General features: G+C 41.7%; 3 protein-coding genes across 3 annotated transcripts in view; 2 read left to right on the top strand and 1 right to left on the bottom strand.

Annotated features, from left to right (window-relative positions):
* The first annotated feature begins 8,511 nt into the window (after positions 1–8,511).
* On the top strand, positions 8,512–17,750 carry rps6kb1a (ribosomal protein S6 kinase b, polypeptide 1a). The gene is made up of 15 exons (XM_084073240.1): positions 8,512–8,751; positions 9,611–9,654; positions 10,260–10,380; positions 11,262–11,330; positions 11,918–12,065; positions 12,430–12,487; positions 12,746–12,846; positions 13,058–13,148; positions 14,830–14,920; positions 15,040–15,147; positions 15,240–15,302; positions 15,820–15,897; positions 15,986–16,093; positions 16,878–16,990; positions 17,371–17,750. Exons 1-15 carry the CDS (start codon positions 8,674–8,676, stop codon positions 17,633–17,635), a joined length of 1,536 nt encoding a protein of 511 aa, XP_083929366.1. The 5' UTR covers positions 8,512–8,673; the 3' UTR covers positions 17,636–17,750.
* Positions 17,751–21,437: 3,687 nt separating this feature from the next.
* rnft1 (ring finger protein, transmembrane 1) lies at positions 21,438–26,250 on the bottom strand. Its single transcript, XM_084073913.1, has 9 exons — positions 26,075–26,250; positions 24,005–24,438; positions 23,846–23,922; positions 23,629–23,729; positions 23,351–23,504; positions 23,075–23,233; positions 22,918–22,983; positions 22,707–22,808; positions 21,438–22,566 (listed from the first exon to the last, which is right to left on the bottom strand). Exons 1-9 carry the CDS (start codon positions 26,098–26,100, stop codon positions 22,432–22,434), a joined length of 1,254 nt encoding a protein of 417 aa, XP_083930039.1. The 5' UTR covers positions 26,101–26,250; the 3' UTR covers positions 21,438–22,431.
* A 36,526-nt stretch (positions 26,251–62,776) lies between these two features.
* The window catches only part of med13a (mediator complex subunit 13a), an 84,004-nt gene continuing 77,813 nt past the window's right edge, over positions 62,777–68,967 (top strand). The window contains exon 1 of the mRNA XM_084074923.1: positions 62,777–63,386. Within this exon, the coding sequence (XP_083931049.1) occupies positions 63,321–63,386 (66 nt within the window). The 5' untranslated portion in view covers positions 62,777–63,320. The remainder of the gene's footprint in view (positions 63,387–68,967) is intronic.

Below are 68,967 nucleotides of genomic sequence, written 5' to 3'. Positions count from 1 at the left end.
CAACGGACGTGGCAACGTGAAAGGTGATTGGCTGGTGAAAAGAAACACCCGACGTTACACCGGAAATGGTGCCTGGAGAAAATGGTGACCAAAAAAAAAGTTTGGAAAAAAAGGAAAAAAAACCCGCAGCGGCTGCCTGCTGTTGTGGTGATGAGGTCGTGCGCACGGTAAACGGTACGAAGCTGGCTCCCCTTCCGTTTTGTCCGACATTTGGTGAGTAGAATTAATTATGTTGCGCGGTGGAAACGGTGTAGTGAGCAGTGAGATGTCCCCTACGCGAGGCGTAAATTCAGCGCGGCGGCCGTGGCGAGTCAGTAGGCGACATGTGGTCTGGCGGTGCGTTGTTTATTCGATAACAGAGCTGTGGGGTGTCACCACCGAGGGTGCGGAAGTTGCTCGCCATTTATATAGTTAGATATAATTATCTCCTTTATAAATATGTTAAGCTCCCGTTGCGCTGTGGTGTGTTTACAACAGTGGTGGACAGCATGTACAGTATATACTTGAGTACTGAACTTAAGTAATTTCTTTGAGTGTCTGTACTGACTCCACTTTCTGGGAAGGGAAAACGCACATTATGAATTAGCCACTTAAGCCCTATTTCAAATATTCTGAAAATAGCAAATCTACAAGCTCACGACACCTTGTGAGCTTGTAGATTTGCTTGTAGGTTGTCGTAGGAGCCTGTTGATCTTTTTCTATATTTAAACTTCTGGTAAATTTTACAATTTGAGGGGAAAATGTCTAAACTTAGTTTGACAGATTGACCTGACCTGACATTCCAATGTTACGGGATATCTATTCTGTAAGCACGCACATGTTCACGTTCACATTCACGCCCGCACCCACTCACACACACATCATTACCACTTCTGAAAGAACAAATCCATAGAGACGTCCCGGCTCAAAAAGAGTCATTTCCTTTATTGTGGCTTTAGCATACCAAGATCAAACTAGCTTATCAAACGCCTCAGATTTTAATACCCTCATAATTCAGTCCATCTGAGTTATTATGGGCCTCATTTACATGAGATCAATAGACAGATTCAGAATGATTGAGTGTCTTACCAAACGTATGGACAGGCCTTTGGCTGGATACTGTTGTGGTCCATTGTAATTATTTATGTAATGTTATTCGAAGCATTAAATACCGGCAATGTAATATTTCTCACATCGAAATTGATCCAGCCACACATTCTCCCTGTGCTGTCTTGATCTACATGTGCAGGATTTCTGCAGACCATAGTTAAGCAAGAGCATCTGGCCTCCCCTGCCCACACTGTGCCATCATGGCAGAATGCCCCATGGTCTGTACCAGATGGCAGTGCCATAGCACCATAATCAACAGACATATCCTGGTTTCTGTTCCGGTTGCCTATTCTGCTGTAGTATATATTACACTGTCTCATTTGAGTTCCATTTTACAGATTGTTCAGCTCAGGTTCAGTTTTCATTGGTTAAGAGATTTTAGAATAGTGCCTTGAATCAAATTGCAGTTATTAAACATTTATTGATCTCCATTTGGAGCAAGAAGCCTTAAGTAAAAGTTTTGAATTACTAACTTTTTCTACTATTGTCCTAAGTTAAAATTTGGATTTAAAGCTATTTATTTAAGTGCTAGATTGATTCAAAACAAATCACTTAGCGTCACATTGATGTCCTGGCTTGTCATATGCTTGCCTCTCCGTTTCTCTTCTTACCTTGGTCTTGGTTCCAAAAAGTTCCCACACCAACATCCTGTTAATTTAGTCACTTTCAACCTGGCATCCCTATTTCGAGCATATCATTATGGGCGAAAATGTTCAAAAATGTGACACAATGTACATTTGTAGATCGACTATTTTTGCTATTCGTTGGACCTATAAAGGTCCATTCTTACTATCTTGAATTAACACTCAGGAGATAGTTAATACAAGCAAGAAATACTGAAATGTCTCATATCACCGCATGTTAGTAATTCTGTAACCTTTGCATTGCCCTTTAAATGGAAATTCAATAATACAAGATTGGCCCAAATAATGGCAACGCATGCATCAAGGCATAGAGGCTATATGTTGTATAAATTATGGCTTAGATAATACAGTACAAACATTCCTGACAAGTGGGAGAAATGTTAACAGTAAATCATAATGAATAGACTTTATATGCAACAAACTGTCAACCCTGCATGTCAATGACTTATTATGAACATGTAAGCTAAAGAAAGCTCATGGTCAGGCTAAGCATATATATTCCAGTTCTGGACTTGTACGATGAGGTCTGGTCCTTCCACAAGTTTATTATTGCAGATAAGTAGCTATAAAATGCTTCACTGTTTGTGGCATTTCCAAATAAATTCATTTTATTAGCAACTGCTTTTTTTTGTAGTACAACATAAATGAATGCTTCGTCTGCAGTACATCAACATCAGAAATGATTTCAGCTAGGTATGTAACATCCACATCCACTGTGTGGGGTCTGTTTATTGAATTGGCCAATAGCACTCTGCACACAACCGCAAAAGTGCAAACAAAGTTAAACACTGCACTAGGCTACAAAACAAACAAACTGCATCCCCAGCTCGTATGAGCTTGCTTACTGGCAGTAACTTCTCCACCAAAGAGTTTCCTCCTGCCTTTACTATCTTATCTATCCTGAGCCCTGACCCCTTTAACCCTTTCCTGTCATTACTATCTAAATGCCCTTGGAGCAGCATCAATACGCATGGGGGGTAGAGGGGGGGACAAATCATTTTCCTTCTTTTCTAGACCAATGGTCCGAAACATTTTAAAGTCTAGGACCTTTTTGTGCCAGGGACCCCCTTAAGAGAGGATTTTTGTTGGATTTTTTACAGAATTCTACAACTGTCTATACAGTATAGGTGGAGAGATAACAGTGGAGAGCTAAATAAGGATTCTTATGCATTCTCTCATTGGACTGTGAAAATTAAACTGAAATCAACAAACGTTATATTCTTAATTATGCGTATTTGTTTCTCTTTGTCAATGTTCGCCTAACCTTATGATTCCCTACACGATGAGGATTCACTTTCTCTTCCTCCACGTTATAATCTGCCAGAGAAAAACAGACTATTCCACCTGTTAATCACCATCCATGTTTGGTATGTTAAGTACAGTAGAAAATTGCAGAAAATTGAGAGTCCATCAAATCCCTGCTAGTTGTCATTTCCTTTGTTTTACCAAACCACATCATTGGAATTGTTTCATTGAAAATGTACTGACATTTTAGCCATTCTACATTGTGATCGTGAACGGACTGGTGGGGCATGGAGGATAAGCAACTTCTCCTTTTCAATACAGAGCTCTGAGGCTCTGAAAGCAGTTCCACTGAATGTTGTTGATGCATAGATTTAAAAAGAGCATGATGAAAATCTGTGCACTTTTCCATTAGCAGGATAAGTAATCATCAAAATGCTGTTCTTTGTGCACAATCACCCTGATTAGTTACAGTCAGTACCTACAAACAATATCAAACGATGGGAACTTCATGATACACTACAGTTCATATCCTACTTTTGAACAGACATTACCAACATCAACTTCTCACAGTGGCCCACAACATAGATTTGTTGCTTTCTATGAATGTCTTGTCAACTCTATTGTAAACCTAAACAAAGCAAAGCAAAGGAAAAAAATCCACAGAAAAAGCATTTGGTTACTAAATACAGCTGGGTTTGATTGCTGAGCAATTAAAATAAAACAAACAATTGGGCACGACTGAAACATAATTCAAAACAACAGTACCCTGCAGGTGGTCTTTTCTGGGTGTCCTGGGATACAGCTCAGGGGAGCCTGCAAACAACCTGTTAAAGAGCTAAACTTCTAACTACCAAGTAGGCTACATTCAAATCACCCCTTGGAAGACATCAGCTGTTCCCATTGCTTGCCCATGATCTAGTTCCAGCCAATACACAAGATCTCTCTGTAAATCATCTTGTGATAGGCTGCCAATTGTGATTTTGCAGGGTTGGTTGGTAGTATCTGACTACATGTAATTGGGATTATGTAATCAGATTACGAAGCATAAGTAACTATAATCAGCCCAGATTACATTGTGAAACTGTATAATTAGATTATTGTTACATTTGTCAAGGAAGCTTGATTACATTTTTAATTACCACTATAAGATATGGCAATTTTCATCCCCCAACCCTGACAACCCAGCAGGTAGTCTGGATTCCTTTTCTTTCAGAGCCCTCTCCTGTCCCAATCCTCATTTCTGTCATTACTTTGTCTTTAGTTTGGCGTTTTTCAGATTATACATCATTGTGTGTCTCTTGCAATCATTGAAACATATGGACGATAGATCGATAGATAGATAGATCGATAGATAGATAGATAGATAGATAGATAGATAGATAGATAGATAGATAGATAGATAGAATTGTTATTCAATAACTGCAACATTTTAAAGCAATCTCATCCATGCTGCCAAAAGAAAGCTGTCGGAAGTGTAGCTGAGCCCAACATATTATTAATATGCAATCAGATAGGTAATTACTTTGGCCATAAAGGACACCAGTCCCACCATGAGCAGAAAGTTGGATTTTGATGGTGTTTCCGCTTAATTTAGATTTAACAGCAAAAAGTGTCAGGATAACAGAGAAGAGCAGAAACATAAACATCCACATTATGACATCATGGGCTCAGAAAGTAGGCTTGTATAATTACACCAGAAATTCCTTAGGGAGGTTATTTAACCACGTAGTGCAATTATGAAGCTGTGATTTTATACCAAAACTCAAAAGTAGCCATTTATTTATATTTCTGTGAAGAATATATCCACAAAATGGTATAAATGGTAAGTGCATTTCTTTTCAAATGAAAAGTATTTTTTTTTCTTTTCTTTTTCTTTTACTATTCTTTGAACTCTAAAACCAGTCGCAAAGCGATTCCTTTGTTCTTACTGCCATCTACTGACAATGAAGGGCTGAGAGTCTCATTCCAGGTTTGACTTTTCCAAGAGTGACCTATATTGACCTGGCCAAGAGAGCATCATGAAACACACACACACACACACACACACACACACACACACACACACACACACACACACACACACACACACACACACACACACACACACACACACACACACACACACACACACACACACACACACACACACACACACACACTCTCTCTCGAAACAAATAACTGCTGAACTATAGCTTGCAGGTTGCATGCTAGACATCATTTCAGTCTCATTGGTTGAGGAACATTCAGCATTAAACAACAGTAGGCCTGTAGCCCTACTTTGATCTAATATGAACGAGACATAAAGCAATGAATCACATCACCTTATTAAGAGCACTTGTGAATGTATGTAGGCCTATTAGATTAGTTTAATTTTTAATACCCAGGGTGAGCTCTGACTAAGAATATAGCCCAGTTATAGCAGACACCTCTCTAAACCCCTTTCAATGGAATTCCATCTTAAACAAACAAAACCATTTGCCATAACCCCAGAGTTTAGGCTATTATACAGTAATGCTTGACAGCACACATTAAATGTGATGTTGTGATGATCTTGTTTATTGTCTATTGCCTATCTCGTTTTGTGAATACAGATATGTTAATCCTCACAGTTGACTTATGGATTGCCTTTTTTTCCATAGTTATTTATGTGTAAGGACTCACTTATTATTAGTTTGATCCTCCCACTGGTTCTCAACATGGGGTCCGGGGTGGTGACGGGCAGTGGTGTAAAGTACTTGTACTTAACTCAAGTCAATTTTGAATTCCCGGACTTTTACTTGTAACAGAGTATTTCTACATTGCAGTATTGATACTTTTACTTAACCCTCCTGCAGTGTTTGCTGCACCCCCCTTTACTTCAGTGTTCCCGGTCAAATTTGACCGGCCTGTTTTAACTGCTTTTAAAATAACATAAAACACATAAAATCATAATTTTCTTCAACCAGCGCTCAACAGGGGTCTCTCCCGTGATTTTATAAAGAACAGACACTGAAAATACAAATAAATTCAAAATGGGGACCATAATTTGTACATATACAGAACATCAACATGCACAGTCTTCTGTCTTTCTGTGTGTGTGTGTGTGTGTGTGTGTGTGTGTGTGTGTGTGTGTGTGTGTGTGTGTGTGTGTGTGTGTGTGTGTGTGTGTGTGTGTGTGTGTGTGTGTGTGTGTGTGTGTGTGTGTGTGTGTGTGTGTGTGTGTGTGTGCGCGTGCGTGCGTGCCGTGCGTGCGTGCGTGCGTGTTTTCCATCCCCTGGGTGAACATAATATAGTCTTTCCCATTAATTTCCTATGACGGTCAAAGGAACAATAAGGGTGTATTGACAAAGTTGAATAAACGCCTGAACATTCAGTGAAAATGGTCATCACTATGTACACATGTTCACATGCCTAGTGGGGAGGAGATCAAAGGTCAAGGGGGCACCCAGATGAAAAACACAAAAGTTATGAATCAGGAAAGTTGGAAATCGGACAGACTTTACCGGAACACTGCAGGAGGGTTAAGTCAAAAATGAGAGTAACCCACTTTTTCCACCACTGGTGACGGGGACCCCTAGTTCATTGGTTCTCAAAGTGGGGTCCGGGGACCCCCAGGAGTACTTGGGGGGGTTCCAGGGGGTCCCCAGCAAAATGTGTTAATATATCGTCACAATAATTTTTTTTTTTTTTTTAACAAATATTTTTATTATTTTCACAGGTTTTACATGAAAGCAGGTAGACAATTTGCATTTTTACATTTTCTCCCTTTTCCCATCCCTCCCCCCTTATTGTTATTGTTGTCACATTTTTCCTTATTTTAAAGAAATAAAGACAAAAATTCTGTATCAAAAGCATTGGAATCAATGAAAAGTACCGGACACAAAAAACAAAACATGATTTAGACTCGACACAGACAATGAAAATGTAACAGAAAATAGATAATAGACATCATTTAGAAAGAAATGTTCACATCAAAAGACAGACAGAAAGACAATAAAAAAAAAGAAAAAAAAGAAATACACACAAGATGGATTGCTCAGATGCCAACGTGCCACTCGCCCTTATTAGCAACTCAGAATGCTATCTATCAATCATATATCATATCACAGACATATAGAGGTCTTTTGGTTATATAATGAAGGTAAATAGAGAACAGAGAGGAAAAGAAGAATTTAGCCTGTTGGAAGCACTGTCAGACTCTCAAAATAGGTAATGAATGGTTGCCAGATTTTATAAAATTTGTCTGTAGACCCCCTGGTTGTGAACTTAATCTTTTCTAATTTCAGAAAGCTCATCACATCCTTAAGCCACATAGCCACGGGGGGGGGGTTTGGAGATTTCCAACTCAACAAAATCCTGCGCCTTGCTAACAGTGTGGTGAACGCCAGTACATTTGATTTCTTTGTGGTCAGAAGTCTAAAGTATTCGTCTGGTGGTACTCCAAAAATTGCTGCCAAGGGTGAAGGTTCTAGACGGATTGAGAGGACAGCTGACAAAATTTCAAAGACTTTGGTCCAGAAGTGTACCAGTTTGGGGCAAGACCAAAACATGTGAGTGTGGTTGGCCGGTGACAGGGCACAACGGTCACACTTATCATCAACTCCAGGGTATATCGTGGCAAGTTTGGATTTGCAGTAATGGAGTCTATGAAAAATTTTGAATTGAATAAGGCCTAGTCTAGCACAGGATGTTGATGAATTGATCCGATCAATAGCTCCATCCCACCACACATCAGAGAAGGTTTCACCCAGTTCGGTCTGTCACAATAATTTTAACCTTTTATACTTTGGCTATTTTGTGCAAACCTATATTTTTTTAAGACAACATTTTTAACTCAAATATTTGCCTCTGGGGGTCCCTGCAACAAAATATTTGAGATGGGGGTCCGCGTCCAAATTCATATCATTTTGGGGGTCCTTGACATGAAATAGTTTGAGAATCACTGCCCTAGTTGAGAATGTCCTATCATCCCACCATAAACAGAAGCTGACTGATTGAGAGATGATGAGTAGTGGTGCGCGTGCGTGGAAGGGGCACTAGGTGGTGCGCGTGAGCGTGCATTGTGCTGTTTTGTTTTGGTGGTGATCATATTGGCGCTCTGGAAGGAAGCGGCAGACAGTGTTGCCATGTCCGCTCATTACAAGCGGATTTGGGATCCTTTTTCTCAAAGGTTGCTTGTAAATATTGGTAGTTGCGGGTTACAGTTTTTTGGGCTTGTTTCTAAAGTGTAGTTGCTTATTTAGGCTTGCTTCCAATTTTGTTTTATTATTATTTAAACCGTGGTTCTCAAATATTGTCATAAATGTTTTGTTCCCAGGGGAGCATTTGTGTTGTTAGAATGCTAAAAAAAATAAGTATTGCAAGTTTTTAAATGTTATTGCAGGAGCAGCCATGGTTCACCTGAGTAAAAATTAGCATGGTGGTTTAAAGTGCTCTAGTTGCTTCTTTACGGCTTGTTTTCATATACCTAGTTGCTTATTTCTCGCAAGATCTGGCAACCCTGGCTCTGGAAGGAAGCGGCACACACACAGTACCGGACAGGCGCATGCATGTATGTATCCAGAGAGACCCGGCAGTAGCAGCAACAACCTAAGAGGACTGAGGACTCAGTACCCGGCGATGAGCGTTCTATGAAGCGGAGGAGAAGAACCTTGGCTCCGCTCTCTGATCAAAGAACCCAGGAGGAGGAGGAGGAGGAGGAGGAGAATAGGAGGACATGATGGCCGGAGTGTTCGACATAGACCTGGATCAGCCGGGGGACGACAATGTGTCTGACGATGAACTTGAAGACGGGGTGAGTTCAGTTTGTTGACTTAACCACACTGATGGCTCGTGTAGCTTAGTTTTGGGGCAGATCTACAAGCTCACAAGGCGTCGAGGATGCGGACGCGGCGTGAGCTTGTAGATCGGCTATTTTCGCGCGCGCCACACCGTCGTACGACCGGAGTCAGGCTAAAAGGGCTAGTTAGCATCATGCGATGCGTGGCAATAGGCAGCAGGCCTGTGATGCTGCTGCTGCTGCTACTGAATAAAGTCACACACATATGGATGTGAGTTGTAATGTGTAGCTTGAGTTGGACATCCTCTTCACATCATCATATCACACAGTTGTCATACCCCCCCCCCCATGTGGTCACATTACAGAGGACCTGCATGCATGGACCAGTGATGTCGTTAGCTTTCTAGTTAGCAACATTAGCTAATAAGTGTAGATCTTCCCATATTGTATATACAGGAACGACTTGCAATCACTTAAGCTGTCTGCCAGTGTTGCCAGGTTTTGTGAGGGGAAATAAGCAACCAGGTCTAGGAAAACAAGTCCAAAAGAAGCGAGTGTATATAGGCCACATGAGCACTACCTACTGTATTACATTGGCTATTTGAAAATAGCCGATCTACAAGCTCACAACGCGTTATAAATAAGCGGACATGGCAACACTGTCAGGGGGGACCTTCATTTCTGGCTACCCAGCCATTCAGCATACCCAGCAAGACAAAATTATGTATGTATGTATCATATGTATGTATGTATACTTGGCCAATTAACCTAACACAGTTAACTAATATATAAGTTAGGCCTTATCCTTAATACACATTCCTCATTCCTCACACATTCCTCTGTGATAAGAATGTCTGTCCTTGTTTGTTCTCAGGGTCAGTTCAGTGAATACATGGAGCAGAGCAGTGGCTTTGAATTGTGAGTACACATAACATGCTGCCATCATAATGCACTCAGCCCAGTCAGCTGTTTGCTCACTTGTTGTAATTCTTGTACCCTCACACAGTCGCACCATTGAACGTAATATCACCAAGTAGATGCCTGGCCGGAACAAATTAACAATAATATTAATGCTAAAATAGAAATCTGTGAAGACTAGCATTACGTTGTGTGTGTATATATATGTGTATGTGTATTTATGTATGTATGTATGTATATATATATATATATATATATATATATATATTATATTATATATATATATATATAATTATTATATATATTTTTAATACTGTTTTTTACCTCATTTTATTATGGTTGTCAACTTGTCACCCGCACTGTTTTAACCGTGTTAAAACCTTTCAAAAATAGCAGATTTCAAGCTTGCAGTGTGGCACGAAGTGACAAGCTGTGAGCTTGTATATCTGCAATTTTTGAATAGCCAAAGCTAAAATCTAAAATGACACAGATGCTTTCCTGGTTTGAATGGGTTAAGAACCATACAGTACTGGAATTTCACTACATGCAACATTGCTACCAGCTGTATTGTACGTGACAATGGTTTCCATGTGTATTTCTCCCAGTAACATGGATGACTGTGAGAAGTTTGAAATCTCAGAAAACAGTGTCAACAAGGGAACGGAGCAGATTAGACCAGAATGCTTTGAGCTGCTAAGAGTCTTGGGAAAAGGTGGCTATGGGAAGGTAAGGCATCTCATTCTAAGATCTAATATAGTTTCTAGTATTAAAGGGGAACATCACAAAAAATGTGGCAACACTTTTTGGTGAAGTTATCATATCCTAATATCGCGTCTGTCGGTTGGAAACCTCATATGTCCAAAACTGTTACTTTTCAGGATTCACATTCAAAAAAGTTGTAGATCTACTACTTGTGATACTTTTGTGTGTACGATCAAGCGGGGCGTTAATTTACGAAAAAACACAAAAAGTTAAAAATATGGAGATAAGAGGTTTCTGCCCGACAGCAACGATTGTAATAATATATTGACGGTCAAATCAAAGGTTACAGAGCTTTATTGACAGCGACCGCATGTTTCGATATTACAGTTGTTTTGTGAAGGAATTTTTATTACATCCCATTATCAACAGCTCATCCTCTGCCCCCCCAGCCACCCCCCTCAACCTGCCTACCATTGAGACAAATGGCAGGGCAGCAGTCTACTGTACGGCTATTTTCAAATAAAACCTTGCGGCAAAATTATAATCAGATCTGGCAACCCTGCCTGTCCTCCTCTTCATCACTTGGGTTCAAAGTACCAACTTTTTGCTGCTTGAAAGTACAGTAGCTCTGCCCTGGTGTTATTGTAGTCATTCTCATTCTCTTGCCTGAAAAATGCCTGTTTTGTTTTCACAGCTCAGGAGGCTGTTACTCATTCATAACTTAATTATTAGATATAAAAAGTATATAGTATAACTCATTCCCCAGTGACGGTATTAAGTAGGTCCTTGATGATGCATATGGAAGATAGATGGTTTAGAGAATCTCTTATTTATTCTGAGCAATAAGGTTAGCTGTAAAACTTAATATTAATTGAAAATAATTAATATAAATGAATTGTTTTCAGGTTTTCCAAGTTCGGAAGGTGTCTGGCTCCACTTCAGGGAAAATATTTGCCATGAAGGTCTTGAAGAAGGTGAGGTTTTAGTTGATGCTGTGAATGTGTGTGCATGAATATATATATATATCTCTCACTCGCTCGCTCGCACGCACACACGCACGCACGCACGCACGCACGCACGCACGCACACACACACACACACACACACACACACACACACACACACACACACACACACACACACACATCTCTCCCAAACACAAACTGTGGTTTAAAACTAACACATGCCCTAGTGACACACAGATGCATTCAGGCATATAGAATAGACCACCCAAAATAATGGGACAGAGCATGTTTTTCTCTCGGGGCTCTTTGTTCTCTCCATTTTTCCTTCAGCATGTTCTCTCGTTTGTAATTGACACAGCACTGGTTCTTGCCTTAACTCGAGAAGACCTAGCTTACATTTCCAGATGGTTGAGGGTTTCGTTAATGACTGTTTATTAGCTTTATGAGCTTTTACTGCAGCTACCCATGCAGGAGCTCTGATTCCTCTTCTACCTCTATTGCTGATGAATGCACGTTGCCCAGCCAGCAGCTTTACAAGTCATTGCCAGAATAGCTCTCACGGTCTGACACTTTGCGCCTTTTCTGTCTTTTGCCAGGCCATGATTGTGCGCAACGCGAAGGATACAGCCCACACCAAAGCTGAGCGGAACATTCTAGAGGAGGTGAAGCATCCTTTCATCGTGGACCTCATTTATGCCTTCCAGACCGGGGGAAAGTTGTACCTCATCCTGGAGTATCTCAGTGGTGAGGACACACACTTATAAAGTCATTCTAAAACCTGATTTGAACTTAGTTGCGTGCCGGTGTCACTTACCGGAAATAGCAGATCTATAAGCTCACACAACACACCGCATCACGGTTCGTTGTGAGCTGGTAGATTGGCTATTTTTGGGACATGGCGCTCAAGTTTTTCACAACCAAGTATAAGTCTGGCATAATTCTGCTGAAATTATTATTCTACTGTTAGATTTGCAGTTGCCATTGTTTGGTGAAAATGTATGTAGGCATATTCTGATTTTACTATCCAATAGGTGTGCAAGTTTCCATTCAACTGTACATACATTTCATTGAACTGATGGAGGTCTGATTTGTGTATTGTATGCTCCAGGCGGGGAGCTCTTTATGCAACTGGAGAGAGAGGGCATCTTCATGGAGGACACAGCATGGTAAGTTACTCACGTCGAACAATTAGATTTTATTTCAATTGCCTTTTAGTGACAAGCAGCCTTTGCCGTACTTCTTATGGAGTTTACTGGAACCTGCAGTTCATGTTCTCTTGTTGTGTAAACATATTCTAGAGATGGGGGGTGATTATATAAAGTAGTTGTCCAACAACATAAGGGCGTGTGGTCTTTCTACTTTTAGAATAATAGCAAGGATACCACATGACAGCACCAACCAACCTGACGTTTTTTTATAAACAGTTTCTATCTGGCTGAGATCTCTATGGCATTGGGTCACCTGCATCAGAAAGGCATCATCTACAGAGACTTGAAGCCTGAGAACATTATGCTCAACAACAACGGTACAGTAAATTGAGGGTCCTCAAGCAACACGATTATACAACAAATTGTGACACGTTGTAAGCTGTTATTTCTTGTTTTGTTTTGTTTTTTTATAATCGGGGGGGAAAAGTTTGATTTGAAGTCATAACGCCCAGCACTAAATGTTGCTATATTGATACTTTGTATGTGAGCTGTATTTGGTAAGTTTCTGTCTTTGGTTTCTCACACCAGGTCATGTGAAGCTGACAGACTTTGGCCTGTGTAAAGAGTCTATTCACGATGGCACAGTGACCCACACATTCTGTGGTACCATAGAATACATGTAAGTCACTCATCACAGTGGTCAAGGGATGTTGAAAATCTATTTGCAATCAACAGTGTCAGAAACTAAATTAACTTCAATTTAATTTACATTTATTTTATTTTTTATTAAGGGTCAGTTTAAACTCGATGGATTTCATTCTCGGGGGCACTTTTTGCCTTATACTCATGCAATAATAAGTAAGTCATGCAGTAATGACAAAAACGTTAATTGAAGCTAAACTATGTTTTTCACACTTCTAGACTCTAGAGCATATCAGTGGTCATAATGGGGACATATTTAACTAGAAAGGTGCGCTTCTCAGAGTGCAGGTCTCTGCCAGGTTACCTACCCAGAGCCAAATTTTGGAAGTTAGTCATAGCCAATTGGAATGAAAAATCTGACAGATACATCTGGAGTCATGTTATCAAGATGTATCAGTTAATGACTAATACATCTCATCATTTGTGTGTGTTTGGGACAACATTTGTAGGAGTAGTAGCAAAAATGTGTTTTGAAGAAAATGCAAAATGGAGGAAACTAGTCTGGCACAAATGGACACAAATGGAGTCATAGGCCAAAACTGAAGTGGGCTTTTATAGCACAAGCATGAGGCCGATCTGCTAAATTTGGGGTGGTGGTTCTTCCTTGGCCTACTCTGAATGTGCATGCAAAATTTCACTCTGATTAGGCCAGCGGTGCCGGAGATGAGCTGCTCACACTCACAGACACGGACAGGAACAAAAACATAGTCTCCGACTTTTGTATCAAAAGGACCTGAAAGTCCTATCATGATTACTTCCTGTCAAACAGAAACATAATGCATGATTATGGCAGATTCTAACTATTTCAACCAATATTAGTTGAAGCACCTGTCAAACACTGAGCTATGATTCAATATGTTGGACACTAGAGGGCGGCACTACTCTGTAGAGGTCTGCAAGCCCTGACTGTTCCCGACCAGGCCTGTTCATTAGGGCCAAGCTCAGGCCATTAAAAAAAAACAAGAAATAGGTCGGGCACGGGTCATGGGCCTATTGACCCAGAGTTACGTCCAACCATTGCGCAGTGTATTCACCACCAATGAATTTACCCTCTCTCTTTTCATTGACAGGATAGGTCTAAGTGTTACATTAGTTAGTTACGTTAGCCTCTGAACATCTCTTGAAGCCTGATAAGTAGAGAATGAGAATGTGTTTATTAAGTATCATATGCCTGCACTGTTATTTTTTGCAATTGAAAACATATTAGAAAATCCTTACAGAGGTAATACATCTAATGATAAGTAGGGTCATTTTCCCTGAGTGGGTAGGGAGGCCTTCTGGGGGTCGGGAGGTCACCGGTTCACCTCCCTGTCCGCTAAGTCTGTCTGAACAAGACAAAACTGCTCCCTGGGTGCTGTATTAATGGCTGCCACGGCCATAGTTAGGATGGGTGAAATGCAGTGGGAAAATTCAATGCATGAGCAACTATACTGTAGTAAATACCTCAACTACAACAACCATTGACTTCATGCAATCAAAATTCTTTATGCGACTAGTGGAGTTGTCCCATGCTGGCCATCAGATAGACACACACACTCTCATTTAAGCTTTGTTAAAGCTGTACTAGGAGAGAATGAGAGCGAACGTGCACATTATATAGTCCAATACCACCATACTATAATACTTGTCCTTGTCCTGACCTGCCTGCCTTACCTCAGGGCTCCAGAAATTCTAATGCGCAGTGGCCATAACCGGGCGGTGGACTGGTGGAGCTTGGGAGCACTCATGTATGACATGCTGACAGGAGCAGTAAGTTGACAACACCGTCTCTCCTATAGTGGTATTGGAAAGAACAAAAAAACAACAACTATTCCTCCAGTTTGTCTCTCCTCAATAGCTGTTTATTCATTATCCCTCTTTGTTCATAGCCACCCTTTACTGGTGAAAACCGGAAGAAGACCATTGACAAAATCTTAAAGTGCAAACTCAACCTTCCACCTTACCTCACACAAGAAGCTAGGGACCTTCTTAAAAAGGTAAACAATTAGGTACTGCAGTGTGCACAGCATCAGTTTCTGTTGTCTGCATGCCAGACCACCATTCTAACTTGTCCCAAAACCTCTCTCAGCTGCTGAAACGAAATTCTTCTCTACGGCTTGGGGCTGGGCCAGGGGATGCCTCGGAAGTAGAGGTATAGTCTGGTATCTGTTTATGCCCTGTGTTTGGACATGTCTTTCGTATATATCAAGGCAATTATGTTTCTGCACTGTCAAATTGGCCAACATCTAATCTATAGCATCAAAGCCATAGATTTTGTGGCTTATAGATATTTTGTTCAAGCTGTTGTTAATAACTAGGCTACACTTTGTTGGCAAAAGTCCAGATGACAAGAATATGACTATGATTTTAGTGGAATTTATATTTGCAGTATTCATATTACATTTGTTATTAGTGTCTATATGTCCTCCTTGAAACAAAGGGCGTTATTTCACTTGTTCCTTAAGCTTGTATAATTGTATTTATTTTTGTGTGTAAAACACTTTCTTATGTGTTTTTATAAATAAAGCACTTTTAAACTGAAGATGATGGCCAATGTTGACTATATATAGAAATATAGATATAGATATATAGATAGATATTGATAAAGTCCTGGGGAAATCTTCCTCAAAAACAAATGAGAACCCTGACTCTGACACTGTTTTCTCCAGGCGCACCCATTTTTCCGACATATGAACTGGGATGACCTCCTCGCCCGCAAAGTAGAGCCTCCATTCAAGCCTTTCCTTGTGAGTTTGCGTACCATGCTGAATGGCACTATATGCTACATTGACCTATTCCAGCCAGACTACTAACATATCTTCTTTCCTTTGGCAGCAATCAGCTGATGATGTCAGCCAATTTGACTCCAAGTTCACTAGCCAGACTCCAGTAGACAGTCCGGACGACTCAACGCTCAGCGAAAGTGCCAATCAAGTCTTCCTGGTTGGTAGTTCCTCTGCGTAAATGTTCCCGTTTATTGAACAGAAATACAGGATTGTTTCCTATGGCATTGGTAATACAAACATAAATGAACCGTACACCACTTTAGAACTATGTTAGATTCATGTGGCCAGGATTATATGTCTGTAGTTATGAAAAACCAAAAAAAACAAGTGGGGTTCATTAAATGGTGTTTCCAACACATTCTCATCCCAAGGCGTCACATTTGTAGCCATATTGGGAAGCCAGCTTCTGTCGATTCTAAACCGTTCAAGTTGCATATCGATACTGTGGGAATCAATTAGAATTTATCTTTGCATCAACGTGGTATGCAAAAGGGCTTCCTCAATGTCAGAATTGGATGCCAAAAACACCTGACGAAGTAGCAAAATATGAGGTCTTGGGGTGCGCATGCACTGGTGTTCATAGAGACTCTGCTTTATGCCTTTTATTAAAAGGAGGGGCAAGAGGTTATTCTTAAGTACTGCGTTGGTCTTCATTATACCCTGTTGTCTTTGTGTTGTCTGCACAGATGAGGCACAAACAACCAGGATTCATTTTAATGGTTTTCTTCCTTTTTTGAGGACTAGTTATTAACAACAACAAGTTAATGCATCACATCTGTTCTTTTCCTGGCAGCTCCATTGTGTGTTCCACCACATTGCATGATAAGTTTAGTCAGCATTTCATTGCTCATCGTCAGCTGTGGGTTGTTGTTTTTCTTCCTCTTTTGAAAGATGGCTTTTGAAGTGTCATTGGCCACTTTCCTTTGTGCCCCCATTTTCAGGGTTTTACGTATGTAGCCCCCTCGGTGCTCGAAAATGTTAAGGAAAGGTTTTCCTTTGAGCCAAAGGTTCGGTCGCCACGGAAGTTTCCAGGAAGCCCGAGAACGCCTGTGAGGTAACGTATGTTTGTTTTGTGTCTGATTTCATGGAATTCTACTGGTTACGTACATATTGTTTCCATCACAAACTCTACACACTTCGTAAAATGCTTTAACTCCCATGGTATAAACTTTATTTATAAAGCACTTTTCAAAAACAGGTTTACAAAGTGCTTCACATACAATACATAAACAGGAAATATAAAGCAATTCAATGATGGACAAAACAAAGGAACAATACAAAAATAATAAGACCAAAAATAAGCGTGAAAGCAGAAAACTAGCTGACCAATCCTTCTAGCTAAAAGCCAATCTGTAGTAATCAGTTGTTAAAAGACTTTTAAAAGTGGACTGTCTAATTGGTATGATCTGACCTTTCGTTCATGTCTCTACCCAGCCCGGTGAAGTTTGCTGGCGGGATGTGTTGGCCCCGAGGCCCTCCACTGTCTGGGGCTCCATCTTTGCTCTCCCCTGGAGTTTTGGGGGAGCAGTCCATGGAGGTGTCCACTGTGGAGCACATGGACGTAAGTAGCAACAGCTCGGAGGTGTCCGCTCCCCGTCCCATCAGGCAGCCATCGGGTGTCAGCAGTGCAGGGACTTTTAAGAAGCAGGCCTACCCGATGAACTCCAAACGGCCCGAACATCTACGGATGAACCTATGACCCTCGGCTCATCTCAGAACCTAGGACTCTTACAATTCCTCCTTTTTTCCTTCCTTTTTTTTCTTTAAGAGACTTGTAGAAATTAAACAATTGACTTGACACTGTCGACACCAATCACCAGCTTCTCCAGCAACGCCTTTCTTCCTTCTCTCTCTGAAATCTCCCACCTCCTTCTCCTGGCATAGCCTGGCCTCTTCGGGGGTCCCTGCAGATAATCAACTCCCTTATTCAGTAGAATCGTCACTGGACAGAGGAGTGTTCTCTCAGTCAGGTGCTCCTTATTGACTGACGACGTGCACCTCAGCCTTGTAATGGCTATAGCTGAGGAACGGGCATATAGCAGCCCTGCTGCGTGGTTTCAACGTGCGCGACTGGCTTATATTGGTGCTTTTTTTAAACTTCGAATTTGGACAGTGTTACTTCTAGTGTTGCTACTTGTAGCTTCCCTAATGACTGAGATTAATGTCTCCGAGACGGTTTGGGTAAAAAAAAAAAAAGAAGAAAAAAAGGAGTGGTATGCCCCCCGCCCAAGATGCCACTCCTTTTTTATTACCACTTTGTGGTTTAGGGGTTGTAATAGGTATAGTATATTAGTTGGCACAGTAGCGCGATCGAATAACAGTTGTGCAACAAATACAGTATTCCTTTTGCCTGTTTTCCTGCAACACTTCCATATTGCCTTTTTCACTGTTGTGTCACTTGAACATGTGGTCAGGAGTAGATAGGAAACGGCTGACAGAAAAGCAGCTATAAATAGATTGCTGTGAGATATTAGCTGAAAGCATCACTTCCACCACAATCAATACCAAATGCTGGCACCATTTTACCAGTCCAACTGGAATGCTATCTATAGCAAGCCTGTCTGTAAGTACTATTAAGTAAGGTTATCTGTTGAATGTAAACTGACTCTAAATGCCTTTTTGGGGTGTCACTCAGTGTCACATTAGTTCTGATGATTCCTGCAGTGTTGGGGCTTTATTTTTGGTTAGGAGACCAACAGAGTGTCTGATGAATTCAACCCAGATGAATTGTAATTGCACATGGGCAAATTCCTAACACTGCCTTTTATAGAATCAGGCTACATAAATGTCTTATGTGACCGCGTGATTTGGGTATGCTTATAGGGCTTTGACAGTGGACCCTTCTCACAGCATATGATTTGACGGCTAAACACAGCTGAACGTAATGCATTCTTTTTGGGTGCGTTTCATTTAGGTGTTTCTGTGTGCCAGCATGTAGACTGGGATCAACTCAGCTTACAGTTTTTTATCTGGTCTAGAGTGGACATAACTTTGCTCTTCTAAAATTCTAGAGTAGGCTAGGCCCAGACCTGATCACACTGGTCAATTTGGAATGAAAATCAGGCCTTCCTCTGTGTGGAAAGCCTGGTGACGCAAGGTAAGCCAGCATGAGGTTGTGGTATAGGCTTACACAGTAACGCCTAAATGAAACACACATTGACACACCTGTCAAAATATCTGCTGCGGGAAGGTCCTATGGTAGGACTCTTATTCTCTCATAGGACATGTATCTCAGATGAGTGGGGATGTGTACTACATCGTATTGTCTGTTATCTATAAACTGCTATATGAGCTTCTGGAGTCAGGCCATTGCACCCTCTAACCCGCAAGCAGAGTAAGCTGTCCTCCATGTAGCTAATGGATGTTTGTTGAATGCAGTATCGCAGTCGTTATCAAACTTAAACATTTCAAGGACCCCCATAACTCGAGTTAAAGACCTGTAAGGGTCCATTTGGAACCCCCTCACAGAACCCAGAGGGTCCCTGGTCCCCACTTTGAGAACCACTGCAGTATCAGACTCAAATCATATCATGTTGATCATATTCTTAAATATTAATTTATGCGACGGGTCCATAAACATTTAAATGAAAATGGGCTTAGGATTGGGCAGCCGTTGTTTCTCACCAAGTATGTGTCTAATTCATCAACCAATATCACTTTAAAACAAACCAGATCTTTTTCCCTTAACTAATTAATTGTTACATAGCAGCACTACATAACACTTGTACAGTACATGGATGTGATTAGCCTAACAACACATTTTGTTGACATGCCGCAACCTACTAGCCCAGAGCATTTTGATATATCTAAGTTATCATGTTTTGTATAATTCAGTCAAGGCTACAGGTATTTACTGGTTTTCTAATGTCTCCGATGAATCTAATGCGAGTCTGTGTTAGCTAGACTGTTGGAAATGTTTCTCCTAACGCTCACCTCGCTTAAGGTGCAACAGCTGCATTATGTTCAAGAGTAATCACTCCTGTACTCTTTCACTTGAGTACGACTGGTGATTTCTTATGATATATATATTTATTTCAAGTGCCATTCTCTTTCCACTGCGTCAGGCACACTATGCAAATTAAATATTTATTTTGTACTCCCGTTATAGACCATGCAGTTATGAATCTCTACGTTTTTGATTTTATGTCATTCATGTTTTTCTTTTTTTTTTGTCAAATAAGCATGTATGTGTTTTTTTATTTACAGCTAATGTCTCTCAAAGTTACCTCAAATGCAGCTTTTTGTTTTATTCTTTACAAATTGTGGATATCATCCCACATGTCTTAAAAATATTTATTGTGGAGCATAGAAGAGTAGCTAGGGGAATTTTCAGACACAAAACATTTAGCATTTTCTTTGTTCAACACTTGAACTTCTTGTTTGCAGTGCTAGAAATATGGGTAGCATAGTGTGTGTGTGTGTGTGTGTGTGTGTGTGTGTGTGTGTGTGTGTGTGTGTGTGTGTGCGTGGGGGGGGTCTGATGCAAAACCCATACTGGGAATGGCAATGTGTATTTCTTGAAAGATCACAGCTTGTATATATACTGTAGATGTGTATGGAATGCTTTGAAACTCATCCTGATGATGTGCAGTTTTTTGCTCTTCCAATTGATTGTGATGTGAGTAGAGTGTGTTCCTGCAGTGTTTCTCATAGTGGAGTCCAGAGAAGCTCATAGCAGTGCATCTCAATGAAGATGGTTTCATTTTACTGTTCAGGTATCACAATGAGTGAATGTCTCTATTGCAAAATGTATGTCTTGAGAGGCAACCTCAGTCAAAATCGTGTCTATTCAGAGGTACAATATTCAACATTAAACACGCAAGTGTGTCAAATATCTGCTTTGAATATAATGGGTATGGTTCAAATGTGTGGGCAATGAGGAATATTCATCAGTCTATTTTTCAGCCCATCAATTCCATGAGATTCTGGATGGTGAAATGGTATGGTATGTATCATGTACATAATATGATAATTAAATCTACATTTTTCCAAGAAAGTGACTTAATTTCTTGCATATATTTTCATCTGCCTAACCATCTTAATCTTTTTGTTTTTGTGTGGATCAGACAAATGGATGCAGGAAACAGATATATTTTTTCTTTTAATGCCCCTTTCGTTTCTAAACTAATTTTCAGTCTAGTTCAGCGCAGTTTTAACCTGAAGGGTTATATACAAACTATTTAGTTGAAAACAGTGAAGAAACATTTGGATATCACACCAGTAGGAATTTCAACAATGCCCCATTTATTCAACAGGGCAGGCTGGTGCATTGAGGTGTCAGTAGTCTTAGTTTCCATAGGCCTCAGATCTTGTGAACTCTTTAGTGCAGACTCAGCCATAGTGGACATGCACATACAAATTCCACCCAATATGACTACAGTGCGTTACACTCAGAACATTATGCTGCCTGAAAATCTATTTCAGCTGTCGCAATTTTTCAAAGCATTAAAAATGTAAGTTCTTGGTGTTATTAACCTACAGTAATAAGTCACAGAACTAAATCAACTGTACAACTTTATTCAGATTGGTCAAAACAAGAAGCTGGAAAACATGGTAATTATTTCAGTAAATTTACAATAATAAAATATACTTGTCCCATTCTTTGGTTTTACAAAAAGGTAACACCACCTCTATATAAAAATAATTTGTGCTGTCGGTTTCTCACGATCCTAGTTCTTTTCAGGCAAGAAAATATGTATTAGCCTATGCCCAAAAGGCTAAAAGCAAAACTCCAATAAAGGGAAAATTATATTCACTGCTTACCATCATGTATTTTATGCCCATTGTCATGTCCTACTACATTGCCAGCAGTAGCCTGACAACATTACAGTCACTGGATACTACTATATATTAAGAGCTTCACAGCTTCATGAAAGCCCTGCAGTATGCTCACTGGCATTCAGTATGGTATTTTTCACATTCATGCTGACAAATACATTTTGAATAAAGGTAGGAAGTAAACAAGTCTTTCATTTGGAGGGTTATGGTGTTTAGGTGTAAAGATATATATTTTCTCATTTGGAAAAATACAACAAACCCAGTCAAAAATGTTTTCTGTTGTCCACAATTTGGTATAACTCGGTTAATTAGTAATTAATTACAATTTGATATATTTCTCTCGTGGCAATATTTACAAGTAAAAGAAACGTCCTCCTGCCTCCATGATGACATTTTCAATTTGTTCACCTATTGACAAAGCAAAAGTTGAAAAATGCACCATGATGAAAATAAAACAAAGGAAAATGACAGCAGAGAGCATGCAGAAATTTAAACTTGAGGTGTCTGTCAAAGTGACAAATGGGGTCTTACCAAGGTGCAAGATATTATGCCCTTAGTGACCCTCGCCAGCGGAGGGCACAGCCCTTAATGAATGTAGGAACAGTGTGGTCAACATTACAAATCAACTATTATTGTGCACAACATGAAATGGTTATGGACAGTATCGCACATATCCAACAAAGTTTGATTTTAAAATCTCTCCGTCTTGTCCTACAGTCAATAGATTTGCAGGTGGGGTGATGTGGCACCGTCCCTCCATTTGTAGACCTTCTCTGTGATGACCGTCCGACAGAGGGGGCAGCTCTTCTCACGGTTAAACCACAAAGCGATGCATTCATCACAGAATATATGCTGGAAAGCAGAGATAGAAGCAATTTAGTATTTCTTAAGAATGAAATGCTGGATTAGACACAGACATGTTTCGTAATGGGAGTGAGCATGAGAGTGTAGATATGACATCAACTCTGTGTTAGCTCTACGAAGATTTCTACCTGACAGAGGAGGGCCCGAGGCTCCCGGTACTCTCCCTGGCAGATGGGGCAGATGTCCCCAGCGTCAATGCATTGGCTCCTGGTGGCTGCTGTCCCCGATTGCTGGTGAACAGAAATTACAACAAACCAGAAAAGGAAAATACTTAAACGGCTGGATGGATATTCGAAACTTTGGACAAGTTGACAAGTGATTTACTGAGCAGCACTATACCTCGCCTTTCAGAAATAACCTCACAGTTTTCAAAAAAGGCCCCCATTGTCCATAGAGTCCTAAGAGCTGCAGGAGAGAAAACCCAAGTCAGATTAGAGGGCAGATTTTTCTTTGAGGAGGACAGAAAATTCAGTGGCCATGTAATCCACAGTGTTACCTTGAGTATGAGGTAGACCAAAGCCAGTAGGACGCCTAGTGTGAGTCCTGTGGTGTCGTCCACCTCCTGATAGGTGACCAGGTAGCGGAACCACAGTGGTACAGGAGCCATGGCCTGGTAGACCTGACCTAGCTCCTCTGTCAGCATCAGCCACCGCCCCTGGACCCAAAACACACACAAATAGATACAGCGCTCTGGTTCAAATCAGCTGACCAGCTACTGTAAAATTATGCATGTCTTCATCGGAAGTGACACCTTTTTGAAAGGGAAGCTTACCTGTGTCCTGTATGTCACCAGTGAAGAGGGCAGCAGCAAAATAAGGCACTTCATTCCCATGATGAGGAATTTAATTATAAAGTTGCTGATGCCGATTGCCCACAGAACCTCCCAGAATCCCAGAGGCTCAATGGCGGGGGGGAGGAAGATGAGGCTACGTTGAGGGACAGAATGACAGAGGAAGATACTTTTAGCTCCATGTTCTCAATCAAAGCTTATTAAGACCACATACTGTACTACTATGATATTCCACGGTTGTGTGCAGAAATTGGTCTCACCAGTGGTAAAGTGTCTCAGTGTAAAAGGTGTAGTAAAGGAGGAGTGTGGACGAGGTCAGGAAGAGTAGCAGCCATAGACTCTGCAGCTTTGAGTTCCGGTCCTGCTGACACAGAAGAATCAGGGGCATGACTATGAATACGTGAAATAAAAACGTATGTAAACACAGCTGTAAATATATGCTATATATATAATTGAAATGCATATTCCTCTACTTGCCTGAAGAAAGACTTGAGTTTGAATGTTTTTATTCACGTACAGAAAAGTTGTGAAGAGACCAATCCCAACTGCAAGACCTGTGAAGACGGTAAAGGGTAAGCGATGTTGCCTTCTTGCATTGATAGCTTTAAAAGTGGCGCTTGATGTTCTCATATTTACCAAGTGCATGTTGGATGACCAGTTTAGCACACAGGATAACTAGGAAAGGAAGGCTCTTTTGGATCCAGCGGAAGAGGTAGCGCAGCTCAGTGAAAGAGGTGCTTGGTTCCCCCGACTCTGGATCGGCGTCAGGTGGCTCCGTCGCCGACTCTGCATGCGAATGCTGCTGGGGGCGAGTATGTCCATGTGTGTGAGAGTGGCTATGGGAGTTGGCTCTGGATCTCCTGGAGGACGCCCCTCCGCTGGACTCTGCTGGTCCACCTGTCATGGGTACCCGCACCTCGCCAGTATCGGGTGCAGTGACGCCTCCAGCGGCTGGTGTCCTGGTAAGCTCTGGTTGCAGAGTCAGGCACAGACCGTTTACTGCATGCGAGTCCCGGTCGTTTGAATTTGGCTGCATTACAGTCGGCGACTCCCCTCTCTTGGAATCAATCCTTTAAGAGATGAAAGAGGGTGTGAAGAAAAACACAATTAAGATTGAAAATTAGGGGTTTATTTCTCAATAATTATCTGTTCCCATTTTGATTATGCATTGTATGGAATATCAGCCATTCCAGGGCTGCATGTAGCTCTGGTCCAGCTAGGTTATATGATACAACCAACTAAATACAACCAACTAAACCGTTATTAAAGGTAGGTTAAGTGATATTTTTTCGTTAAAACAAAAAGTATTTTGTTAAAGATTAAAATGAGCTATCTTTTTTGTTAAAGATTACAATGTTTATTAAAGAGCTCTCCAGCTCTTTAATAAACAGAAAATATATTTTTCGGTAGGTGTCAAAATCTCAGCCAATCAGGAGAAAGTACCCATTTTTAAGCTTAATTTGTATAGTATTCCAGTTCCAATTTTGCCTGCTCATTTCTTAGTGTCATCACTTCCAATTTCACTTGTTTAATCTATATCCTGATTGAGTTCTCTATCCTGGTTGGATAAAATTGAAAATGAAACTGAAACGAAAATGCATTTTCTGTTTAATAAAGAGATGGAGAGACAAGGAGACTCCTTTCACTGAACAAACACTCTATAGCAATGAGTACCATCAGAATATAGAGCTATTTAGTATTTAACACTTATTTTAACCAAAGCAAATCACTTACCCTACCTTTAAATGTCTTAATCTGAAATTATGTTCTGCGGCATATATTAAATGCTGTTAATCTGAGGACGACAACTCAAACAACAACAGGGCCCTAGACCAGTGGTTCTCAAAGTGGGGTCCGGGGACCCCCAGGGTTCCTTAAGGGGGTCCCCAGCCAAATTAATAGTTAGGAATTTAACAATTAAGTTGTGTACAAATGGCACCAAATGGACCCGTTCCATGTGTACACTCTCAGAGTTAAATTCACACCTTTGATGATACTACTACAGTGTATATTGGGGGGGTCCCCGAGATCAAAATGGTATCAAATGGGGGTCCATGTCCTAATGCATATCAAACTTGGGGGTCCTTGAAATTAAAATGGTTGCGATCCCTGGCATATCTTTTCAAATGTGGTTCCCTGGCCTAATGCAAATCAAACTTGGGGGTCATTGAAATGAAAATGGTTGAGATCCCTGGCATATCTTTTCAAATGGGGGTCCGTGGGCTAATCTGTGTCAATTTGGGGGTCCTTGAGGCGAAAAAGTTTGAGAACCACTGCCCTCGACCAGTGGTTGTCAATCAGTGGTCCTTAAGGGGGTTCCAGGTGGTCCACAGCTAAACGATGGAGAGTAACCAAAATGGACCCTTATCGATCATTATCTCTCAAGAGTTAAATTATTCTTAAACATCGGCATTACTTAATTTAAGAATTGTTATTTTGATCAACGTTTTGCCTGTTATCTCTCCTATGGTACCAACATCAAAACAGCATGGAATTGAGGACAAAGTCTTATCAAACGACAACAACATATTGTAAGTCTTGGCTCTGAGAGGCTAAATCTCATCAAACGGTGGTTCCGTGGCTCAAATGCCGAATAAATAATGGACCTTGGAAATCCGCTGCTGTAAACAGAGACTGACAGATGCTAGATGCTGCTAGGCTACCATTAGCCACCAGGAAGTAGCACTCGCTCTTTTATTTATTTACCTGTCATTCTGCGCCCGGAGTTTCATGGTAAATTACTGTTACCCATCTATAAAAACGTACGAAATTACAAAACGCAAAGCAAAAAAAAAAACTAAACTAATTTAATGAAAACAAAACTAAGTCGTTAGCCTGCTAAGCTATGTCATAAGCTTATCGGTCAGAGACATTTTAAGACGTCAGCTGGGCGTCACTTCTTCTTTGGGTTTCGCTTTGAGTTTAATGTTTGACATTACTGCCATCTGTTGGCGTTTTGGCGAGACCTAAAGAGCAGTGGTGGAAAAAGTACTCAAATGTTTTAGGTAAGTAAAAGAATCAATTTTGCAATGTAGAAATACTCTGGGTGATATACTCTAGTGAAATAGAATGCTTATGCTGGGTACCTAAACATACTGATCAACGCATTGCTTTGTAAGGCATTGTCAGTGCAATAACACCAGCAACACCAGGCAAGCTGATGAAGTTTGCTCGAACAAATAAAGCTAGGAAGTTCAGCTTCAATATGAGACTCTCTTCAGTTCTTATCTTAGCCACCTGTTTGTTTTAAAACCTTTTCCTTCATCCTTTACCATGTTCTATATCACAATGACCTTGCCTTTCCTTTCTTCAGATGACGGCTATCTACATTACCAACATCTTCCCCACAGCAATCTACATCCATACAGAACCTCAGTGATAAACCAGCTTCCCATAAGCAGCAGCTACCAACACCTAGCATCTAAAAGAAAACGTGAGTTACTGTTTACCAGTGATAGAATTACTTAGTTACAAGGTTACCACAGCAATGGTGAACTGACCTACTGAGGTATTTGTTTGGTGAATGGTCAAAGTTCAAAGAAATATATAATGTAAAATGTTATACCATATGTTTACCAGTGATAGAATATATATTACCTTCTCAGATGGTTTGAAAAGAAAAAAATAATTGACCTACTGAGGAATTTGTTTGGTGATATCAAATATAATTTGGTTTTCGGTATCAATGGTCATGGTCAAAGTCAAGGTCAAATAGTGCTGGCATCATGTCTTTGGGGCTGTTTGGAGTTAGCCAATTTCATGCATGATGCAACACTCACCTGGTCTGAGAACGGGGGGCATAAAGCCGAATAAAGCCCCCCTCCTTTAAGTTTAATTTTTTTTCTTTTGGTATTTCTTCTTTGTAATATTAGTCGTATCTCTCTACTGTTATATGCTATATGCTTCTATTTGAATTTTGTACAGGTTTTATACACATACTGTACACTCAATGTTGGACAACATAACAAAAAGAAACACTATAAATTATTAAATTAATCAATTAATAAAAAGGCAGAGGAAAAGCTAAATATTAAGTAAATTATGAATGAAAGGTCTAAATATCCAATTGTCAAATATGTGCATTAAATAGGTCAAGGCCAGTATCAAATCTGTCTGTCTAACTGTCTGTCTGCCAGTCTGTCTGTTCATTCAAACCGTGTCATTTCATTATCCGTCTATCAATCTATCTATCGAAATGGTAGCTTCTTAGCCGAATAAAACATTGATGAGTCTAAGGGCCGTGTCCATCAAGATTTATTTTCCTGAGCACAGCGTATGTTTTAAATTGTTTACAATGTGGGCGCCACGTTTTTGGAAACGTGTGGGGTTTTTCTCTGCCTGCTAAAATATTTTCAACTTTGGTGTGTAGCGTTTCTAGGCAATTGCTTTGGTGTTTTCAGCCAGGAAAAAACACCCTGGTGGACACGGCCCCTAAACTTTCATTTACCATAGATTATATCGTATTTTAAACAGTACGTTTCATCAAGAACACATTGCAATGTGAATGTGCACTCCCGTAGCAGAGGGGGGCCTTCTCGGCAGGGCACTGAATTAATTCGGCTTCGGCACAACACCAGAAGTAGCAGATCTACAAGCACACAAATGTGTCTCAATAAAGCACGTAGCGGCTGCTGTGCACCTTTGATGAGTCGTCTCCGTGAAAAGACAAGACAAGACAGCATGAACCTATAATACCCTAACTAAACCCTTCTGGCTTTCTTTGCATGACTACAACAACAGCTACAGCACTAGCAGGTCATCAATATCCATTAGTGCGTGGCTCTGATGCATTGAGCGCGCAGTGTCCATCATTCTGGTGGTTTAAATAGAGAACCGAACTAAGAGGATGAGCATATAATTATTATGTTGATAAGTTAAGATATCACAGTGAGGAGACATTACAGGAGGATGGCATTATTCTGACCAGCTGCATGATCACTGCTGATGGTCCACCTCTTGCTTCCATTTGAAGTTGCTTTTTTACCTTGTCCTCATTCAGGGTTCTGACAGCCACAGAGAAAACCTTTTGCTGAGCCTTGAGCCTCAGCTAGCCTGTGAGACTCTTCCAGCGCTTGCCAGTCCGCATCGTCATAAACAGTCCAATACCGGGTTTGTTTGTCCTTCATAATCCTTTTTGCCCTCCTCAAGCACCTGCTGTCATACAGCGTATGCAGGGACGGGAGAGAGCAGCACACTCCCAAGTCTACTTTTTTAGAATTTTCTAATGACATCTCCTTGATCTGTTTGCACCAAAGATTTGTTGTTTTCTCCAATGTAGGTCTTGCTTATTTCCCTTGACGGGACATGAACGTGCAGCGCAGCATTGCTCAGCCATCAAAGCTGAAAGGAGGCTAATGTGTAATGGCTGTATGAGTACTCCCCAGCTCCCTCCCTCCCTATGTCCTGTAATTGTGTTATTAGACCAGTGAATTGTCAGCGGACTTGTACTGCCCCAGTCAAGACATGGGAGCACGGTTCTGCGGAGGGAGGTTAACTTGACATATAAATTGCTATCTGCCAGAGATGAATGGAGCTCGCCATGAGAACAGATGAGCGGAGCAGTGACCTGACATTGCCTCTGACAACCCCCCCACCCCTTTCATCATTCTCTTCCTCCTCCTCGGTCTGCCCATAGTGCCAGCTGCCACTTGCTCTGATGTCTTTACTAAAGCTGCCAATTATTCAATAGTCACACTGATTTGTAGTGTGTGCGTGCATGCGTGTGCTTGTGTACAGTACATTTAAGTGGGAAACATTCAGGGTGTTAAAGTGCTGGCTTATTTGTAAGATTACAGTTCAAACTATGTTAAGTGAATTTCGTATTGCCCTTCAGAGGCAGATTTTACATTTTACAACTTCCTGTAGAAGGCATTACTGTACAGTTGAAGACAACTAGCTGTGTGTGATAACAAGGTACGTTTCATGTTTTGGCCTGAGGGTGCTGATAGAGGAATGGTCATGGGGTCATTAAAATGTTATCCTCTGGGGAGCATGAATGCTCAGCAAGTTTAATGGAAAAATATTTTGTGTATATTTGGAAAGGTCATGGGGTCACCCAAATCAATAGGGCCATCCCATGGAAGTGCACATTGCGTTCCATGGCAATACAGACGGCAGTTTGTGATATATGGTACTTTGGGCTAAATTGGTGGACAGAGTGCAAAGTGTAGGACGGATGGATCATCCTTAGAGATCAAAAGTTATTTCATTTGAGGCATCCAGGTGACCACCGTGGAGACTGGGGTTTGATTCTTCCACAGTGCCTCTGGCTTGGCTGCAAGGATCAACACCTTAGCTTCTGATCCTCCCTCTCCATGCTCCACCCTCAGATATAGATAGATAGATAGATAGATAGATAGATAGATAGATAGATAGATAGATAGATAGATAGATAGATCAATACAAATTAACAAGCTCCATCCCTACACATGACTAGAGATACTGTTTACTGATTTGCATGATGTACTGTATGGACCAAATCTGTAGGAGTAATATAAAAAAGATTGTTTTACAAAATCTGGAGAGAGTACCCATTTATCAGCTTAAATCTTATACTGTTCCAGTTCCAATTTTGTCTGCTCATTTCTTTGTGTCATCACTTCCAATTTCACTTTTTTATGTTTGTTTGCTGTATGTATATGTATCCTGTGTGAGTTGTCTATCCTGAATGGATACAATTGGTATCCTGACCCGAAAATGCAATTTCTGTTCACAAAAGAGCTGGAGCGACAGGGAGACTCCCGTTACTGAACAAACACTATCAGAATATAGAGCTATCTAATACTTAAAAAAAAAAAAAAAAGATCACTTACCATACCTTTAACATAAAATGATGTTGATCATTCCCTGATAGATATGGCAATTCCAGTTGTCCTTCGCTAACCGGAACCCCCCCAAACCTACTCAGGCCCATTTATTTTTCTTGGAACGCTCAGCACCAGAAATTGAATAAGGGTTAGGCATAGTTTTACTGAGGTTAAGTTTAGGAATAAGGTTAGGTTTAGGCATAGTTTTACTCAGGTTAAGTGTAGGAATAAATTCAGGTTTAGGCATAGTTTTACTGAGGTTAAGTTTAGGAATAAGGTTAGGTTTAGGCATAGTTTTACTGAGGTTAAGTTTAGAAATAAGGTCAGGTTTAGGCATAGTTTTACTGAGGTTAAGTTTAGGAATAAGGTTAGGTTTAGGCATAGTTTTACTGAGGTTACGTTTAGAAATAAGGTCAGGTTTAGGAATAGTTTTACTGAGGTTAAGATTAGGAATAAGGTTAGGTTTAGGCATAGTTTTACTGAGGTTACGTTTAGGAATACCTGCTGCTGACCGTTCCGAGGCCGCCGGATTTGACCGGTGCCGAGTAGGTTTGGGGGGTTCCTGTGTTCCTTCTACCGTTTTTCTAGTTTTTGTTGGGTCTATATCTATACATGTGAGCATGGTGTTTGTCTTCTGGTTGTCTGGATTCACTCAGACAACCTGGTTCACCTCCACCCACCTCCACCCAAACCATGGACCATCTTGTATGAGTCTGCTGTCCTAGAAAACCTAAGAATGCCATATCATGATCACCTCAACATATTGTCGGGGACAGAGATCGAACCAGTGACCTTTGGACTCATAGGCTGCCTCTCTTCTCATTGAGCTAGAGATATGACTACCCTTGTATTGGCTGTTGATATTTCTAAAGATTTTTTCTCCCGTTTTAAATCAAGCCTCTGTTTCGCTAACTACTCGAGATCACTGGTTCACAAACCATTTACCAATAAAGGCATTTTATGTTAGCCTGGGACCAGACGAATCTGCGAGTGCAAAAAAAAATTGCACTCTGCGATTTGGGTCTGGCACCGCTCCATAGAGAATCCATTTCCTGTTCCAGAAGACGTGTGTAACCAATCAGGGCCCAGTATTCGAATATGGGCGACTGTAATTAGTAGTTGGTTGTAGGTCTAACCAATTGCGTCGAGGGCCGTTGTTTTGATCCCGCCCCTTGGGAAACAAAACGTCCTCATGGAAGCACCAGACTCATATCCACGAAGTGATATAGTCTAGCTACGCCAGGCTAATTTTATGTCTCCTCAGAACGGAAACTAGTGAAAATAGACGATCTACAAGCTCACAACTCTGTTGCTATCCGAAAAGTTTTGAGTTTAGATCGGTTATTAGAAGGCGGCGCTTACTGATCAAAGTGATAGATGTGTTCCTCCTGAGTCAAGGCACAAGTGTGAGCAAGTTTCATGGCTGTCGGCCAAACAAGGCATTACTTATGCCTGTTTAGAGTTTGCATTTTCAAAAAAAAATGACTGCACGGTTAGGCCAGAACTGCAAAAACGGCGGAAGAAGCAGAAGACGAAAGTGTAGAGATGCAATAAGGGTCCAAAGGCCCTTAAAATGAAAATGAATGTCATGAAACCTTTAAACAAACAGTTGACCAAAAATAAGCTTGAACTTGACAACAAATAATTATACTTCTTAAAACGGTGCAAATAAGCCATCTTGGGACAATAAAATTAATTAGAAATGAAATTAACCTTTGTAAACAAAACCTATGCCTTAGGAAGACATAATACATCTGTTGCATTCATCATGGCGGGGTATTAAAGTGATTACATTTAGGTGGCAAAGTTTTGGGGAGAATAATAATAAAGAAATTGTGAGGACATCAATAGGGTGCTTGCTGCTGCTGCAGCGAGCCCACACTAATCGGACCTAAGTCACCCATCTCTGACCATAACCATGCTGCACAAGGGATTTCCTTCAATTGTCATTATGCCATTGTTGTAATCATGACAATCATAATGTAATCATGCAAAATGAGGTTGCATAGCCACTATTTGCCAGCACAGCCAATACATTGCAAAACAGGATTGCTTCGCTGGTGGATGTGTGGTGTCTTCTTATTACTCAGTATTGCCCAAAATGTCCACTAGATGGCGCCTAATGATAGGCAACAAGAGAAGACATTGAACAGCCCTTAAAGTGGAAAAAATAAAAAATGTTCCTGTCACCAGGTAGGTAGGCTACACTGTACTGTATTTTAGGAAACCAGTTGGCTGATTTCACAAATTGGTTCATTAATACTGTATTAATTACAGTTCAACACTAACACAGGCGTGTGTGGCAGTGCACTGCACAAATAATGTACACACATGGGATGCATTGATAGTTGATTCTTAAACACTGTAATTAGGCTCTATTTAATCAATCATCAGACATTGTCCAAATTTGACACTTAACCTTTTCTGAAAATAATCATCTCCCTCCCAACTGTATGACGCCATAACACCAAGCCCAGAGAGCAGAGCAGCCTGATTAATGTATACATCCTCCCCGACACACTCATGGCCACCAAGGTGAAAAGAATCATTCCACAGTAACCTCTACATGCCATTGCTTAACTGGAAGCCCGCTGCCCTGCTGCTCACACCGCTCTGTTACATCTCCCCAGTTGTTGTCCTTTTCTCTTTCATCTTAATGGATGGGCTTCTCCCTCGGCTGCTGTAGAAAAAATGCAGCCTCGTCGGCCGCAACGTGGCCTCTCAAATGTCAATCTGATCGATGTGTGCAGCCCACATCTAGGCCATCGCATTAGTTATGGAGACTCCTTGCCACTCACCGCGGATGCACATCGGCGCTCCCATCTTACCTGTTGTAATGGTGTGATTGTTTTGTTTTTTGGGGCTACTGCGGCCTGTGTAGGGTAGCTATAATACTAAAAGAAAATCCCTATGAATATTGACACAGCAGTCTTTGGCTCATGTTCATGGTACGGTGACTTTGTTACAATTTCACTGTGACTGACTTGGAACAGCACTGTTTTTCAACCTCAGGGATTACCAGTTTAACGAAATCTTCAAGGATAGGAGCTGAAATGAACTTGGATGTGTGCTTCAGTGGCCCTTTATGTGGAACTGTTATATTTTCTATTGATAGTAAGTGATATCCCCTCCTGTTCCCTTGGCCCCTTCTTCTCCTCTCTCCCCTGCTAGCCAGAGGCCAAGTGCCTGGGCTGCCATGCCAGTCCTAATAAATCCTCGTCTGGGAGCAGCAGAAGCAGCAAGCAAGCCCACATTCTTCAGGAGCCAGTACTTCCTCTAATCTGCCCCAGAGAGGGAGCAAGAGCAACAGTTGGCCTGGCTGCATGGTGGGAGGGAAGAGTGGGGTGCTCCTCCTGGGTGACGGATGTGAAGTGTTTGAGAAACATTTGGCAATGTTGGAATTAGATCCGACTCTCTCTTTCACTCTTCATCTCTCTCTTTCTTTCACTCAGTCTATTTGACACTCTCTCTCTCTCTCCCCCCTCCTATGTGTGACTCATTTCTGTCTTTCTACCTCTACCCTGCACAGCCTCTCATAGCTGGGCTGATGTTGGGAAGCAGAAGCGGATTTTTGCACATGGCATTTATTTCCCCCAATGTCCTGTGCTTCTGCTGGGATCCATGTTCAATGCACAGGCGGACAGGACAGATTACCCTACCTGCCACATTTACTATTTTCCATGATGCTCTACATATTGAGGCGTGTGCGCGTGTGTGCGTGTGCATGCATGGTGTGTTTGTGAGTGTTTGAGAGAGAGAGACTCTGAATTTCGGAAATGCTTTGCAGATGTGTATAGAGCAATGTAGCCATTTGTGTCAGTCAAGGGATTTTCATTGGCACAGAAGAGAACATAAAGCCAGGTTTATACTTCGTCATACAACGGTGTTGTGTGCCGGAAATAGACGATTCACAAGCTCACAACACTTCGAATCCACAATGGATTGTGAGCTTGTAGATCTGCTATTTTCTGGCCGCAACACAGTCATACGACGGAGCATTAAGCATATACTGTGTAAATAGCTTTGATAAGTTCCATAAACAGAACAGGATTTGTTGGAAAAACTCGTTTGCACTCCTCATAGAGAACTCTATTGACTGACCGAGGTTCCTGATTAACAGACTGATTGGTTTATTGACCCTGGTGGTCAACAGGTAAAGATTTAGACCAGTTCTTTTCGATGACGTTGCCTGCATAGCCACATCAGAGTGGCCTGATTCTGCTGCTCGTGGTCCTCTCTACTGGTCTCTAGTTGGAATTGATTGCTTTAATTTGCTCCTGTAATGAGTAGGATGCCTCCTGCTTACGATTAGCGTGTCTGTGTGCACACGCGTGCTTTTGCTTTTGTGTTTGCGGGCAGGGTTTAATTACTGTAGCAGATGAGTGCTGTGGGGCCCGGCAGCAGGGTCCTGTATGAGCAGGAGAGCTACCCCCTGTGCAGGACCTTCACTAACACCTCCACTCACAGTGCATTGGGGACAGAAAGTATGATAAAACCAGCTAGGAAGAGTGCATACCTCCACTAAGGCTATGCAATTATCATTTACACTTGATGCATACTTCGCGTTATATTTTATTTATTTTGTTCAGCGGCCAGAAATGAGCTCTCCAGCACCCCTTTTTGTTGGATTTTGGACAAACACAAAAAATGTCATGATGTTTTTGAATGTGTTCTGAAGTTATATGCCTTTTAATGAGAATCCACGCCCACCACCACACCCTTCTTTGGCCAGTTGGTGTGAAAAGTGAATCAGTTAAATTAATAATTATATATATCAAAATATATAATTTTGTATACATTTTTATCTTGTCCCATAACCAACCTTTATACAAAGTTTTGTACAAATCTTTTGCAGTTGGCTCTGCGATGTGATGCGAGAGTATGGACTAGCCGACATCAACTCAGGGCGCCTGGATCGCCACCCTCCACTCCCTCCTATCCATCAGCAGCGATGTCATCTGCATAGTGAAGGTCAGTGATAGTGATGGGATGTACTCGCTGACTCTTCCTTGGGACCAGCATGAAGCTAGTGTCTCCTCCTTGCCACGTGTTGCGAGTCTCAGTGCATGGTCCATCACCACAATAAACAGGAAGTGAGCCAGGGTATCACCCAGTAGAAAGACTGCAAGTATCTCATACTTTTTTGTCTCTCCATGGTGGGTCAGAATCTTGACTTGAGTCCGAATGTATCTAGCTGCTATCATCAGAGCGCATTAACAGCACATAACATGGCATGTTTAGATTTTTGACTTGAATTTCACGTTTGGGGAAAAACTAGACGAATTAGACATGGATGGGAAGATAATCTATCAACGTGTTGTGCGTGACAAAACAAATCAATTAATGCAGGTTGACGATGATAATTTACATGAACATTGCTCATCAGTTTTACATCCTTAAGATGTGACAGTTTGTATATGAGCTTACCTTATACTATGTAGTATACTGTATATTACACTGTCAGTGATGTGAGGTCATATGGACCCAGTGCACTTGGACCCAGTACGCTGTCAGTAAATATTATGAGATCTCTGCACTGCTGTCACCAAACAGACAAATTCCTGCACCGTTCTTGTACTTGGAGATTTAAAGACTGATCCAGAATCTAATTGTGCTGTTCCCTGTGTGTGTGTGTGTGTGTGTGTGTGTGTGTGTGTGTGTGTGTGTGTGTGTGTGTGTGTGTGTGTGTGTGTGTGTGTGTGTGTGTGTGTGTGTGTGTGTGTGTGTGTACAGCACATGTGTGCGTGCGCGCACGCATGTGTGTGTGTGTGTGTGTGTGTGTGTGCGTGTGCGTGCGTGTGCGCAGAGTGAGAGGGAGAGAAATATTTCACACAGCACTAAAAATGACATCACCATGGCACCCACATCCAGATAGCAGCGTAGAAACTAAGTTTGCGTCGTCGTATAATAAAAGCAATAGCTTACACCCCCGCCGTCCTCATATTCCCTCTCCCTATGTATCTATCTCTCTGTTTATTGTCTCTGTTTTTGTTTAATAAAATCATGCTTAGTCATCAGCCAAGGAGGTCACATCTCCCGTTTCTGGGCATGAGCAGCAGTTCCCCAGGGGCATGGTGGTGGGCTTGGTTCAGTGTGCTGCTACTGTCTGTGGCAAATGCAAATTACCTCTCTCTGTTTCCCTCCCTCTCTGCACTGTGAAATCCTGAGTGTTAATTCAAACTTTGAGAGTTACAAATGAACAAATGAACGCTTGGGATTTTACTGTGTACTTTTCTATATGTCTCTCCCCATCTGCTTCTCTCTCTCTCTCTCTCTCAAAGTCCTAAATATATGAGTCATCTTCCACCATTTCTTTATTAGATAGATGGAAAGATAGATAAATCGGCTGGGAGGTATAGGTAGGTAGGTAGGTTGGTAGATAGATTATCGATTGATCGATATTGATCCCGTGGGGGGGAAATCAGTTGCCAATGGCACTACAGTAAGAAACAGAGCCATGCAGAGATACAGGAAGAAAAAGAGGAATCATTACAGAATTGTCATGAAAAGGGACGTGGGGACCATGATATGCAGTTAGCACTCAAGTTATCGCACACAGCCAAGATGTAGGCTTTATTTCACCGCAGGGATGGATTTGTCTGGACAGATACGCATTATAAACAGTTCTACTTCAAGCTAGTCCCAGTAGCCCCCCCCCTTTCAAAAAAACGACACAAAATAACAGCACTGGAATATGCAAATTCATCTTCAAACGTGTGTGTGTGTGTGTGTGTGTGTGTGTGTGTGTGTGTGTGTGTGTGTGTGTGTGTGTGTGTGTGTGTGTGTGTGTGTGTGTGTGTGTGTGTGTGTGTGTGTGTGTGTGTGTGTGTGTGTGTGTGTGTGTGTGTGTGTGTGTGTGTGTGTGTGTGTGTTATGACACTGCCACATCATTACTCTTCTCATTCAAGTGGGTCCTTGATTGGAATTAAATACACATATTAGCTGGAACCAGGTGGACCTCTCAGACGTGAATGTGCCACATAAGGAGAAAATACGTTCAATGTTACAGTGATTGTTTACACCTCATTAATAAGCACTTGATTATTTGTTCACAAATCTCCCAAACCACACCCCACCTCAACCAATTATCTGTGAGAGCCGTTTGATGCTAATTTGCCTTCATAATGATGTTGTCTCTGATCATTCTGAAGCCCTCCCCCCGCCAGGAGCCAGTTGTTTTTCTTACTCGTTAGGCAGATAATCTTACATTGATTACCAAAAGCTAATTACAATGGCTGATACTCAAGTTGCTGTGCAGTACGTATCTATTTGGGCTTACATCAAGAATCAAGAGGGTTTATTCCGCAATACTATCAGCAACATAACAACAATAGTAAAGATATAAAAAGTAATGATAATGATAATAAATAGCAGCAACTACCCTAAACTAACCTAAAAGAAGTCCTTTTCTCAAACTTCAAATGGACGTAGTAACTTTAGCATCTTGATAGTGGAATCGTCTGTTCCCCACCCCCACCCCTCCTTTTCTCTGTAAATATTCTGTATGATACTACTGGGCTTTATCCCAATATGTTTTGCATTGTATTTGTATTTGTGTATTATGTATTACTGATGAATTGAGTAAAATGGACCACAATGGAAACAAGACCCTGGGCTTTTGGTGTTATCCTTTTATCATAACCTTTGACTGTACTACTTGTACTGTTAATAATCTTGTTAATAAAGTATTCAATCAATCAATCAATCAATCAATCACACATTGGGGAGAGTAGCTTAGTGTCTGGAATTATTGAAGGTATAACCATTGTATACAGATACATGTGCATATATTGCACTGTATCGGTTCGAGCAATCTGTACAGGAATAATTACAGTTCCAAGTGCAACATTTTGTATTTTATTTTTCCCCCCTATTTTCCATGGTTCTGAACGCCACCCGAAAAAAAAACTCTTCTTGAGCCTTAAGCTGTAAAGAGCATTGAGACACCTTAAACGTTTTGCCAGTTCACGTCCTCACAAACAGTCAATTTCCGGACTGCTAGAGTAGGACAGAGCAAGCTTGCTGTTCTCTGTTGTCTCTAATATTTAATCCTCACACACTGCACTTGTTATTTCCAGCAGAGAAGAAAGATATATAACTGTTTGATTTATTACAGATCATCAACAACTGAGGCCTTAATTGACCCTCCATTCCTTCCCAGCTTTTTCAATAAGCTGACCCCACACTCTCTTAGAGCCCAGGGAAGCCATAAAGCAGAATAGCTCAGCAGCACAAGAGTATTATCAACTATTTATGACCGCTGATATTGTAATACAACATGACACCAGGGGAAACATACTGATACTGTTGATGGAAAGCTCTCCTCTTTTAGCATCTGGTGGTTATTGGAGGTACTATATGTTATGCCCTTTGAGCAAAGCCAGGGCCTTGATACAAAGGAGCTTTTGGCGTTTTATATTTCACACTATTTAAAACTGTCACCAGCTAGCATCGTATTTCCCTCAGTTCATTCACAGTGAGTGTCAGTGAGGGTCGTTCCAGGATAATCTCCCACTAAATCCTTTATCTGCTGGTATTCTTCCATACACATTCAATCTCTCTCAGAATCTCTGACGTCTCACAGAAATATCAAGACAGAAACCCCAGACAAGAACACGTTTTCTGTCTTGATATTTCTGTTAACGTATGTCCATCTTGTTTGTTTATCTCTCTCCCTGATTGTCTTTCTCCCAGTGTCTCTCCAGTTGTTATGTCTGTTATGTCTCATCTTTCATAGGGCATAGGCCCTATGCCTTGTCCAGCCCCCCAGTCTCTTATTATGTATGATCTGTACATTTTCATTAACCGATCCAATCTGAATCACTGTTACTAGCCGTCCAATCCGTCTCTCTCTCTCTCTCTCTCTCTCTCTCTCTCTCTCTCTCTCTCTCTCTCTCTCTCTCTCTCTCTCTCTCTCTCTCTCTCTCTCTCTCTCTCTCTCTCTCTCTCTCTCTCTCTCTCTCTCTCTCTCTCTCTCTCTCTCTCTCTCTCTCTCTCTCTCTCTCTCTCTCTCTCTCTCTCTCTCTCTCTCTCTCTCTCTCTCTCTCTCTCTCTCTCTCTCCTTTCACCGCTTCCTCAGGGGCAAACATGATGCTCTTCCTATGCAAGTGCAGTTGTTTTATAATGCTTACTTTTATATGCAAGAAATTGCAGAAGAACATGTACAGTATGTTCCACAATGTACAATATTGTGTGCGTCTGCGTGTGCGTGTGCGTCTGCGTGTGCGTGTGCGTGTGTGTGTGTGTGTGTGTGTGCGAGCTCAAGCTGACAGTTACCGCTGGGAGCTGCCCTTTCCAACACCTCCAGCTGTGGGCTTGAACCCAGGCTGCTGTGGGCTGTGTGGTCCATGCAACACACACAAACACAAACACACACACACACGCACACACGCGCACGCGCACACACACACGCACACGCACACGCACACGCGCACACGCGCACACGCACACGCACACGCACACACACACACGCACACGCACACACACACACAGCATCTCCACACTCTTGTGGACATCTTAAGCTCTAATTAATGCAATCACTGTTTTCAATTTCCATACATTTCCATAGATCACACATGTTGGGTTTGCTGACGAGGTCATTGCTGAAACCATCACTCCTATTTTAAATGCATGTTTGATGGCTGCAACTGTGCAGGGTTCTCTCCTTACGCTGAAGGACCTGGACGTTTTGATATCTCCTCGTCCTGTATGCTATTACCATGGCTTGTTCTCTGTTACCTGCCTCTAGCACACAGGTTTACAAAGTGGGGGGCCACCAGGGGAAATGGTGGAAAGGATGGGAAAACGAAAACGAAAAATTCACATAATTTCAAGGATATTTGGACATTTTCAAAAATTGTGAATCTACAAGCTCACAGTGTGTCAGGGGAGCTATGGCTATTTGGGGGTCCTTGGCATGGAAACGTTTGGGAACCTGATCTAGTAGACATGGTGAAATGTGTCTGCATCATAAGCGCATAATTGCAGGCTGGGCTAGTGAGGATGTCTTCCATAACAGTGGCGGAGGGGATATGTGACGGTATGAGAGTCAGTGCAAAGGGGAGTGGGTTGGGGACTGGTCATGGTAATGTTCCCTCTCTCTCTTTCCCTCCTGTCTCCACTCCCTCTGTCTCTCCACGTCTTGGCTGGTTAATATGCATTTCATTAGGCAGGCCTGCTGTTGGGGGAGCATGCTCTAGTCTTTTGGCTTGTATCCTCCACTCACAGCATGACTCCCTCTAGGACAGCGCATAATGATTCTCACGGATGGCAGCGTGTCCAAGCTCACTTCACATCCAGCCATGGAGAAAGATCTGTGGATAATACACCATCCCTCACTCCCTCCGCTGTCTCTAACTGAGATGGATGTAGATGAACTATTCTACTGTGTGTGTGTGTGTGTGTGTGTGTGTGTGTGTGTGTGTGTGTGTGTGTGTGTGTGTGTGTGTGTGTGTGTGTGTGTGTGTGTGTGTGTGTGTGTGTGTGTGTGTGTGTGTGTGTGTGTGTGTGTGTGTGGAGCGTGGAGCCTTAAGCGAGAAATGGATTGGTCTGTGTCTTAACACTGGTCCCGGTGAGGCAGGCACAGAATATAATCTGATTTAAAGCATGTCAAGGATTGTGAATAATTTCCTCATTACCCCCACCCCTCCCGTCACATGCAGGGCATATTTAATTTAACACGAATGGTGTGTGTGCGTGCGTGTGTGTGCGTGCGCCTGCCTGCCAGCCTGCGTGTCTGTGTAGTCATCTGTACATCCGCACACGCGTGAGTTCCGTTTCTGTATTCGTGTGTCACGTCTTTGGCAAAGTCTGTCTCCTGTCTCCCTATCGAGGATGGAGAATTATTCTTTGCATACCCCCCCCCCCCCCCCCCCTCGAGAACTACAGCTGTCACACTGTCACTTTTCCCATCCATAATTGAGGAGTGTGCAGTGCACAAAGCCCATGAAACCATGTCAACCACTTCCAGTTGCTCCTGTTAAATAATTAGGCAGAACCAACAGTGTTGTGTTGAGGGGGAGAGAGGAAATCTGCCTGTGCAGCTGCTTGAGTCACTGGGTTGTGTATCCAGTCTGTCCATCTGTTGCCCCCCTCTCGCCCCTGTTCCCAGTCTACCAGAACACGTACGTACATGCTGTAAGCATGTATGTGTGTGTGTGGTGTGTGCTCTGTCCTCAAGCAGACAGTGTGTCCCACCAGTTCAGCTGTGAGAAGTGGTCATTTGATGTGTCATCGCGGGGGAGACAGGGTCACAGAGTTGAGTGGAACGCCAGCAGGTTGTCGTGGCAGTCAGTGTAGACGTTATGGTCAAATGTCATGGAGGTAAAGGATTTCAGGTCGACACGTTTGGGTGTGGACTTGGTTTTTCGTCTGGTGCAGTCCTTAGAGACAGATGTGTTACTTTACACTGCAGTTCCCAACACTGGTAAAAGAAAAGTCACTTTTTGAAAAATGTGAACATTTGACGACTATAATGACATGGCCAAAGTTAAAACACCACGTTGAAAGTGGTTACACTTTTCAAATGAATTGTTAATCAGATCACTAACATGCTTCCTAATTAATAAGCTACAATGTAAAGAGCTTCTCTCTTTCTTTCTTTCTTTCCCTCTCTCCTGATGGCAAGGCCTCATAGGCAGAAATCAAAGCTGGTGGAAGTTGGCTCCCAGGAAGACATACTGCATGCGTACGCTGCATGGCAGACACTGAGCCGCCCCCTCTCCGGTCTGTGCATATTTATGCAAAAATGGCTTCACCGACATGATTCATGATTGTCCTATAATGCAATCACCATTGGAAGAATATGTCCCCCTACATGATTATTTGGCACATAAAAACAAATTCAGTCTTACACCAAGGTGTGTGTGTGTGCGTGCGTGCGTGCGTGCGTGCGTGCGTGCACACGTGCATGCGTGTGTGTACTGAACAAAGCTAGTTGTAGATAACATTGTGGGGCACCTTGACTAGAAAGTGAAGCTCCAACCACATCAAAACTCCACGAGAGAAAAGGCATTCTTTCCAAAAATATAAACGTGCTGCCAGGAATGGAGAACGCAGTAATACAATGCATAAGGAGCGTATCCCTGTGACAGCACATCTTCACAGTGTGATCAAAAGGCCCTGTCTTGGAATGTGCACCAGCTACACAAAGGTGCTGTGGTAAAGTTGGGGCAGGGTAATGATATATCTGTAATTACTATGTTGTGGATGTGATGGTGAACTCCCACTCCACAGGCATTTGAAAGGCTCGCCACTTTCTCTTGGGAGAGTAGATTATGTAACATGGCTCCAATGTTCAAGTTCCTATTGGGAGCATGTTTGTGTTTTCTTAAGTACTTCAGCCCGCCCCTGTATACTACTTTGTACCAAGAATCGTGAAAACAGACCATCTACAAGCAATCGTGGTGGGTTGTGAGCTTATAGGTCTGCTATTGTCATTATTTTAAAATATTATTATGATTATTATAATCTTACACTTAAGGTGCATTCCCACGAAAGATATAATATTTGTTCGAGTGGCGCCATTACCGACAAAGTCAATGCTACGCGTGGTACAGAACATGAAAAAGGACAGACACATTACCAACAAGCATCTGTATGGGCGCTACCAAGTGTATCAGAGAAGATAGCAGTCAGGAGGATGAGACTAGTAGCCGGTCACTGTCATCATCACCGGGATCTCCCTGCCAAAAAGCTTACGTACTGTGGGAACCAACACACAGCCAACGATCAAAAGGATGTCCCACAAAGACCAAAGAAAGATGCCGTGGTGCAAAAAGCACAAACGAGTTGGCCAGATGTATGGAGAATCGAGATGACTGGAGCTGTTGCATGTTTTCACTGTAAATGTAGCTACGATCTATTATCTAAGAATGAAACTTTGATATTATTTGAAAAAACGAATAAATAAACCTCAAGTAGAAGAAAAACTACTGCAAAACTATTTAAAAAGCATTACTTTATGAAAGTACAGACACTAAACTACAGCAACTGTGTAACTGATGCTGCTTTGTATTTGTTGTAGTAATAACCCATTACAAGGAGGCAGCCCGGCGCTCCTTAAAGGTCCATTTAATAGCGCCATTGACTCTGCTTGTACTTAACATTGCTGTGAGAATGTTGCTGTTCTGTTATCAATAATAGCTATATCTCTCTTTTGAGCTACGCTCCCTGAATGATGTCATCAGAGAAGCAGTGTCACTGAGCCACGGCAAACACTTTGCTGTTATTTGCAGTGACACACGCAGGGGATGGAAAAGGTCAATGGCTTCTCCCCATAGAGGCAAATAAGAGAATCACTGTATCATAACATCTGCATATCTATGAGGCAGAAGGAGAAATTTCACTGCTGTGGATGTATTGACTGGTGTGTGTGACTCTAAATGGGGGCGTCATAATTTGTGTGGAGACGAGAGAATCCAAGGCAGGCCATATTATGTTAATGCGGTGTTTGCTGGCAGGGAAGAAAGACTGCGGTGTGCTGTTTGTGTTTTGCTGCCACTCAGATGCTGCCTCGCATGGCGGCAGACAGCTTCAAGGTTCTCACTCTAGTCTGTACTAACCATAACTATTCATAGCTCTGATTGCCCCTGAGCAGAGCTTTAGTCTGGATGACTGACTGTGAGACCGTGTTAGACACAATATGCCTGCACTGGCTGTGTATGTGTTTGTGCATGTTTATGTTTCTGTGATTCTGAACGTGTTTCTTTCCAGAGCTGGCTGATGGGCAGGTCTGGAGAGAACTGAACGGATATTTTGCAGACACTTCGCGGACACTTAGCAGAGACTTTCTCTCCGAGTAATGGGATGTTACAATGAATTTCAATGGACTGTGGGAGATTTCTGGGGGACCAACTTTGCCAGCGAAGGGATGTTGCGATATATTTGAATGGGCCAAATCGATCAATCGATCAATCTCAATTTATTTGTTTAACTATTCACACCTCTACATCTCCCAAAATCCCTATCACCTAGCTTTCTCTGAGATCACTATACACACACTAATCTCAATCATCAGTAAAGATTATCAGATTATCAGATTATCTGTTATTTTATAGGTTATCTACACTTGGAACATCCTCAGAAAGAAAACAATTGCACCTTTCCAGGATGTGACCAAGTCTCTATGTGTGTGCCTGAGTGAGTGTGTATGCGTATGTTTTGGGAAGAAGAAAAATTCTCATTTGTTTTTTCTAAATGTTTCAAAATGTTCCTCCAGCAGTGACTAGAAGGCAGCTGCTGTCTTCAAGACTGCCAATCACCATTACTGACTAAAGTGACTTCAATTAAATCAAAATATTAGCTAATTTAGCTTAGCAAATATTTAAATGGCTGGTTAATAAGGAAGTGTTTTTTTGTGTGTGTGCAAGTGTCTGTGCTTCTGAAGGGACATGTATTTGTAAAATACATGCCTCGAAACGCAGCCATTCCTGAAAACACCGGTCTCCTCAGGAAAGGGCAGATTGGGTTTATCATATTATTTTGTGATTAAGAGAAAGAGATTGTGTGGTGAATCACATATTGATCGGGAGACAAATATATGCGCAGTGCCCTGAGTAAAAAAGCCTCTGTGCACATTGCTTCACAGCTGAGCGTTAGCCAAGCCACTGCTGTGTGCAGGATTATATGTGACACATGGGAATACTCCCTTCACTCATGTTTGCGTGTAGGCATGTGTGTGTGTGTGTGTGTGTGTGTGTGTGTGTGTGTGTGTGTGTGTGTGTGTGTGTGTGTGTTGATTGAGACTTCATATGTGAATGATTGTTCCATAGATCAGTGGCTAAGCCACTGTTACGCTTATATTGAAGGTATACGTGTTTACATGAGGATTAGAGGTCAGTCTTTAAGTCATGCCTTGGACAAGCTATTTTGTGGGACACGGTGAGGGTCTATGGCATATTAAAAATCTCTTTGTGCATGTGTACGACAAGTAATCCTTGAACACATGACATAATTCACGTTTGCAGCTTATTGTTTCTCTCTGGATTACACTCTAGTAAAGAATCTTCATCTTAATAGGCCATTTTATGGGTATAATTTGGGCCAAAGTGCCACACAGGGATGTTTTCTCACCGTGAGGTGTGTCAGGAGGATGGTTTCCTCGTGTTCTTCACTGGCCCACCAGTCACAGTGCCCTTGAATCTGCCTGCTGCTCAGGCACGGAGAGCACAGAGAGAATGTGATCCCTTGTGTGTGTGTGTGTGTGTGTGTGTGTGTGTGTGTGTGTGTGTGTGTGTGTGTGCTGACCATGTGCACGTGCAGGCGTCAGCAGTGAACTAGACCCTAGCCGCCACACTGCACCGTGGCTCTGGGCTGGGCTCCTTAGACATCTTGTGTGTCTACAGTGAGTAATCAGGTAATTGATCATAGAGACAGGTAATTATTCCTTTGCCAAGCTCACTGGCAAATGAAAAGTCCAGTGAAAGGAATTTGTCTTCTGCAGCCCAACCCTGAGTGAGAGGACAAGGGAGGAGTAAAAATGGGATCTGAGAGGATAGATGGCCAAACTAAAGGCCTTAAATCTCAGGCGAGGACTGTTAGCCTTTCTGTGTGTATTTGAGAGGTGTGGGCAGCCGCAGCACTGGGCACCAGATGTTCATAACCACAGACAGAGTACTGTAGCTGGGTGGAAGAATGGAGGGTTGGGGTGCAAGAAGATTGCAGGAACAAAATCTCGGGGCATTCAAAGCGGGGATTCTTGCATCACAGACCCCTCCACACACACACACACACACACACACACACACACACACACACACACACACACACACACACACACACACACATACACATATATATAGTATTTTCTTTTTTTTTTACCGTTTTGCCTGCAGTGTCCAACTGTGGTCGAGTGGCACGTTCTCCCCACCATCAGACCCATGTGAGAGTTTGAACACAACCCTGGAATTGTTGAAGACAGCAATAATCACCGGTGGCCATTCCAACAGCCAATGATTGGAATGTTTGACGCGTGATTCTGTGTTCGCTCAGGCCTGCGCTCTGTAGGTTATTAAAGGTGAGCAGCTGTCGGTGTGATAGAGTGCTTACAGGCAGAATTTTACTCCCCACACTGACTACATCTGTGATCTAGATTGCTTGCTTCATTGGTGTCATTTAGGTTTGTTCTGGAGCAGTGAGTAAACCAATCTTCTTACATACACCCCTGTCTGCAGTTTGCCTTGATTTATGAACAGGGAATAACCCAGCTGAACTTCAGGCTCATTTGTCACCTGTCATTAAGATGTACTGGTAAGGTGTTTTCCTGTTACAAATAGCCCCCGTTCAAGGTATTAGACAGGCTTCTGTTTATGGAGCCGGTGTTGTGCAAAGCTGTGTAGGACCCTCACTGCCTTTGCCAGTGGTGGACAGATCACAGAGAAAGCGGAAGGGTTTGTTTGTGTGCTTTTGTCCAGTATGTCTCCTGTAATTGGGTTGCCGTCTGCACTGAAAGGTGCCGTTTGCCCTGCTGCTATCGCTCATTGTCATTTTTCATCTTCGTGAGTTACTCGAGTGGTGTGTTTTTCCTTTGTCTTCTTTCTCCTCCCTCCTCCCTCGTTCCTTTCTCTCCCTTTCGCACCCCTCCTCTGTACAGTGAAGTGGTTGCGCTCTTGTGGGCAGAAATTCCCACTGGAGACAGACACTTATTTAGCTCCAGGATAAGCCTGGATGTGCGCTGAATTGAAATGCTAAGTCTAGCATGAAACTCAGGGCCATGGGAGACTAATCAGTTGTTGAAAGGCAAATAAATAAATAAAGCCACGCTGCAAATCTAATTTAGCCAGGACATTTTCTCCTGCATGTTGTGGAGAGGAAATACTGACTCCTGTTGAGGCTTAAGTTGTAAAACACACACGCCAACACTGAAGGTTCTGCCTTTGTCTCAGTGGGAAGAGGGGAGGGAGAGGACATGAGCCCTGGAGAGGTGAGAGAGGAAGAGGGAGGGAGGGAGGGGGTAGTACAATCTGATGGCTGCAGGAGTGAAGTTGAAAGTGCCACAGCGTCTCGTGTCTAAGGAAATTGTAGATTTATTGTTTAAATATGTATTTCTTCCACAGAAGTCTGTCCCCTCCCTTAAACCCTCCCTTAGCTGACATTAAAATGGTTCCCTCTGAGAGAGAGGGAGAGAGAGGGAGTGAGAGATTTGATAAGAAAATGATACAAGGGAATGTGGGAAGGAAGGGCAGTCATGGGGACAGAGCTAAGTAGACAAACCGGAAAATATAACTCTGATCATATGAGAAAATATGAAATATTCAGGAACTAGAGAAAAAGAGAATGTCTGAAATATGCATGCCTTTTTTTGCCACAATACATACCACTTTGAAAGTTCTATTTTTCATGATAGCAAGAGCAAAATAAGATACTTTACACAGAGAGTGAAATAATTGAGGGAGTGTGAGAATGTATAGCCACATAACTAATACTTGTTATTACCTAGCCTTAATATAATGGTGTATCTAAGGCTGTACATTTTCATAACTGAACCAACATTTTCTTTTTCTTCTTTTGAAGCACTCATTGTGCTTTGTGGATGGATTGTGTATTCTCTCTGTGTGTTGTCTGCATTCCAAATTGACTGTTAAACCCTATTTTAACAAGGCGTTGTTTATCAATGTAGAGAGAATAATCGCACATCCACTGTTACTTATTTCAGGTGCGTTGGATGGTAGATAATCTGAATCAAACAAGGAGTCCCGCACACTGTATCTTGCTGTGGCAACTCACTTTTTTTAATGACAAAGGTTTCGGTCCGTCTGGACCTTCCTCAATAGTGTCTTGAACAAGGCGTTGTTTGACACACAAGCACGCACGCAAGTGCGCACACACACACACACACACACACACACACACACACACACACACCTGCCTGAGAAAGCCTTCAGGCTTTCTCCCATTAATTCTATCCAGTTGCCTCTATCATAATAATTAGCAATAAGGTGTTTTGGATTAATATCACCACCTGTGACATGGAGCCAGAAGTATCTATGACCTGGAGGTGTTTGGTCTGGCGTGTGTGTGTGTGTGTGTGTGTGTGTGTGTGTGTGTGTGTGTGTGTGTGTGTGTGTGTGTGTGTGTGTGTGTGTGTGTGTGTGTGTGTGTGTGTGTGTGTGTGTGTGTGTGTGTGTGTGTGTGTGTGTGTGTGTGTGTGTGTGTGTGTGTGTGTGTGTGAGGTGAGGAGCCTTAAGCAAGAAATGGGTCTGTGTCTTAACACTGGTCCCGGTGCGTGTGGTCAGACCCCAAGGGCCTGGGAGCAAGTTGGCCCCTGTCCAGAGAACAGCATTTGAAGAGGGTTAAGCCCACTCCTATTGTTGAAAGGGTCTGAATTCTTGTTCATTAAAGAAGCTGAATGACACGTAATAGAGTCACCCCCCTGACAGGCATTTTACAGCCTCCTGCAAATATTGATGAATTCAGGTCTTTCGCACTGGATTTCTTTTTAGTTTTGTTAACATTTGCACCACTTTTACTGCACACTTTTTCTCGTGGCATGAAACACCAAAGAAGCTCACGCAATCTTGTGCTGAAAACTATTTATCAAACAGCACTTCTGGGGCACCATGATGGATCGAACAAGTCCTTGCGTTGAACGCGTAAACCAAAGTCCTGGGTTTTAATTTGATGCAGGAACTATTGTATTGTATATCGGCTGTCCTATATACCCTAAATTTGTTTCTCCTCTTTGTCTAATGTAACTGAAGCAGAAATGCCTCAAGAATTATCTTTAACAAGAAAAGTATAAAGGTAACAGTGCTACTACACAGAATACATATTCTTCATCTGGTTCCCTAATTGAGTTACATTTTAATAATTTTATTTGATTGTTTTTTGACATTTGGACGCATTTCTCAATTGTTATTGACAAAAATAGAAACAAACTGGAGGAAGAGAATGTCATTTTGAAACAGCTGTATGCATCTACAGTATTTATTAGTAACCTACTGACGAGCAGTGTCGCTGTCCGTGGTGCTGTAATGGAGTCTCTCTCTTTCTCTCTCTCTACCACGCAGTCGCAGAGCTCTAGTCTATGTCAAGTCATTCCATGTTGGCAAGCTTGGCCCCCGCAAAACAGAATTTCACTAGGTTGAGGCTACAGATGTGAGTGAGTACTGGCAGACCTTTTGTGGATATCTGTATCTGGGTGAACTGTGGGTTCGTTCTAATTTAAGAGGTGTCTCTGTTATCGTCTCTGTCTCTATGAGAGATTGCGTTTTTGTTCTGCTAATCTCAATAATGCAGTTCACTCTAGAAAAAAAGAACTATGTTGTGATACTACTTGATCTAATGTATAAACAAGATAGGTACTTCAATGGGATAGCATCACCTGAGGTGAAGTGAACTGTAAAGAAGCTTATCTAATGAAGTTAGGCTTGCTCATTCGGCCGCATGAATCCACAGTTTTGGCATTTAAAACACTTCCTGGCCAGCTTGGAGTGTTGTTACCCGATGTTTTACACTATAGGAGGAATTTCCTCCTACTCTATTCCCTGTTTCTTAACCAGTCCCATAGAATACAGAACTGGCAAACCTCACTCTGTATCATTTTCATCTGTGCTAGTCAAAGCGTTAAGAAGAAAGGTAAGGGGCTTGACAGATCTGTCTCTTATTTTTCTCATTACAAAGTCTGATCAGAAGTGCTGTACTAAGAACAACTCCCCCCCCCCCCTTCCTTTGCTGACAATATTGCCAACAAAAGAAACAAGTGGAAGTGAGATGGCAGAGTTGAGTGTAAGGCCAGACTCCACAGTCCACACACCCTGAAGGGTTAATTGTGAGCCGTTTCTTTGAACAGATAGAGCTCTCTGACTCTCAGCAGGAGCCCACCTGGACGAATGCAGCCAGTGGGTGTCTGGCATGTGTGGCCCCATGCTGGGTACAATAGTTAAAAAAAACATGAAAATGGCATTGACACATAAACACACATTGTCATCGTTAGTGGTTCCCTTCTTCATGGCTTTGTTCTAACAGGGACTGCATCAACATCAGTGTTAAGAAAAACGGGGTTCTATGGTGTAGCATATACATAAGGTATGTGTCTGTTCTGTTGGTTTTGAGTACCCTAACAAGTTGGTTGAGGACACTAACAAGGCAGATGATAAAACAAATAAAGTAACTTCTAAAGAAGTACTATTATTACATCCTTATTATATTAGCAACAAGGGGTACGAGGGCATTGCTCTGGTGTTTAGAAAATGTAACAGTTATCATCGCAGTAGTAAAGCTTTCTTTAGAAGCCAGGCTGCTCATTGTAGCTAGCCTACATAACAAGCTCTCACTGAAAGTGCACCGCACGCAGACGTGTTGTTGTTGGCTGTGTTAAAAGGCCACAGTGACAGAAGAGCAGCAGTAGCAGACCCCCCCCCCCACAAACAAACACACACACACACACACACACACACACACACACACACACACACACACACACACACACACACACACACACACACCTGCACCCACACCCCTGGGCTCTTATTCCACTGAGGGTAAACTCTGACTCATCAGACACACACACACACACACACACACACACACGCACATGAAACTGGGATCCATTGTTTGTCCACGATTTATAGTGAACCCGAAATAATTACAGGGTTCATCAGCACTAGCAGTACTACAGTAATATAGTATGTTATGGACATCCTATATTAACTCTTTCACTGCCAGGAATTCATTCATTCATTCATCCGTCTCCGGTCCCCTTGCCAGAGAAAACGGAGATTTTACTGTACCTTTGAAAAATCATGGAATATTCTCTGTGACCTCCGTCCTCACGGAGATCGGCTCATTATACGTCGCACAGGGTAGTATAGGGGAAAAAATGCTTATTTTTTGAAAAACAGCATAGAAATAACAGAAAGCCGATACTTTTATTGTATAAATCCTTTAACATGAAAGGTGCCTAGATTAGACAAAAACTGTTCAAATTGTCTAGAGGGTGGGAACCGTGGCATTTGCATACCGTAAAAACAGATCCATGTACGACGCAATTGCCATGGCTCTTCACGTCGTCCTCTCGCACATGGATGACAAGAATCTGAAGTACAAGTACGTACATACAGTATGTTATTCGTGGAATACGGCTCTCAACACCATTTTCCCAGCAAGGCTTAACACAAAGCTCAGAGACCTAGAGCTGTACCCAAACATGTGTGACTGGATACTAGATTTCCTGTTGAACTGCCATCACATCTGACCCCCTGACCCTCAGCACTGGATTACCCTAGGGATGCGTGCTGAGCCCTCTTCTCTACTCCCTGTACATGCATGACTAGATTGACTACACAGCCACACACAGCTCCAACATCATCAAGTATGCTGATGACACGACAGTAATGAGCCAGATTGTCAACAATGATGAGTCTGCCTGCCTATAAAGATGAGATCAGTTCACTGGCACTCTGATGCGAGGAGAACAGCTTCGCCCTCAATGTCAACAAAACCAAGGGGCTGATCTTGGACTTCAGGAGGTCGAGGAGAGAGCACACGCCCGTCTTCATCGATGGAGCTGCAGTGGAAAGGGTCAGCGAGTTCAAGTTCCTCTGAGTAAACATCGAGGAGGGACACACACACACCACGCATGTGAGGAAAAAGGCTCAAAAGCAACTATACTGGTTTCGTCGCCTAAAGAAGTTCGGAGTAGACCCCGCATCATCAGGCTGTACTATTGAAAGCGTTCTGTCAGGCTGTGTCAGTAACACAGCCTGACAGAACACTTTCAATTTAGCTGTACAGCCTGAGCTGAGCCTATTCCAAATTTCTTCAGGCAACAAAACCAGTATAGGTAACTTCACCGCCACGAACACAAAAACCTACAGCAAGTGGTGCGGTTGGCTGAGCGCATAATGGAAGGTGAGCTTCCCTCCCTCCAGGAACTGTACAACAAGAGTAGTTGTATATAGTCAAAGCTCAGCGCATCATCAAGGACAGACACCACCCCAGCCACAAACTGTTCATACCCCACTGAGCATTTTTCGGGCTATTTTAGACGTCTAAAATATGCCTAAGGGCTAGGCTAAAACGGGGGTATAATTGGTCTAACAGTGAAAGTTTTTTAGACGCTTAGCCTAGACGTTGATTAGCTGTTTTTTAAGCGTCTATTTATAGACCGTCTATATTATAGCCGTTGAAATGACATCTATAATATAGACGTCTATTTACAGACGCTTAAAAAACAGCTAATCAACGTCTAGGCTAAGCCTAGACGTCTAAAAAACTTTCACTGTTAGACCAATTATAACCCCGTTTTAGACGACCACGGCCAGGCAAGGAGGCCTACTGTAGTATCAAGGGCAAGACCGCCAGGTTTATGAAGAGCTTCAGCCCGGCTACCATTAGACTGTTGAACAAGGCATGACCACCGCCTGTCACCAGGCTGGCCTTGGACTTTACTTTTCCTTGTGGATCTATCATGTGGCTTGTACCTGTGAACCTTAATGTCCCATATAATGTTCACACTGTACCTGCTGCTACTCTATGTTCATGCACCTTATGTCTAACCTCATGTACTCTACTGTACCAGCTGGATATGCTATGTGTATATGTAGATATCTTTCTTTTTCTCCTTGCTCTCCCTGAACAAAAACAATGGAGCTTGCACAAAAAAAGAAATCACCCAATTCTTTACACCTGTAAACCTGTGATGTGACAATAAAGTTGTCACATCAGTTCTGATTCTGATTCTGAAGGGGCCATGCACAGGCACACCGATGCTCCAATCCAATCTAAGACTTCAAATGGCCATAACTCTGTGACCATTGCTCTGATCAGCGCAGTATAGGAAGGCCACATAGTGGCCTGAATATCTAGTTCCTTAAAATGGCAGTTTGTTAAATATGTTGCTGTTCTGTCTGCCACACGTGTGCTTCATTGGCAATGATCATTTCAAAGTGGCAGTGTTGATATATCACAATGACGTTACTGGGGCCCTTTGTCTCTTTCCAGGCTCTGGAAGTGGTATCATGAAAGCACTCAGACATGTGAGGGCACATCTGATTTGCAAGCCAAACATTCTCTGCTAAAACAGTCTTTCTAAGTTGTTCACAAGCAAAATAGTACTTTAAAGAACAATCAGTTTTTTTTAAAGAAGCAAAATTGTCAATGAACAGGCTAGTTACATATTTTAGACTATTGCTGTTAATTACAGAACAAAACACATAACTTGGAGGGAGCATTAACAGTGATTTTTGTGCTATGGTGTACAGTACTAATTTATTTATTTCATGACACTTGGGCAATTGGCTTGTGAAATGTATTTTAACCCAGCAAATCCCCAAATAACATGGACACTAATGAAAGTGCACATTGAACACAAATGAAACATTTTGAAGTTTAATTCCTATTCACATAAGCAACATTATTGCAAAATGAAGATTCTGAACTGTGTAAATACGAATCATAGCTGTGAGCAATGCAGAATGATCAAATAATGTGCAATTCAACCATATTGCAACTCAGAACTAGACACCTTACACTGTAAATACAGCACTGAGATGCAATCCTGCATCATTTATGAATGCACTATGTGTGCACATGTTGAGAGCATTTATGGCATATTGCGCTATGAATAATAACATCAAACGCATTCATACACACACACATGATCACAGACAGAAATACATACACAGACGGACAGACAGACAGACAGAAAGAAACACACACACACACACACACACACACACACACACACACACACACACACACACACACACACACACACACACACACACACACACACACACACACACACACACACACACACACACACACCAATCTAATCTCTATTGGCAGAAGGATGTGTCCTCGACATCTTATAAACGATATCAAGCTACTTGCTTGGCTTACGTTGGGCATGTACACAATAACATTGAACACACCGCTGTTTCACCAGACTGCTCTGAGAAATAGAATTCCAATGTTATTCAGTATTGGTCCTGAGAAATCATCATTACACCTCTCAGGACAGGTGTAGCCTATACTGTATATTTTAACAAAAGAGCAGGGGAGGATAAGCTTTCAATATTCTCTAATGGAGCAGCATTATTTACACAGACCTTGGGCACTGCACTTGGTGAACTTATTGACCAGTAAGTCATATGTTCAAATATGCCCTGTTCATAAATATTGACAGACATCCCATACAATATTGAACTGTGTGCTGTGCTGTATCCTTGGCCATGTGTCTTTTGTCTGTTACATGGATGGATGGAAGATGGCTCTCGCAGGCTGGAGGTAAATTACCAAGATCTTTGCTATGCATTGCTATGCAGGTCTCAGAGGTATGTTGCATGCCCTATGGCAAAGCCTCTATGTGGGAGACACAAGAACAAGCAGGGTTTTTCCTTTCACCAGTAGATGATGAGGTCATTGTACTGTATTACCACTAATAACCTGTTAAAAGGGAGGAGTGGACTTACATTGTATTCACACATCCATCAACCTACTATCAAAAAAATTATAATATTTTAGAGAGACCTAGGGGAGAGGGAGGTGAGACGTGACAGGAGTTGTATTTGAATTTGGGTCCTCGCGACTCACAAGGAACATAATATGATTGGCTGAGCTACCCGGCACGCCCAAAATTCTATTTAATTTGTGGACTGAAGCCAAATTTGACACACTTTGACATGGTCACATGCTGAAAATAACAGATCTACAAGCCCTGTGTGAGCTTGTAGATAGGCTATTTTCCGCACGTGACATCATGTAGGAACTAGGGCAGTAGTTCCCAAATTTCTTTGCTCGAGACCCAAAAGAGACATTTTATTGTCTCCCCAGGACCCAAACTAGTGAAAATATTTTTACTATTTGATTATTATTTTTATGAAAATGTAAGTGTTGCATTTTCCCCACTATGATCATTTAAAGTAATGAGCTCTCATGCAGGAAGCTGAAGACAGGGGGAGGACAAACTGTGTGTGTGTGTGTGTGTGTGTGTGTGTGTGTGTGTGTGTGTGTGTGTGTGTGTGTGTGTGTGTGTGTGTGTGTGTGTGTGTGTGTGTGTGTGTGTGTGTGTGTGTGTGTGTGTGTGTGTGTGTGTTTGTAGGGGGGGAGGCCTACAAGGGGAAACAGGTCTGTAGTATTAATCAGCTGCGGCGAGGAGAGAGTGCATTTACAACACATGAATTCTGGAGCCTCTCCATCCCACACACAGCTTCCAATTAAGCAATTAAGAAATGAGGCCTCTCTAATGGGAAACATGATTGGTCCTACGGCTCGAGGATATCCGCTATATCAACAGCCCTTCAGGGCTGACTGCTACTGCTACATGCTACTCATTCTGCCCTTGAATTGAACTCTAACCACCATCCCTCTCTTTGTGAGTGTGTGTGTGTGTATGTCTGTCTGTCTGTGTGTGTCCATGTCTCTATCTTCCTCTCTCTCCATATGTCTCTGTCTCCCTCTCTCCTTCTGTTTCTCATCTAATTGCAACAGCCTGCATGGATGATGAGAAAACTGCACAACTGTGTACAAACATGGATGTCATATCTTTGGCAGGTGTGTCCTTTACTGTGGCACTCGTTGCAAACTCCTGAGGGAAAGGATTCAAGATAACCCTGTAACGATGTGTGCGTACAACCTACTACAGTATGGGACAATTAAAGGCTTAAAAGGAGTTTCCTCCCAGGCTTTATCCTGTATTCTGCAGGAATAAAAACTTGTCAACAAAACATTATTAATATTTTATAGGGGAAAGAAGAGAAGAACAAAAACGATGCTGCTCATACTGTAAAAAAGTTGGTGTTTACCACTAGTCATCTATATCTATAAATGCACGTTATCTCCGTGAGTGACAGTGAACCCTGCATATCTCAAGAATCGTCCGACTGATCGACTTCACTTGCCGTGCGCTTCACAGAGGACCTGAGGGAGTGATGTAGGATCGGCTGGAACTAATACATGTGTCCCTTTTATGTCCTTACAGTATATGGAGATCTCTGTATCTGTCTGTCTGACTGTGTCCCTTTTATGCCCATATATGGAGATCCCTGAATCAGAATCAGCTCAGAATCAGTTTGTAACATCACAGGTTTACAGGTGTGAAATTCATTTTTGTACGAGCTCCATCGTCTGTTATTTCTAGTAAGGAGAAAGAGAAGAAAAGGGGGATGACAGAGGGAGCAAGGGGAAAAAGATATATATATATATATATATATATATATATATATATATATATATATATATATACACACATAGCATATCCATCCAGTCGGTATATACTGTATACTGTACATGGTATTAGATATTAAGGTGCAAAAAGATTATCAAAAAGATGATCAAAAAGAATATCATTGTACACAAGATTAAGGTGTAAAGAGTGTCAGCGCAGTGTCTGGTTCAATCATGTAGTCCACAAAGAGATACAATCCACAATCCACTGCAGCGTAAAAAAAAAACACAAGGAAAGGACAAAAATCCATGAGCCTGGTGACAGGCTCACATAGAGCAGTAACTCTCACAGGTAAAAACAGTAAAAGTGAGTGTGTGTGTGTCCCATATCACGAGTGCCGGCTGACCCATCGACTTCAAACTTCCAAGGACCCAAGGGAGAGATGTGCCGAGTGCGAAGTCAGTCAGATTGGCGGTACAGAACCGAGATGCAGCAATGGATTTCCATATACAGTATGGAAATAACAGGTTGCCAATGTTAGGCCCATATAGAGATCCCTGATGTCATCAATATGACGTCATAGTACTGACATGATAGGCTGGCCTCCAAGTGCTATGATAAAGTTTACTGCGCTAAGTACTGACAACGGCTACAATGGGTAAAACCACTACGCTAACTATGTGTACACCGGGTATTGCATATCTCTGGAGGGGCATGCGTTCTCAACGGGCATCGTTCCCAACAGGCTTCATTCCCAGCGGTCATCGGCCTAGTTATAAGAACTGTACCATTCTGCAACATGGTGTGAGGGCCCCTATCCAGGACTTAGCCTGTCCCCAGTGTCACTGTGAAGGAAATGACAAAGCACCATGTCACAGAGGAATGCCAGGCATGTTGTAGCCAGTCACGAAGGTCAGCCTCCTGACAGCGGCCCAGTTTTATGTTTTCGCTGACTGCTGCTTTTGATGGTGTAATTTCTACAATGATCTCATTCTCTCTCTCTCTCTCTCTCTCTCTCTCTCTCTCTCTCTCTCTCTCTCTCTCTCTTCACTGAGCTCTCTTCTCAGCTTCCTTCCAAGTGGCATGCAGGCAGGCAGGCAGACAGACGGGGAGAGAGGCGGGGGTGCTCATTTCATTAGCTTTCAATTCATATTGAATTTATTAATCCCATGCTGGTTTCTGCAGGGCAGGAAGGCTGCTTAAGGAGAGAGGGGGAAATCTCTTCCATGTAGACACCTTTACCTTCATATGCTTGCCATGTGTGTTGTGTGAAAGTACTGTATATGGAAGGGAGAGAAGGGGGGGGGCTTACGAAAGTCGGGTGGAGAGAGAGAGAGAGAGAGAGAGAGAGAGAGAGAGAATAACAACGAAAGCCTGTGAAAGGACTGCGGTGGAAAGAAGTGTGTCACATCATTTAACAGCGGGGACACACGACGCGGTGCAGCCCTGCAGAAAGGCTCTTGTCTAGTCAGCAGTGCAACAAAGGGGGTGGCTATATGGCTTTTATTTGTGTGCCTGGAATGTTCCTCTACAGACTGTGCCAAGGAGCTCCCAATACAATCTGACCCCCCACATACTGTACACACACACACAACTTCAGGAGTTGATGAAACGCCACTGCCCCCACTCATGGACAATGCTTTACACAGACAGATTAAGAAGCCAAGTAGTGTTAAAACAAACAAAGTTGACAAGCACTTTAACCACAAAAGACACTTTAATGAAGAGCAACCCTTTAACAGCTTTTGCAGGGCTGCCAACCCTCCTGGATCCTGCAGGAGTCTCCTTGATTTTGACCACATCTCCTTCTGGACTCCTGGATTGTAATTTCTCCTTGATTGCTCCTTGATCAAACTCACAAAATTCACCAGAACACAGGAAATTACATCTACTCTGTTAAAAAGTTTCACCCCCCCAAACAAGAAAATACTCCTTGATTCTCACAGTCCAATGTTGGCAGCCCTGTTTTTGAGTGACGCGATCTGGGTTGTGTTATAAGAGATCCATCTATTTTGTTGTAGGCCACGTGTAATTCAGGGCTGACCACTGACTGGATTGTATTGTATATTATATATATTATATGTATGTCTGATTAATTGAGTACAATGGACCACAATGGAGACAAGCCCCCCTGTGGATTTTTGTGTTATCCTTTTAGCATAACCTTTGACTGTACTACCTGTACAGTCAGGTTAATAAAGTATTCGATCAATCAATAAATCAATCAATGACAGTTGATGAGGAAAACAGCCAGACCAACAGTTAAAATCGGTTGTACGATAAAGTATATATCGGGCTTAAGTCCAAGAGTGAAAAGACATACAGTATTGGATCTCACCGAAAGACCATTATTACACCAATTCCTTTTGACCTGAGAAGCTGACAAGACATTAGGCTGATTGGAGCACTTTGGGTTGAGCCCTCAATCAAGCATGCATGTGAAGTGCAACGTCCCACCCTGGCTAGACCAGAAGGAAGCAGAGGAGTCCAATCCAACTTCTGCACTGCAGTTCTCTGGAGAAAATGAAAAAGGGGTTCCCGGAATTTTTCATCCCAAGAAACTCACAAACTGGAATAAAGCTGGTGTACAGTATATGAGGCTCTGTGAGAGAAGAACTGAAACTCTACTAATAAAGGGCGCTCCTTGGAGCACAGGTCATCTCCCGGCTGGGTGGCCTACCCAGGAATGTGTCAGTTCCAGCCACAAATCTTTGAAGCCAATTACAAGCAAACAGTATGGAATATCAAAACCCTGGTTATCATCACAAGACCATCTTGCGTGTGTGTGTATCTGTGCTTTTTATTTATAATAACAATAATGTAGACCTTAATCCTGCTGGGGAAATTCTGTTTCAGATTGACCCAGCCGATGGCTGCTCATACGGTCATATTGAGTGCTCTGTGTGCGTGCGTGCGTGCGTGCGTGCGTGCGTGCGTGCGTGCGTGCGTGCGTGCGTGCGTGCGAGAGAGAGAGAGAGAGAGAGAGAGAGAGAGAGAGAGAGAGAGAGAGAGAGAGAGAGAGAGAGAGAGAGAGAGAGAGAGAGAGAGAGAGAGAGAGAGAGAGAGAGAGAGAGAGAGAGAGAGAGAGAGAGAGAGAGAGAGAGAGAGAGAGAGAGAGAGAGAGAGAGAGAGAGAGAGAGAGAGAGAGAGAGAGAGAGAGAGAGAGAGAGAAGGATAGAAACCATGCAAGAGGATGCAAAAGCACATATCTCTGTATGCTTTGTGTTGGTACAGGGGTTGGAAGGTGCGCCACTTTGTTTGAATGTGGTACCCTTGTTGACCTTCTAACTATTCCATCTCTTCAGGGGCTCGGAAAGAGATACTACCACTTGTGCTTTGTAATACACGAGCGCTGCTGTTGAACTATGGACCTTGGATTTGTGGCCTTAAATGCTACTGGCTGCTGATGCTGTGCTGTGTCTGTCAGTGGAGGCTCTCCTACATGGCAGGTCAATTTTATTGATTAGCAGAAAGCTTTGCAAATACGTCACGTGGTCCTGCAGCAACAACAGTGTTCATCCTTTTTCTGAGACGTCCTGTCTACAGTCATATTACACACAGAGACGTTACACACACACACACACACACACACACACACACGCACACACGCACGCACGCACCACACACGCACGCATCCGTGAGCGTGCACACTGCACACACACACTGCACACACACTGCACACACATACATACAAACAAACAAACAAACACAAACAAACAAACAAACACACACACATAACCAGAGACTCGAGGCATATTTCTCCACACTGGATTTTCACTTTGGATTTTTATTTGACTTGTTTCATGTTCCAATATACTGTATGTCTACTATCAGTTTATGAAATGATAGCCCAGGCTAATATCCTGTTCCAGATGTTACTGTTTTGATGTGTTATCTGACCAGGGGGCTCATTAAATTCAGGCCATGTCTCTTTCTGGCTAAGGCTACGATTTGTTATTCACTTTCTCCTGGATTTAGTCACACAACAGTGAGAGAGAGGGCCCTCTGACAAACTCCCCTCACAGAATGGCAGCGAGCGACAGAGCATGTCAAATCAGATGTCACAAGAGCAGTTGGCCATCTCCAAACTATCTTACATTTCCACTCTGTTCTCAATTGTTCTTAGAATAGAATACATATGACAGAACATCTTTGTGAAATTTGGCCGACATGCTGTATGTGAAAGAACACCATCAGCAGCCATGACAGCAATCTTGCCTCTCTGTTAAGTATTGTGCTATGAAAACTTCACTTTTGCTACAGTATGTCTTTTTTAACAGATGCTATCTTTCATGCCAAGGACAGTTATGATAAATAAAGTATGGTGCACTGAACGGGACCTTATTCATTATTTCAGGATGGAGCATCCTTCAGGATCAGCTCAATGGAGACAGAGACCTCATGGTTCCTGAGGGCTTTAGAGCACAAATGTCTTGTCTTATATTAAAATTGCCATGTGGGTGAACCGTATGTAGACCACATTAAAATAGATTTTCAGACCACATAGTGGCCTGAAAATCTGTATTAGAATAGCTTTGTATTTGTACGTGTGAAAAGTGTTTGTTAGCTTCTCTCTCTGTTACATTTTCACTTCTTAATCTGACACACTTCCCTGACTCTGTAGGAGTTCTGGAGGAGTGAACCTTTATCATTACCTGAGTGTTAATTTTAGTGTACAAATACACTATTGAACATATTAAATTAACACATGATTTTATTGCATAGCTTTGCACAGAGACCTGCACTTCCAGCTCTGGAGTCTGTTTTTCTCAGCACTCAATATGGTTGATTGCAAAGAGGAAGAATTATTTATAATCCCAGATGACGGCGCAATCCCAGAGAAAGAAAATAATAGTGTTATATTTTATAGTGCTGTGACTCTGCATCCACAAACGGATTATTGTGGCAGAGAAACCGAAACATTTGGGTAATGGTGAGATAACAAGGCAAAAAATATGGGCCTTCTGTTAGATAATAATAACTTTCATGAGGAAACTACTGAATAAAAATGGTTTATTAGAGGGAACATAATTGCTCGTTAGAGACTGACAGGATAATACCACAGAAACCATGAACCAGCAAGGTCTCCTAGTTACCAGTGATTTATAGAAACAACTTCCATGACTAAACACAGATTACATAGTGTTGTAATTAGGAGGAAGCCTCCTCGGATAATGACGGGATAAAGACTTGATAAAAACTCATTAATAGTAGTAGATGTTAATAGCCTCTTATTCCATGAAACTCCCAATTTGAAACCAAATGAGGGATAGGTTTGAACTGAGGCTACTCGGGAATATGGGGGGAAACGTTTTGGGCGCAATTGTTAAATAAAATAAAAATTCAGATGGCCTGAAGAAAGGTCTAATATTTACGAAAACTTGAAAAACAAAAATTACCTATAAAGCCTTGTTCTCCAACGATCTGCTTTGAGTTAGATTTTGTTTTAGTCGAAGAATTCGCCTCAGCCAATATCACAAAAAATGTATAACTTTATCCTGAATTCAGGCTTTGTGTTGAACATATTTAGTGATTGACACCATTAGTTAGAACATTGTAGAATTCCGTGAAAGGGCACAACTCATACATATCAATGAGGTTTTGTGCAGGACTACAATTGCAACAAAAAGAAAGAAAGAAAGAAAAATGTTTTTGCTTATAACTGTATTAGGCCTAGACTCTGACAAACCCTCTGGCTTCACAAGGCAGAGTTTCCACTGCTAAAAATGACAAATATTTTGTAATGTAGCACATTTCATGTTGAAGTCTCGAAACTAATGTGTGTGTGTGTTTGAGAAACAATTTGAAAATGTTTTAAAGTTTTTCTTCTTCTACTCCACTACATCTCAGAGGCAATTGTACTTTTACTCCACTGCAATTATTTGAAAACTTTAGTTACTAGTTGATTTTAATTATTATTACAAAACATACAACTACTTCAGCCCTATACTTCAGCTATTTAAAAATAGCCAATCTACAAGCTCACAACGCATTGCGGTTGGACACATTGTGAGCTTGTAGATCTGCTATTTTCAAAAAACTTTAATACATTTTAAAAACTTGTTAAATGGTACATTCTGCATAAAGAGTACATCTGCCAATACTTTTGTACTTTTACTCAAGTAAATGTTGTATACAGGACTTTACTTAGTAAAAATTTTTTTTTACTTTTTCCACCATTGGTCATAACACAGTCACAACTTGAGCCAGCCAGTGACAGTGTCCATTATGAAATAGTGCTTGTGAGCTGGTACTCATCAAATCTTCTCACAAGGGCGCATTATGCATCTGATACTTTCCTCTGTAAGTGCACCATCACATGCACTAGGTGGTGCCCTGTGTAAGTGAGCAGGAGTTTATAGGTTTGATCATTAGTAACAAAATCTGTTGCTCAGTAGCGCCACTTGCGCTTGCCTAGCGGGCAACACCTATCACTCTTGTGTTATTACACCCCTCATGACCACGAATGAGCCAATAGGCTCTGGAAAGGCAGAGTTGTCCCTGTGGCCGCCATTAAAGAAAGGAATCCATGAATTCAAATGGAAACCAACAGGAACCAACCGAGACTGAAATAATAATGGTTGAAATAACCATAAAAATATAGGCCGATGGCACGGATGTCGATCGCTTTTTTGAGGATGCATTTCGTTTTTAGACTGGATTTTGTGGTGGTGGAGGAGTAAGACGGGACGTTTTTTGATCAGAGACCGTTCTAGGCTATAAGGGGGAGGGGGAGAGTTGCTTCTTTGCTCCCCTTTTCTTTTTGTTTTATCAACATTTTTCGCTTCCTTTGAAATTTGCACAGTGTGTTTTTAAGATGCCGATGTAGAGATCGCAAAGTCGCAAAAATCGCCTTTTATCCTGGACGAGGAACTGCAATCGGAAGGTTGTTAGATGAACTATCCTGCAGCCAAATGTTAAAAAATAATAATTCTCGTTGATTGGACCAGCACATCTTTAATAGAAAACACAATTGCAAGATTGTTCTTTCTTTCCCCGGGAACTGAAATGGTGGAATGTTCGATCGCGCACTGAAAGGATGAGTTCTTGTTTTGTACCGAACGGGGCCAGCTTGGAGGACTGCCATTCCAATCTATTCTGTCTGGTAAGAGATTTAAAACTAAAGGAAAAGCAGCCATTTTTAACTAGCTGAGAGGGGCTAAGCTAACAGTTGATAGTAGCTTAGCTGGAGGAGGAGAGCAGGCTTATGGCCTGTCTGGCTGACATCATCTTCGGCAACAATGTTTCCAGATGAGTTCTCGCCACACTGTAACGTTGTTTAGGCACTTTGTCAGTGACTTACAACCCAGGCCACTTTATTATCTCCTCTTTTCCATTATATGTTGCAATATGTGTCGCCTGCCAAGTGCTGACCCGAAAGCCAAACACTTTCTCTCTTGTTAAGCTTCTGCAAAGACAGCAATGTGTCGTTAATTGGTCATAATTAACCACATTCCGTTACACTGTATCGGTATTGAATGCAGATGATTGTCTTCTGTAAAAACACAGAGTATCTGTCATGTTATTCACTCACAACACAGAATACTCAGCAGTGCAGCTGGATGACTGATTCCAGCACACTTGTTATGTCTTGTGTAGAAAGCTCTCGTGTTGACAAAGCTGTCAGTGGCTGCATTCGTTCTATTTATACATTTCCCCCAATCATTTGTGTAATATCTCGTTTGTTGTGGACTTTCGTTTCTAGTACACACACCAACCGGGACACGGGACCAAACCGTTATATAATCTCTGGCATGCATTCTTGGATATTTAATAGTCATTAGGTAGTTGATAATCTCAGGGCATTGAAAGGCTTATGTTTTTTTAGTCGCTTTAGAAGCAATTTCTCAGTGTCTCTAGTGTTCTCATATTACACTTGACTGTTGTCAATTGTAATTTGTTACCTAAGAAGTTGTGGTTGTGCTTCCTCCCTCTTGGAAAAGTTCACAAGTCTCGTTTCCAGCCAAACAAAACAGGCGCTCAATATCCTCAGATGAACAAGGCATGGCAATAAATACAGGAGGTTTATACAGTTGTACGTTGCTTGGATTACTGTGTGTGAACATAACATAACACAACCCGTGGAGTTTATTTTGTCCTGCTCTGTGGCCTGAGACTATTCTCCTGGCCACAAAACTTGACAGAAGACTTGAAGTTAAGTCATGTAGAGCAGTGGTTCCCAAACTTTTTAGCTCAAGACCCAAAAGAGAAACGTTTGCCCGGGACCAAAACTAGTGAAAGAACTTGTAGAACTGCTATTTTCACTACTTATTTTTTTCCTAATTTATGAAATGTCTTTGATTTGTGTATTTATTCAGGGATTCTTTTGAAAAATTGTGAACAAAATGTATTTTTGGAAAATCTTTTAAAATAATAATTAAAAACTAAATGTAAGAAACAAAAAAAGGGGATATTTACTCGCGACCCACAAGCATGTGTCTGCGACCCACAAATGGGTCTCGACCCAGTGTTTGGGAAACAGTGGTGTAGACTGTCAAGCCTGTCTGCACTGGACAGGCTAGTTGGGGACAAGTAGCTGTAGTGCTGCCTGTCTGATTGACATTTTCCTGCACACTGAGACTAAGCACAACACCACTGCTGTTATGACTCACACTGTGAACAGACTCCACTTTGTGGTTTTATGGCGAAAGAATGTGAACACATTGTGGCTTTTTTTTCCTCTTCAGGTTATCTTTCGGTACTCCAGTCTGGAATCAGCTTGCACTCAATCATTCTATTCTTTAATTTTGCTATTTGAAGCATGCTATTTTTTCTTTCCATCATCTGGACTTTATCCTCTGTTTATCCATGTTAGTATACATCACTGACAAGCGCGTTCCATGAAATCAGTAGTTTGAGTTGCCCCCAGTTGGCAGGGCACATCCCTTAACTTTGTCAACAAGTGAATACTGTACTCCAAATGATTTTGGGCCACGATAGCAGCATTTAAAACCAAACAGTGCCGTTGTAAGTAGGTCATGACATGTTAGTTGATGATTAATTGTCATAGAAATTATTGTGATTAATGATTTAATTGCATTTTTGGCTTTGAATATTGGAACATATTAATAAAAATGACAATTATGTTTGCCTTTTAGACTTTAAAACAAACAATGCACAGGTCAGATATGACAAATAACTAATCATTTTTATACTTTCACAAATGTTCAAAAACAGTGAAAATAGATCTACAAATTCACATTGTCTAATGATTGATTTACGATATTTCTTTAAATTTCATCCAGCTGTTTTTATACAGATGAAGGGAACATATTATAATGATTATGCAAAATAATTGTGATTAACTAAAATTATTGTGATAGGGTTAGTTGTAAGTGCTATTCAAAAAGAGATAGCTGACTAGAAACCTGTAGGATTTGCATCCTTCAGCACAAACATGCAAACACACTTGTTAAGTTCATGTTCACTTCTTGACAGTCCTGTTACAGTGGGACTGTGCAAGGAGCTGTTGCTGGAGGAGCATCTGCAAGATGATTTAAGTAGCTTCACCTGTTGCTTGTCTCATAACTTGGAGAAAGACAGGAAGGCAGCTGTTTGAACTTAGATTTGCTCTGAGACTGAGAACGTTAAGTGGCTTACAGGAAGGTGAGTGGCTGGCAAAAGCAGGGGTCGTAACCCCTAAATGCACACCACCTTATGAAAGCTTACTGCTTGACTTCATCAAACAGTTTTGACTTTATATTAATTTCCCCCTAATGTTGCAATTTCCACTATTCTAACTGAATAGTGGAACTTGACATGATCATCTTTGCCTCCCCTGCATTGTTGGGTGACTTTGTAAGCATTTGGTCAGCATACTCTGATACACAAACAGGGACAGAAGCGTTGCATGCAGACACAATCAATGCTGTTGGTGTATATAATATACCAAGATCATATACACGCGTACGTACGATAATGTTCTCTTTTTTGCTCTTTTTTGCACTCTCTTTCTTTTTTGAAATATTTTTTACGGTTTTATTATTATTATTTGTATTATTATTATTATTATAACCTACGCTGCTTCATTGTCTGATGGAAGACAAACAAAAATAAGTTTGACTCTTATGTACCTGTACACAAGATGTAACAATAAAGCACAATCTTGAACCTTGGACCTTGAAGCACATAGTTTGCATGTGCAACACACATGCATAGGAATCATAGGAGATGGAAGGAAATATGTTTCCTTGACACACTGTCTTCACATAGCCTAAAATTAAATGGGTTTTAATTGACCTTGAGAGTAGGGCTGGGCAATTAACCGAAAATATATCTAAACCGATATTTAGAACCAATAACCGACTTATAACCGAATAATCGACAAGCAAGATCTTGTGTTCGTTTTCATATACAACATTTGTAATAGATTGTTAACCCTGTATTGTACTTCGTTGTACAATGGTGGTGTATAAATAGTGAAAATAGCCGATCTACAAGCGACACGCTGTGAGCTTGTAGATCTGCTATTTCTACTATAAAAAAAGACAGATATAACAACAACAGTGAACTCAACAGATTTATCCATCATGGAGCAATCTACCTTTTGGATATATTGTTAATGGAGAGTGAAGCACTCATGTACCCAGTTGTTGACAGAGGTGCAGATCTAGCATAGCTTCTCATACTGTAGTTCAAGGAACTGCCAGTGCTAAAATTATTTTTAGATTACATTTAGTGTAGCCTAATTACTATTGGAGCTTGTAATTGCTGCTGATGGCACAGTAATAATCCACTAATAACCCAGGACTGGGATTCAGGCTTGACTTGGTTGGTTGGCTACATGGCATGACATTATTATATATATTTCCATTTTGTATATAATAGACATATAAAAATGTGTGAAAGATAACGTTTGATTTGCCACAATGAGGACTTTGCCAAGTTGAGAGATAATGATGGAATACTGATTACATTAGAACGTTAAACTCAGACTTGGGGAATAAGGCACCGCAAGCATTCGTAGGTTGATAGGGTAGGATGGTGAATGATAAGACAACTCATCTGGCAGTTATTTTTACATCCGCAAAGCTAAATGTGCTGTGGTACTTTTCAGGCTGTATGCTATTTTAAATAATAAAGCCAGTGTTGGATGTTGAAGCACAGGATACCAGGGTTAGGCCAATATTAATAGAATATAATTAATAGAACTATCCAGAAGCACTCATGAAGGCTTTTCATTTAACCACCGTTTTATTATTATTTTTATTTTGGCCATTAGTTGTATGACGAAGTATATAGGGCTTAAGTGGTTAAACCACAATTACGGTAGAGTAGAGTATGTGTTTGTGTAATATATTTTGAGGGCAAAGTGCCATAATGTATTCAGTTACTTACTTGGCAGAGAAACTCCACCACTGTTTAAAAATATAGCATACTCATAGTGACAAACGTAACTGCCATCTCATATATTTCTAATGTAAGCCTTGAGGCATTGTCTAATAATTCTACACTACTCAATTCCAGTAATCAGTAGCTTTTATTATCGTCATGTTGGCAGAGGTTGTGTGCTACCAGTCAAAGTTAAACTCTTGGCATTCACAAGTTGTGGTCATTTACTTCAGCAAACACTGATCATGTTGGAAAATGGTAGTGTTCTCTTTGCTTGCTATTTCAGAAGCTGCCAGATAGCACACAATAGTGTTTATACTGTATAATCTACAGTTGACTATTGAACCGCTATTGTTGTTGATGCTAGGTTCTTGGTTTACCTATGATCCTAGATTACTGAGGCACTACACTCTCTCTCTGCTTTTGATGTATGTGTTTACCATGCTTTATGCTCTCTGGATAAAGAGCGTCTGCTAAATGCTGATAATTGTAAATTGTTCGTATTGAGAGAAAACCCATTGGAATTAAAGCCATAACTGATATATCAGTATATTTGAACTTTTTGTCAACATCGGTATCTGGCTCTGCAATTATGCATCCGATGTGTAGTTTTAAATTGTTTTCTAAAAAGCAGATCTACATGCCATGCATTGTGAGCTTGTAGATCTGATATTTTTTTTAAATGTTTGAATAGCGCAATCTCTTTGGCCAAGGTTTGAGTGGTGTAGTTACCTTTTCATGATCCAACTAGTCCAATAGGCGAGATATCATGCTCAGTTGCTCCATTGATTAGACATTGTTATTCCAAAAATAGACTCCTCAATGACTTACATTGCATGGTGAAACAGCTCTCAAAGTCACTCTTTTAGCAACGGTTCCCAAGCCATGTGGCCCATAGGTCAGCAGCCTATCTGCCGTTTTTGTAGCTTGTGTGGCAGCTTGATGTACAAGTACACCCCCTGGACATGATGCTACAGGGACTTACCCCCAATCCAACCCTTGATGCTGACTGCCAAGAAGAGAGGCATTGGGTACCATTTTTATAGTCTTTGGTATGACTCGGCTGGGGATTGAACCCCAACCTCCTAGTCTCAGGGCGGACACTTAAACCACAAGGCCACTGAGCTGGTTTTATCACATAAACAAATGCAAAGATATATAACATAATATAAACATCACAAAACCGTTGTCGTCAGATTGATTAAAGTTGCACTTTTTAGATAGATACAGCTAATGAACTACTAAACTGATGTAGACAACACAGTGAGCAGTGAGCACCTTCCATAGAAGACACACAAACAATGCTTGGCTGTTTACTGATGACGAAAGAGTTTAGCCCCATCTCAGAGTAAAAA

The sequence above is a fragment of the Gymnoscopelus microlampas genome (assembly GCF_963454915.1).
Source record: "Gymnoscopelus microlampas genome assembly, chromosome: 12".
Taxonomy (NCBI): domain Eukaryota; kingdom Metazoa; phylum Chordata; class Actinopteri; order Myctophiformes; family Myctophidae; genus Gymnoscopelus; species Gymnoscopelus microlampas.
This window is presented reverse-complemented; position numbering and strand designations above follow the sequence as displayed.

Bases quoted from the DNA above. Each gene is read 5' to 3' on its own strand.
- rps6kb1a (XM_084073240.1), top strand. From the start codon at position 8,674: ATGATGGCCGGAGTGTTCGACATAGACCTGGATCAGCCGGGGGACGAC. The intron at 14,921-15,039 runs GTAAGTTGACAA...CTTTGTTCATAG, and splicing joins ATGACATGCTGACAGGAGCA to CCACCCTTTACTGGTGAAAA. The intron at 16,991-17,370 runs GTAACGTATGTT...GTCTCTACCCAG, and splicing joins AGCCCGAGAACGCCTGTGAG to CCCGGTGAAGTTTGCTGGCG.
- rnft1 (XM_084073913.1), bottom strand. From the start codon at position 26,100: ATGAAACTCCGGGCGCAGAATGACAG. The intron at 24,439-26,074 runs GTAAATAAATAA...CATCTCTTAAAG, and splicing joins CTCCGGGCGCAGAATGACAG to GATTGATTCCAAGAGAGGGG. The intron at 22,567-22,706 runs GTAGAAATCTTC...TCTGCTTTCCAG, and splicing joins CTCGGGCCCTCCTCTGTCAG to CATATATTCTGTGATGAATG.